The sequence below is a fragment of the Hemitrygon akajei genome, chromosome 4, assembly GCF_048418815.1.
Source record: "Hemitrygon akajei chromosome 4, sHemAka1.3, whole genome shotgun sequence".
Taxonomy (NCBI): domain Eukaryota; kingdom Metazoa; phylum Chordata; class Chondrichthyes; order Myliobatiformes; family Dasyatidae; genus Hemitrygon; species Hemitrygon akajei.
Genome location: NC_133127.1, coordinates 38,911,437 through 38,983,525, shown reverse-complemented (window position 1 = coordinate 38,983,525; position 72,089 = coordinate 38,911,437). Strand labels below are relative to the sequence as shown.

Below are 72,089 nucleotides of genomic sequence, written 5' to 3'. Positions count from 1 at the left end.
AGTTCCCTCCCACAGCCTCAAGCGCCAGGCAGCCCCTGATGGCAAATGTTTCAGCAGTGGTGACAATCACACCTGAGACATATTCTCACAGGTTAAGTGTTACACGCTGGTGCTGGATCATCTCACTGAACTGCAGGAAATGAACCGCATTTCACCATGATATTGGACACCCTCTTGACAACACAGACATCAGCAATCAGACTGACACCATTTTGAATTCTAAATTACTGCAATAAATGCCATCAACTTTCTTTTCAACATTTTTGCGTCAGTATTTGGTGAGGTGGAGTCACAGGGTGCCTAATCCAACCACCTTTATGATGTTAAGAAATCACTGTGACATTCCAAAACCATTTCACAAAATGAATACTGCTTCAAGTATTCTGTCAGAACACAATAACATATATCTGCATAAAATAACACTCCAATGCCTGGCAACATTTTTGTAAATATTAACTGGAATGATCAATATCCTGAACTCCAAGCTTATTTATGCTGGAAGGAGGGGAGATGAATCATTAGCCCAGAGTTCAAACCTGAACTCCAGTGACACATAACAAACTTCAATGGATAGTATTCTGGATTCTAGGAATCCTTGATGAACATAGGAATTTGTTTACACAGTACAAGTAGTTAATCCAAGTGGTCTGTGCTGATATTTTTAGTTCAAGCATACTCCAACCCTACTTATCTTCCAAATATTTGATCCCTTCATTCCTTTTTCCCCTCATCTGTTCATCCATATTATCCTTAACAGCATTTCCTCAACCCCTCCGAGTGGGAGTGAACCTCACATTCACAACACTCTCCTGCTTCCCCATAAAAGATTTGTTTGTGATTGCTGATACCGGCATATAGAATATAGAGCATAGACCAGTACAATGGACAAGATGCAAAGGAACTCAGCAAGTCCAGCATCATCCGTGGAGGGAAATAAACTGTTGACATTTTGGTCCAGATGAAGGCCTCCATCTGAAATGCTGACTGTCCATTTCCTTTCACAGGTCCTGGTTGCCCACTGAGTTCCTCCACCAACTTGTTTCTTGCTCCAGGTTTCAGCATCTGCAGTCTCTTCTGTCTCCAAAGAACAGGACAGTCTAGGAAGGATCAAGTGCCCTGAGATGTGGAAGAATTTTCCTCATGCCTAACCGATCAAACATCTTTCAGTATCTTAATGAATCGCTACTGGTATACCCTCGATCTTCCAAAGAACCAGCCAATCAATTCTTCTTTTAACAGTTCTACCCTGAAGATACTTGTCCTTTTTAAGATACAGTCGTATTTCTTCACTTGCAGTAAGTGATTAAAAACAATTTAGAGATTAGAAGGGTCTGGAATAAAAGCAAAGCACAGGTCAGGCAGCATCTGTGGAAAATGGAGCAGCCACAGAGTCTATGACCTGAAACGTCAACTGTTCTTCAGTCTCTGCAGAAACACCTGACCTGAGTGCTTCCAGTATTCCTACATTTATTTTGTTCACTTACACCTGCAGTACATAACAAATGCCTTCACACACATTGGGGAACAGTTTAGTGCACAGCATCAATTGTTTCAATTCAACTCATTCTCCCGTCTGAGTGAATTCTAATTCCAGCCCTAATCCTTATTTGCATTTCTCAAAGAGCTGCAATAAGCCATAATCTTGCATCCAAACCACCAATAATTTATAACAGAGCTCTTTGAGAAAGTATTCAGCCCCCAAACTTTTGTTCACGTGAGTATTTCAACCAGGGACTTTGATCAATTTAACTGAGAATTTTATTTGTGAATCACATACTCCACTTTTCACAGTAGAACCCAAAAAACAGGGAAAATTGTAATGTATGAAAAACTAAAAATTCAAAACCTGGAGTGTCAGCAGCTCAAAAGTATTCATTCTCCTTTGCCCAGCACTAAGTTGAACCACCTCTCGCAGCTATTACAGCAAGTTGTCTTTTTGGATAAGTCTTTGCACAACGTGATGGAGCAAGATTTGCCCATTCCTCTTCGCAAAATTGCTCAAGTTGTGCCAGCTTATTTGGGGAGTGGTGGGGCACTCTTGAAGTCTTGCCAGAGATGATCGATCAGGTTAAGGTCAAGACTCTGACAGGGCCACTCAAGGACATCAATTTTCTTCATTTGAAGCCACTCAATGGTTGCTCTGGCAGTGTGCTTTGGGCCATTATCCAGCTGAAAGACAACTAACCTCCTAGTTTAATTTTCCTGGCAGAGATTAGCAGCTTTTTAAAACTAGGATCTCTCTGTATTCATCTTCCCATCAATCCTGATCAGATTTCCCATCCCTGCTGCTGAAAAGAGTCCCCATAGCATCATGCTATCTCCACCATAGTTTACGGTAGGGATGCTGTTAACTGGCTGATGCACAGTATTAGATTTACGCCAGATGTTCCCCTTAGTGTTGAGGTAAAAAAGTTCCACTTTAGTCTCATCTGACCACAAGACTTATTTCCACATATTCACAGTACCTTTTCCAAGTGTGTACAGGCAAGGGTATGTTTTTTTTAAGCCAGAGCTTCTTCCTTGCTACTTTTCCATAAATATCCTTTTTGTGCAAGGCCTTAGAGATTGTGGTGCCGTGAACTTCATCTCCAGTTGCAGCCACTGACTTCTGCTGCTCACTCAGAATGATTGTTGGCATCACAGTAGCTTCTCTTACAGGTACCATTCTTCTCCAGTGACTATGTTTAAAGGGACGGCCTGACCTAAGTATTGTGGCTGTGGCTAAATACTTTTTCAACTGTTTCACGATGGATTGCACTGAGCTCTGAGGTACGTTCAGTACCTCTGAGATGTTCATGTGCCCTTCCCCAGATTTTTGTTTCCCTATTACCATTTCCTTGACTTGACTTGAATGCTCTTTTATCTTCATTTTAGTTTGGCCTGTTGAAAACCTACCATTCTTTTGGATCTTACAGAGAGGGTGGTGTTTATTCTTATGAAGACATCAAAAGTAGGTGATCCTCCAATTTTCTACATCAATAAATTGAGTGAATTAGTGAGGTAATATACAGTATTGAACCTGAGGAAAATTAGTGCAGTACAGTAATTACAACAGGGATGAATACGTTTTCAGCCTCATAATTTTGGTTTTTAATTTTTAGTAGATTGTTGACAGGTTTTGGAATTTACTTTTTATTTGACATGATAAACCATGTTCTATAGATTAGCTCAAAAATCTTACTTTGATATAGATTAAATTTAGAGAATGGGACAGTAAAGTGTGAAACTAGTTGTGGGGGTTGAATACTTTTTCAGGCACTGTAAACTGACAGGCCAATTCTCATCTCTACTATAACACTTATAGCCACCCCCTACAGCTGAAAATCAGATCAAGCTTTCCAGGAATATCCCATTTATTCTTGTAGAAACTTGTAACTGAGGCGTCAAAAGGAAAATGACTCTTACTCCATATCAAAGTTTAAGTATGTTACCAAAAACAACCTTGAGATTCATTTTCTTATGCCCATATTCAATAAATCCATAATAGAATAATAACCATAATAAAATCAACACGTTCATTCCAGGAAACATTCACGTTTTTGGCCTTCAGAGCTACACACACACAACCACACACACTAGATTCCTTATAGCTCCCGACCTGGCTTGTAGAAAGTAGCATCACAGGAAAAGTGGACACACAGACATATTTATAAAGACAGGTTTAAAGGGATCAGACAAGCTTATAAGGTGATATAGGTCATTCAGCCCAGTCACTTATTAACAGCTCTCAGAAGAGTGCTATCAGACCCACTTAGTTCTGCGTTAGTTAATCACACTCCGCCACCCACATTCAGAATGACACATCAAACAGGAAACACTGCCACCTAATCTCCATCTTCTAAATAATTGAATGATTATAAATTATATCATTCTAAATAATATCAACAAATTATTTATCTTTTAGATTATCACTGAATTAATTCCTGTTAAGATATAGAGTTTGACCACACATAATTAATATAAAAGTACAAGACAGTATGGGTAAACTACAGATTAGTTTTATTTCAGAGTCCGCAAAAGTATCAGAATTCAAGTTTAATATCACCGGCATAGCATTGTTGTGAAATGTGTCGTTTTACAGCAGTACATTGCAATATAAATAATAAAAATATAAATTGCAATAAGTATATGTACTTATACACACACAAACACACACACACAAAGTTAAATAGTATTGCGAAAATAGAGGGGAAGAAGAGATACTGAGGATGTGTTCAAGGACTCACTGTCCATTCAGAAATTTGATAGCAGAGGGGAAGAAGCTGTTTCTAAAATGATGAGTGTGTGCCTTCAAGCTTCTGTACCTCCTCTTTGAAGGTAGCAATAAGAAGAGGGCATGTCCTGGGTGACGGGGGTCCTTAATGATGGATGCCGCCTTTTTGAGGCATCGCCTTTTGAAGGTGTCCCCGATGCTGGGGAGACTGGTGCCCATGATGGAGCTGGCTGTGTTTATAATTTTCAGCAGCTTTTTCCAATCCTGTGCAGTGCCCCTCTATACCAAACTGTGATGCAACAAGTTACAATGCTCTCCATGGTACTTCTGCAGAAAATTGCAAGTGTTCTATGTAACATACCAATTCTCCTCAAACTCCTAATGAAATATAGTTGCTGTCATGCCTTCTTGTAATTGCTCAATACGTTGAGCTCAGGAAAAATCCTCAGGAATGTTGACACCCAGGAACTTGAATCTGCTCACGTTTTCCACTTCTGATCCCTCGATCAGGACTGGTGTTTGTTTCCTCAACTTCCCCTTCCTGAAGTCAACAATCATGCTGACATTAAGTGCAAGGTTGTTGTTGTGACACCACTCAACCAGCTGATCTGCCTCACTCCTGTATGCCTCCTCATCACCATCTGAAGTTCTTCCAGCAAACCTATTGCTGAAAGGGGACTCACTCTCAGGGAGACTGGCTACTATTTGATAATGCGGCCTAGAAGACAAGCACACCTTCAGGGTTCCGGGAATTTGTGGCTCTGGAAGCAGGCAGACGACAGGTTGGCACCACCGCAGAAAGCTGGTGTGTCGTGGGAGATGGAAGATCAAAAGCAGTGAGCTGGCTGCTGACTGCGTGCCCAGAGACCCGAATTCTTTGGGCACAAGGCTCCAAAGAAGCAATGCAGTAGGCTTTTAACACCATAAATCAGCAAGTTGTTTTGTTATGTCTCCCCTCTTGCTGTGAAACGGGGAGGGAGAGGGAGGGAGAGGGGAGAGAGGGAGGGAGAGGGGAGAGAGGGGAGAGAGAGAGAGAGGGGAGAGAGAGAGAGAGAGGGGAGAGAGAGAGAGAGGGGAGAGAGAGAGAGAGAGAGAGAGAGAGAGAGAGAGAGAGAGAGAGAGAGAGAGAGAGAGAGAGAGAGAGAGAGAGAGAGAGAGAGAGAGAGAGAGAGAGAGAGAGAGAGAGAGAGAGAGAGAGCCTGTGGTATGTCGAATACTGGGTGAACGAGTCGTCTTGGGGGGTACTGCAAGTCTGTGTCTTTATTGATGTTTTGCTGCACGCTTCAGTGCTCGGTCTGGGGTGCTGTTGCTTTTTTCGCTGGTGGGGGGGTCATAGCTTTGCTGTTGCTTGTGCGTGGGTGGGGGAGCTGGGGGTGCTCTGGGGTTCTAACATTTAGCTGTCATTATTCTTTGGGGCACTCCTCTGTTTTCATGGATGTTTGCGAATAAAAAGAATTTCAGGATGTTTATTGTATACATTTCTCTGACATTAAATGTACCTATTATAGATGTCATCTGAGCTGTGGCTAGCCACACAGTCATTGGTGTAGAGAGAGAGGAGCAGTGGGCTAAGCCACACAGTCATTGGTGTACAGAGAGAGGAGCAGTGGGCTAAGCCACACAGTCATTGGTGTACAGAGAGAGGAGCAGTGGGCTAAGCCACACAGTCATTGGTGTACAGAGAGTGGAGCAGTGGGCTAAGCCACACAGTCATTGGTGTACAGAGAGAGGAGCAGTGGGCTAAGCCACACAGTCATTGGTGTACAGAGAGTGGAGCAGTGGGCTAAGCCACACAGTCATTGGTGTACAGAGAGAGGAGCAGTGGGCTAAGCCACACAGTCATTGGTGTACAGAGAGTGGAGCAGTGGGCTAAGCCACACAGTCATTGGTGTACAGAGAGTGGAGCAGTAGGCTAAGCCACACAGTCATTGGTGTACAGAGAGAGGAGCAGTGGGCTAAGCCACACAGTCATTGGTGTACAGAGAGAGGAGCAGTGGGCTAAGCCACACAGTCATTGGTGTACAGAGAGAGGAGCAGTGGGCTAAGCCACACAGTCATTGGTGTACAGAGAGAGGAGCAGTGGGCTAAGCCACACAGTCATTGGTGTACAGAGAGAGGAGCAGTGGGCTAAGCCACACAGTCATTGGTGTACAGAGAGAGGAGCAGTGGGCTAAGCCACACAGTCATTGGTGTACAGAGAGTGGAGCAGTGGGCTAAGCCACACAGTCATTGGTGTACAGAGAGAGGAGCAGTGGGCTAAGCCACACAGTCATTGGTGTACAGAGAGAGGAGCAGTGGGCTAAGCCACACAGTCATTGGTGTACAGAGAGAGGAGCAGTGGGCTAAGCCACACAGTCATTGGTGTACAGAGAGAGGAGCAGTGGGCTAAGCCACACAGTCACTGGTGTACAGAGAGAGGAGCAGTGGGCTAAGCCACACAGTCATTGGTGTACAGAGAGTGGAGCAGTGGGCTAAGCCACACAGTCATTGGTGTACAGAGAGAGGAGCAGTGGGCTAAGCCACACAGTCATTGGTGTACAGAGAGAGGAGCAGTGGGCTAAGCCACACAGTCATTGGTGTACAGAGAGAGGAGCAGTGGGCTAAGCCACACAGTCATTGGTGTACAGAGAGAGGAGCAGTGGGCTAAGCCACACAGTCATTGGTGTACAGAGAGAGGAGCAGTGGGCTAAGCCACACAGTCATTGGTGTACAGAGAGAGGAGCAGTGGGCTAAGCCACACAGTCATTGGTGTACAGAGAGTGGAGCAGTGGGCTAAGCCACACAGTCATTGGTGTACAGAGAGAGGAGCAGTGGGCTAAGCCACACAGTCATTGGTGTACAGAGAGAGGAGCAGTGGGCTAAGCGTGCATCTTTTGAGTTGTGCCAGTCTATGTTGGTTGTCAGCGAGGAAGTGATGTTATTTCTGACCCACACAGACTGTGGTCTCCTGCTGAAGAAGTCAAGGATCCAGTAGTAAGAGGGAGGAACAGAGGACCAAGTTTTGGAGCTTGCTGATTAGAGGGTATGATTGTGTCGTATGCTGAGCTGTAGTCAACAAACAGCAGCCTGACATAGGTATCACTATTGTCCAAGTGATCCAAGTGAAGTGCCAGTGAGATTGCACCCGCAGTAGACCTACTGCGACGATAGGCAAATTGCAGCAGATCCAGGTCCTTGCTTAAGCAGGAGTTGATTCTAGTCATAGCCAACCTCTCAAAGCACTTCATCAGAGTAGAGGCAAGTGCCAATGGGTGACAGTTGTTGAGGCAGCTCACCCTGCTCGTTTTATTGCCCTTTTGAAGCAGGTAGAAACCTCCAACTGCAGCACTGAAAATTTGAAGATGTCCTTGAACACTGCAACCAGTTGGTTGGCAAAGGTTTTCAGAGACACTTCATCAGGACGTGACACCTTGCAAGGGTTCACTCTCTTGAAAGATGCTCCGACATCGACTTCCAAGACAGAGATTGCAGGGTCGCAAGATGCTGCTCGGATTTGCAGAGATGTCGTTTTATTCTCCCTTTCAAAGTGTGCATAAAAGGCACTGATCTCCGCGGGGAGTGAAGCATCACTGGCATTCCTGATGTTAGGTTTCTCTTTGTAGGAGGTAATGGCCTGCAAGCCCTGCCAGAGCTGACGTGTATCCAATTCTGTCTCACCTCAATCAGAATTGTTTTTTCACTCGAGATAGCCTTTCATAAGTCATACCTGGACTTCTTGTACAGTTCTAGATCACTGGTTTTGAATACCACTATTCTAGCTCCCAGCAGACTACCAATCTCCTGGTTCATCCAGGGCTTTTGATTTGGGTTCGTCTATAGGTTCTACAAGGCACACACTCATCCACACAAGAAGTCGGTGACAACTGTGGCATATTCATTTGGAAGATGAATCTCTGAACATTGTCCAGTCCACCGACTTAAAGCTCACCTGTAAGAGCTCCTCCACCTCCCTTGACCATACCTTTTTGGTCCTCACCACTGGTGCTCTGCCTATAAGCTGGGAGTAGAAAGTACAGCCAGGTGATCAGACTTTCTAAAATGTGGCGTGGGCTAACACCGTATGCGTTCTCGATGGTGGTAATTGATTTTAAAAATCACTTTTAACATTCAGTAGAGGGTCAGCTGATAAATTACGGTAATTTAAAAAGAACTTAACTTTCTTTACATGCAAAACTGCCAACGCGACTAACCGTCTCTGTTCACTCCCAGGCCCCGGAGTTCCTCTCTCTCCTCACCACACACACACAAATACACAAAGACTCTCTTGTCCTCTCTCCGTCTCTGAACAATTGCTGTAAATTTTGCTGTCAGTTCCAGTGTTTCCTAGCCTCTACCCGTTCATCTCTCCAGCGTCCCAACACCATAAAGACTTCCCTCTGTTGCTGCAAGATACAAGCACTGTTGCGATCTACCACTCACCCAGAATATAATGTTGAAGCCGAAGATGAAGTACTTGATGCAGCAGCTGACTTCAGGCCCTTTGTAATGTTTCCCTGACATCTTGGGTTGCTCATGAAGGCGGCAACTTGACACAATGTAGCGGAGAGGAGCGATGTACCGCACGATTTGTCAGCGATCTCCGGCGCCCACTGCCCCGGGAGCGAGCGAGCAGGACTCAGGAAAGCCCGGGATCTCCGGGATAAGCAAAGGCGGGACTTCCGGGGGAGGGAGCTGGAAGCAAACACTGGATGGGGATAGATTGATAGAGACCGTGGTTGAAAGGGAGAGGCAGGCGGGTGGGGGGAGAATGAGAGGAGGGGGAATGGAGCGAGCAATAACGGGGTGGGGGAATGAGAAAGGCGAAGGGATAAATTGGCAAATTCGTTTATTTATTGTCACTTGTAGCGAGCGGCAGTGAAAAACTTTGTTCTGATTTCATCGCAACAGTGCGCTGAGATAGTACCTGGGGAAACAATAACAGAATGCAGAATAAAGTCATAACGAGGTAGATTGTGATGTTCAGAGTCCATCTTGCAAGGAGGCGTTCAAAAGCGGCATAGAAGCTATTCCTGAGCCTGGAGGTGTGAGGCGTTTGTATCTCCTGCCCGATGGGAGGGGGAGAAGACAGAATGTGTTATCAATCGCTGCTTTACCGAAGTGTCGGCAGAATCCACGCAGCGGAGCCTGCTTTCCGTGATGTGCCGACTGCTCTCTAAACACAAGTGATTCTGCAGGTGTTGGAAATCCAGAGAAACACGCACAAAATGCTGGAGGAACTCAGCAGATCAAGCAGAATCCATGGCAGGAGAGGAATGAACAGTTTCGGGCCGTGATGAAGGGTCTTGTTGAAGTGTGTCGGCCCGAAATGTTGACTGACTGTTCCTCGCCGTGGATACCGCCTGACCCGCTGAGTTCCTCCAGCATTTTCTGCGTTTCTCCACGACTCTCTGCAGTTTTATTCTGCGGTCACGAGCAGAGAAGTTAGGATATTGAGGGGATTGGAACGAGGAGTCCGGAGACCGCAAATTCTGGGATCTGGAGCGACACACAATTCGGTGATGAAACTCGGCGGATTGAGCAGCATCTGTCGGAGAAAGGGTTAGTTGAAGGATTTTACATTTCAAAACATAGGCTGCCATACTATTAAGGGCTTAGATGGAGCAGAACTTGTTCGTTCAAGTTTCCCTGGCAATAAATAGAGACCCCCCTCCGACCTACCCTTGGGTAATGGTGACAGAGGTGCCAGTGGTTGAGCACTATGGGACCAATGTATTAAAGAAATAAATCGAGGGCAAAAAGGGACATGAGGTAACTTTGGTAGAAAAGATTGCGGGAAGTCAAGAGACTTTATAAGTACATTAAGGGAAAGGGAGTTACTAAGGAGAAAAAAAGGGCCCCTCAAAGCCAAAGGGGTGACCTTTGTGTCGAGCTGCAGGAGATGGGCGAGGTCCTTCATGAATATTTCTCTTGTTTTTTTACTGTGGATGAAGACGTAAAGACTTCAGAACTAGGAAAAGTCAATAGGGAGGTCTTGGAGATAGTCTGCATTACAGTTGAGAAGGTGCTGGATGTCTTAAAATATATGAAAGTAGACAAATCTCCAGGGCCTGACTGAAATCCAAGAACATTATGGGAGGCTAGAGAAGAAATTGCAGGATCTTGGCTAAGATTTGATTCATCATTAGCCACAGGTGAGCTGTCAGGAGACTGGATGATAGCAAATGGCATTCCTTTACTTCCTTTATTCCCAAAGGGCTCAAAGAAAAATCTGAGAACTATAGGTCAGTAGGTCTAACACCTTTAGTAGTTAAGTTACTGGAGAGGACTCTGAGAATAAGGGTTAATGTATGAGGAGCTATGGGCCTGTACCTCAATGTTCAAAGTAAATTTTTCATCAAAGTACATATATATCACCATGTACAAACCTGAGATTCATTTTCTTACAGACATTCACAGTAAATACAAGAAAAACTAACGTCAATGATAGACCACAGCCAACAGGATAGACAAAGAACTAATGTGCAAAAGACAACAAAATGTGCTAATACAAAAAGAAAGAATAACTAAACAAATAAATAGGCAATAGATATCCAGAACATGTATGTACAGTACAAAGCATGATTAGTAAATCTGCAAATGACATTTCAATAGGTTGTATAGTGGACAATGAAGAAAGTTATCAAATATTACATGGGGATATTAATCAACTGAATGAGTTGTCCAAGGATGGCAACTTGTCTGCTAATGATATTTTGTGACCCTTCTTTGCCTTCTTATTTAATTTTTAAGGTCTCCTTACTTTTTATACTCTTCAATGGTATTTAGTTTTCTATACCTGCCACATGCTTATTTTATTCTCTTTATCCAACCCTTGATGTCCTTCGATCGTGAGAACTTCCTGTATTTTTTTCTCCTTGGATTCACCTTTACCAGGACCTGTTGGCCCGGAACTCTTGCTATCTCTCCTTTGAATGCTTCTCACTGTGCAGATGTAGACTTATCTGCAAGAAAGTGCTTCCAATTGACCTTTGCCGTGTCCTGTCTTATTTTAATAAAATTAGCATTTACCCAGTTTAAGACCGCTATTCATTTTCATCCCCATCTTTTAAATAATCACTTTGAAATATATTGAGTTATAGTCACCATCACTGAAATGCTTCCCAGTGACTTGACTGGCTACATCCCTCAAGATAAGGTCCAATAATGCTCTTTCCTTTGTTGGTTATCTACACACTATGTCAAAGACTCTCCTGGGTACACGACATAAATTTTGCCTCCTTTTGCGTTTTCTATTTTAATTTCAGATTTTCATCTTTACAGTTTTATTTTTAGATTTTCATTAATACTCTTAAAAGTAATGATACTCCAAAAGGAAGTTTTCTTTAAGAGTAAAGTTCCCTTGTGGCATGCCCCAGTTTCTAAATATTCTTTTGCAGAAGCCTGGTGAACAGTTTGGTTAATTCCTAAGTCATTTATTAATGTTTGCAGAATGTGAAGTTTTGCTGAGATAGGGGCCTTAATCTTAGTTGTATTTAAGCTCATGACTGTTTCACCTTAAATCAGGGAATATTAATGATCAAAGTTTCAAAAGTGCTGAACAAATGGTGAGAGCGAATCTTCATTATCAACACAGGATTCACTTTACCGATCACCTGCACTCTGACTGCCATTTCCCTATGGATCTCTCTGCTGCTAGCCATTCTAGTTCCCCTTCCAACACTGACCTCCCTGTCCTTCAACTCCTCCACTACTGGGGATGAAGCTAAATGCAAACTAGAGGAACAGCACCTTGAATTCCTCCTAGGTGGTCTACAACCCAATTTCATTTCATTTCATTTTTCAATCTTTCTATTGATTTCCAGTAAAACAATATACAAATCAGAGGAGAAGTTCAGGAAACAGATAATGCAAAGGACATATAAACAGCAATAAAGAAAAGTGTATATTGTCAAAATCAAATAGGTATAATGTTATGCTGTTATATATACAGTATAATAAAAAAAAGCCACAACTCCTCTTAACAGATCATAAAAAAAATTGGAAAGTTTTATTTATATGAGGAAAAAAACCCGCTAAACTAAATAAGAACAAAAAAAAGAGGGAAAAAAAGCAAAAGAAAAGAAAAGAAAGATTGGGCAGTCCATTTGAGGAAAAAAAAAATTTTTTAAAGGAAAAAGAAAGAACATCCTTCCAGTCACCTCTGAACCTTCATGGATAAGGATTTTCCCAAAGAGAATAAAGAAAAATAAATAAATAAAAATAAATTACATCATATGAAAATATTGAATAAAGGGTCGCCAAACTTGCTCAAAATTAAAAGATGTATCAAAGGTCCGGCTTCTAATTTTCTCCAAGCTTAAACATGAGATAATGGAGGAGAGCCAATGGAAAACAGTAGGCGGATTAGATTCTTTCCAGTGTAACAAGATAGCTCTCCTAACCAGTAAAGTTGAAAAGGCTATCACATGTTGAGCCGAAGCAGATACTCTACTTCCTTCCTCTGGGATAATCCCAAAAATTGCCGTAAGTGAATTGGGTTGAACATCCAGATCTATAACTTTAGATAGTGTTCTAAATACATCTCTCCAAAAATTAGTTAAACTTACATAGGACCAAAGCATATGAGTTAGAGTAGCCACCTCTACATTACATCTGTCACAAATAGGGCTTATATTAGCTAATTTATATTAGCCAATATATAGCGCCAATTTATCTTTAGATATATGGGCCCTATGTACTATCTTGAACTGAATTAAGGAATGGCGTGCACAGATAGATGAATTATTAAATTTTACCCCATTGATCATCTGAAAGTGAATGTTTAAGTTCTGTTTCCCAAATGCGTTGAACCTTATCATTAGGCGACATGCGAGCATTCATTAACTGTTTATAAATGATAGCTATTAAGCTATTTGAGGAACAGGCCAAGGGATAATTCAGTAAAAAATCAAGTAAAAAATTCCTAACCTGTAAATATCTAAAAAAAATGTGTGTTAGAGATATCATATTTATTCATTAACTGGGAAAAAGACATTAAACAATCCTGTAAGAACAAATCTAAAGAAGTTTTTATTCCCTTAGTTTTCCATATTAAAAAAGCTTTATCCAGAATTGATGGTTTAAAAAAAATCAGAAAAAAATATTACTAGAAAGTAAAAAATTATTTAATTCAAAAAATCTACGAAACTGAAACCAGATTTTTAAAGTATGTTTAACGATAGGGTTGAGAGTTTGTCTACCTATTCTGGAGAATGAAAAAGGAAGGGGAACTCCTAATAAAGAAGCTAAAGAAAACCCCGTTACTGAATTTTTCTCCAAATGTAACCATGGAGGGTGATCCACGTTATCTGTATTATAAATCCAAAAAGTAATATAACAAATATTGATTGCCCAATAATAAAATCTAAAATTTGGTTGGGCCAGTCCTCCATCTTTTTTTGATTTTTGCAATAAAAGTTTATTCACTCTAGAGCTTTTGTTATTCCAAATATAAGACAAAATCATAGAATCTATTTTATCAAAAAATGTTTTTGGAACAAAAGAGGGAACTGCTTGAAATATATATAAAAATTTCAGTAAAATAACCATTTTTATAGCATTAATTCGACCTATCAATGACATCGACATAGGCGACCATTTAGAAAGCGCTTGTTGAGTATATTCAATTAGAGGGGGAAATTATATTTATATAGGTCTTTAAAATTTTTAGTAATTTTGATACCAAGGTAGGTGAAATAATTTTAATATTATTACATATTAATATTATCACATTTTAATATTTGAAGATTGTTAAATATCATTTATTCCCCCTCAGTTAAAGAATCTCAATGTATTGTATCTCAACCCCATTCTTCTGCCTTCTCCCCATAACCCTTAACCCCTTTACCACTCAAAACATATCGGTCTCTGGCAGATAGCCTCCACTGCTATCCCTTTGGCTAAATAAATTCCTCCTCATCTCACATTTAAAGGGCCTTCCCTTTATTGTGAGGCTGTTCCCTTGGATCCTGGACTCTCTTACTAATGGAAACATCCTTTGCACATCTTATCTACCCATACCTTTCAGTATCCAATAGGTTTCAATTAGACTCAAGTACAGGCCCAGAGGCATCAAACACTCCACATATGTTCATTCCTGGAATTATTCTTGTGATCATATCTGGACCCTTTTTAGGGCGGGCTCAACTTTCCTTAGGTACAATTTGTACTTCAGGGAGCGTGAAGCGCAGAATCAAATATCGCTGTGATGATTGTACGCTCTAGTATCAATTGTTTGGTGACAATAAAGTAAAGTTAAAGTAAAGTAAGTACAGGGCCCAAAATTACTCAGAATATTTCAAATATGGTCTGGCCAACACCTCATAATATATAAATACCATTTCTTGTATTCTCACATTTTCATTAATTCCCCCCGCCCAAATTCTAAAACTCACCCACACACCAAAAGAAACTTACAGTGTCCAATTAATCCAAAAACTCATGCCTTCTTGGAATTTAGGAGGAAAGCTGAGCATCCAGTACAAACTCACATGGTCATAGGGAGAATGTTCTAACTCCACATGGACAATTTCTGAGGTCAGCGCTGAACCAGGGTGCTTGTGCTCTACCAGCCGATCACAAACAATAATGGGGTTGGATAGATTTTTCATTGTCTGTTCTACAAAGGGTTAAATTAAAATGATTCATTTATATTTTGCCTATTTAGTGTTATGGAATACAGGGGTGGCGAAACTATGGCACGCGTGCCCAAGATGCCACATGCAAAACATTTTCATTGTCACACGGGGTGAAGTGCCATCCCTTAATGTTTTAAACCTCATCCATAATAAAAAGGTGCTTAATTATTATCTTTACTGACAAATGAAGCGGCAAATGATTCTTTACAACCTCAGAGCAGTGAAAATATGGAACACTAGATGATCTGCTTTGAAATCCTCACAGACCAGGTGAAAACATCAGTATTTAGACAGTATGCAGTTGGTCTAGTTGGCATTGGCTTCACTATGCTTTCATTTGTTCTTCTCTCATTTGCGAGTGAATACTGAATATTCAGTGATAATAATAATAATAAATACCATATGTAGTTTAGCACCTCCATGAATATTTATTTTTAATTGTCTTTTTTAAAAGATTAATATTCATAATGTTGAACAGGTTTTCTAATATGCTTAATTTATTCCAATCTAACTCTGTTATACTCTCATTAATATTTAAACAATGAATACAGATAAATAAGCAATAGGACTCGACCTTTTTCCTTAAAAATGTACATAATTATTGATACTGATTTATTAATAAATGATCATCTCTGCTCAAAGCTACCATGGCAGGCAACAGAATTTATTGCCAATCCAAGCACATGCCCGCAAAAAAATTTCCCACTCTTGACAAATAGCTTGTTTGTGGTTAAATCTTAAAGGAGTCTCAGTGGTTTGAAAATGGAAAAAAAGGGCAGATGCTGGAAATCTGAAATAAAAGGAGAAAATGTCGGAAGTACTTGGCAGTTCAGGCAGCATCAGTGGAGAGAGAATGAGAATTGAATCCTGGTGATGTACCCCAAATCAGGATGGTGTATGCCTTGAAGGGGATACCTGTAGGTTGTGGTATTGTCAAGCTCCTAGTCCTTTTCAGTGGCAGAGGTCAGGTGTTTGGGAGGGGCTCTGGCAGTCAAGCGCAGGGATATAGCAGCTACACTTAGTGCAACCGTTTTTGCTGTTAGATTCAGTGGTGTTGGGGCAGTATCTTGCAGGCAGTTATGGTTTCAACCATGTTGCAGAGTGTCATGAGCTCAGCACTAGAATCTGAAATGCAATTTCCAATTTGAAGAGTTCATTGCATTCCAGTTTCACAGTTCCCAAGAGGATAAAGAGACCCAAATATCCCTCCAGGCCCGTGCTAAGACAACATCTCATCTCAGCTTTGTCATACTGCTTGTTCGATGTCCACACTGGTTGAAGCAAAAATGTCCTCAGAAAATGAAGCTGCTCTCTTCAGATCACAACTCAGATTTTCTTCTCTGGACACTGGCTCCTTGACCACCATCTTAAAATAAACCAGAACATTCAGAATTTTGGTGACCATGTGGTTCACCTTCATATTTCACACAGTCTAATTGACGTAGACAACCTCTAAGTCCAGTTCCACCCACCGATGTTGCCTGACCCAATAGGTTCATCCAAGGGTTCGTCTTTTGCTCCAGATTCCAGTAGCAGGTAAATTGATAAGTTCACATATTGATAAATTGATTTATTATTGTCGCATGTAGTGGAAAACTTGTTTTGCATACTGTTCATACAGATCAGTTGAACTGAGGTAGTCCAAGGAAAATAGAAGAGTGCAGAAAAAGGTGTTACTGAGGAAGTGCAGTGCAGGTAAAACATCATAACAAATAGATTGTGAGGTCTAGACTCTGTCTTATTGTACCAGGGGACCATTCAATATTCATAAAATAGCAGAGTAGGAGCTGTCTTTGAGCATAGTGTTAGATGCTTTCTGGCTTTTGTATCTTCTGTCCAATGGGGGGAGAGAGGAGAGAATCCTTGGTTGGGGGGAGGTCTTTGATTATGCTAGCTGATTTACTAAGGCAACAAGAAGTATAGACAGAATTCATGGAGGGGAGGCTGACTTCCAAGGTGAGCTAAGCTATGTCCAGAATGCTGGACACAATGGCTGTTTGTTGTGGTTTCGGACAGAGCAGTTCCCGCACCAAGCCATGATGCATCTGGATAGGATGTTTTACATCTATAAAATAGGTGAGGATCAAACGGGCATGCCAAATTTGTGGATGTGTTTGTGGAGAAATCATGAAAGGATCTGCAGACTGAGCAAAGAATCAGTGGTGAATGGTGCTCTGTGTGGAAGACAGATTGTGGTGGATGCCAAGATGGAGCATTAGCAGCAATCTATGAGAGTGGCCAAGTCTAGAAGTAATAAAGGTGTGAATGAGAGTTTCAGCAGTAGCTGAGCTAAGGCAGAGACAGAGATCGTCAAATGGAGACCCAAGGGATTGCAGATTACAGTTACTGCTGCGGATGTAAGATCAGTGTTCCAGAAAGTGAACCTGCTGAAAGCATCTGCCACAGGTGATATCCCTAGCTGTGTCCTTTGATGCTATGCAGATCAGCTGCTGGGTGTATTTGCAGATGTTGTTAACCTCTTCCTGCTTCATTCTGAGGTTCCAACTTGCTTTAAGAAGCTTGCTATCATTCCAGTACCTAAGAAAAATCAAGTAACGTGCCCAAATGACTTCTGCCCGGTGGCTCTGATACCTACCATCAGGAAGTGCTTCAAGAGGCTGGTGAAGGCACACATTAGTTCTAGTCTCTCAGACAACCCCAGCCCACTGCAATTCACCTACTCCCGAAACAGTCTATGCCAGATGCCATCTCTCTGGCACTACACTCATCTCTGGTGCATCTGGACCTTGGTGTTGCCTGTTTATGGCCATCTAGGGAAGAGGTATCGAAGTCGGTGCTGCCCACCAGTGTTGGCTTGGCAGAAGAAAAGCTGTATTGTGTTTGACTGCAGACTGCTGCATCATTCATAGACTCAAGGACTTGGACTGTTATTTTCTCTGCGTGATTATATTTTATTGCTATCTTATATTAAGCTGTATGTGCCTTCTACTGAGTATGATTATTAGCACTGCGGTTTGCACCTTGCCCCTGGAGTAACACTGCTTCTTTTGGATCTGTCCATGGGTATTCATGAATGGTTGAATAACAATTACACTTGAACTTGAACAGTTAAAACACCTATGTCAGATAATTTTTATTGACTACAGCTCCGTCTTCAGTTCTATAATTCCAAGTAAAATCACCTCCAACTTATAGACCTGGCACACAACACCTCCCTTTGCAATTCAATCCATGATCAACAAAGCACAGTCTGTAAGGAAAAGCAGCAACACCTCCACACCAGTGCCCCCACAAGACTACATCCTCAGACCCCTAATCTGCCCCCTATACACTCACACTCATATTCTGTCCTATTTCCATCTACAAGTTTGCAAACCACACCATTGTAGTGCGCCATATCTCAAATAATGATGAGTCCAAGTATGGGGAGGGGAGGAGATAGAAAGCCTCGGGACACGATGTCATGAGAGCCTTTCCCTCAACGTCAGCAAAAACAAAAGAGCCAGTCGCACATTCTCTCCTCCTCCCTCTGACAGGGCAGATGATACAAAAACTCTAAAAACTCACACCCACAGTCTCAAGGAGAGCTCATGTAAGAGTTCAATGTAAGATTATTGAACAGCACCTAATACCATAAGATGGACTCTTGACCTCATAGCTTACCACATTGTGCCTTGCACCTTATGTCTGCCTAAACTATACTTTCTCTGTAATGGTAACACTTTATTCTGCATTCTGTTATTGTTGGTTTTTACTTGCACTAACTACCTCAATACACTATAACATGATCTGACTTAATAGCTTGCAAAACAAAGTTTTTCATTGTACCTTGGTACATATGACAATAAGAAGTCAATATACCTTCCACAATTGCTGCATTCCTGGAATTTTGGTCTTTGCCAGAGCATCAGGTTTATTTGCTCCACGACTAGGCACCAGGTTCTACATATCACAGCATAAATCTCCGTCTCTCTCCTTCTCTTCATTCCTTTCCGGCATCTACCTCTGTCATGAAGATTTCCACCCACATACAAATATCTCTAAAGGTAACTCAGTGCTGAACCTTGGATGTTACTGCTACAATACTTTGTATTGTTCTTTGGTATGCTTTGCTAAAAAATGTTATATAAATCTTTTTTTTCCATAGCAACTTTAAATCAGTAATATACTGTAGACACGAGTGAAGCTGTAGATGTTGGACATATGGAAACATATAAAATGCTGAAGGAATTCAGCAAATCAGGCAGCATGCATGGAGAGAAATGGACAATCTATATTCTAGGCTGAGACCCTTCATCAAAAGTAGAATAAAAGAGGGGAGATAGCCAGTCTAAAAAGATGGGGGAAAGGGGTGGCGGATGATAGGTGAATCCAGGTGAGGAGGACGATAGGCAAGGGGAGGAGGAGGAGGTGGGACAGAAGTAAGAAGCTGGGAGGTGATTGATGAAAGTGACAAAGGGTTGAAGTAGATGGAATTAGAGAGGGGAGGACAATGGAATAAAGGAAAGGAGGTAAGTAGGTAAAACAGAGGGAGGGATATGGGGGTGATGGACAGAATGAGAGGGCGGGGTTGGGGAAAGAAATGGGATAAAGAGAGACAGGAACAGAAGGAAATGGTTACCAGAAGTTAGAGAAACGGATGTTCAGTCTGACAGAATGGAGACTACCAAAGCAGAATACAAGGTGGATTATACCAAAACTCTCATTACCAAAATACTGAGAAAGTAACATTTGCCATGAGCTATATAAAAATATATAGAAAACTTAAAAAAAAGCACATGACAAGCAGTTTGGTAGAGCTGAGGTAGTATTTTAAGAGAGAAGAACGCAAGCTAGAAGGCAGAAAAGTTAATTAAAGGAAATATAGGAATTTAGGTTGGGACAGCTGAAAGTGTAGCCAACAATGGGAACAATGGCAAAGCACCAGAATCAAACAGAGGCCACAATCAAAAGCTTCAAAGAGTTTTAAGGGCCAGCAGAGGCCACAAACAGAGCAAATGGAGGCATTGGAAAAAAGAAAAGAATTTCAGAATCAAATAGCCACACTCAGAATCAAATGGCACAGATTAACTTGTAGACTGGTGATACTTTCTATTTGTGTGATATTCTTTAATGTAATTAGTTCATGGAGCAACAGACAATCTGCTGGAGCAACTTAAGGGGGTCAGGTGGCATCTGTGGGACAAAAAGAATTGTTAGTATTTCAGGACTGAGAATAGAGAGGTGAAATGGCTGGTATAAGGAGGAGACACAAGAGATTGCAGATGCTGGAATCTGGAGCACCATCTCACAATGTGAAGGTCAACATCTCATCTAAGAGTTAGCAGCTCCAACAGTTGAACAGAGAGGAGGAAAAAAACACCATTTTCATTTATGTTTTCTTGTGAATTTAGAGCTGAGGCAAACACTCCCTGCTGTTTCTGTAATGATGGAGCTACATTCATCTTGGACTACTTCCAGCTAGCTGACTAAAGGAAACCCTTAATCAGAGCCTGGGTGTGTTGTAAACAGTTCTGTAATCTGAGGAGAGTGAAACATGTAAATATGTTTTGCTATGAATCCTCTGGGATAATGAAATTCTTTCTAATTTGATTGGACTTGCCAGACACAATTGCGATAGCCTCCATTATTACCCAAGTCTCAACTAAAGCTGGAAGCCTTTTTCTTCAGTAATTCAAAGTTAGCATTGAGGATCTGCACAGGTGCAATGAAAAACCTACTTATACTGGCTTCACAGGCACGTAGCATCATATAAGCAACATTCACAATAAGAACAAAAAAACACAAATTATATACAATTTTTGAAAGAATAATCACAAGTAGAGTAAAAATAAAGTCCATGTTAGCGCAAAGTAATTAAAGTGGTTATAGTGTTGCTAAACTGTAGTGATTTGGGTTTTGCTGGTTGGTTCAAGAACCCAATAGTTGAAGGGGTGTAGCTGTGCTTGACTCTGGTAGTGCAAGACTTCAGGCTTCTGAACCTTCCCTTCTGCTCGATGGAAGATGTGATAAAATGGCATGGTGGGAATCTTTGATGAAGTAGCGCCTCCTGTAGGTACCACCCATGTTGGGGGAGACAGGAGCCTGTTATGGAATTTGATCTCCCTAAAATATTTACTGGGAAATTACAACTAAATCAGTATGGTCCTGTAAAATCTACTATGCCATAGAACACAGAACATAGAACATTATAGCAGAGCCCTTTAGCCCATGATTCTGTCCAATCTTTTAATTTTTTAATGTGTTTATTATTAAGATACAACGCGGAACAGGCCCACAGGCCCCTCCAGCCTTTCAAGCCCAGCAATGCCCCAATTTAATCTGAGCCTAATCATGAGACAATTTAAACAACCAGTTAACCTACCCAACCAGTATGACTTTGGACTGTGGGAGGAAACTGGAGCACCCAGAAGAAACACATGCAGTCACTGGGAGAACGTACTAATTCCTTACAGGCTACAGCGGGAATTGAACCCAAGTTACCTGTACTGTAAAGCATTGTGCTAATCACTACGTTACCGAACCACCCTACTCTAAAATCAATCTAATCCTTCCCTCCTACATAGCCCCCCCCCCCCCACAACTTTCTGTCATCAATGTGCCTAAAGTGCTTTTTAAATGCCCGTAATGTATCTGCCCCTGGCAGGGCATTTCACACACCTATCACTGAAGAACATACATCTGACATTACCCCTCCCCCAAAGTTTCCTCCAATCATCTTAATCATCAAGTTTGCTGATGATACTACAGAGGTTGGCCTCATCAGCAACAATGATGAGTCAGCATTCAGAGAGGAAGTAGAGAGGTCTGACAAGTTGTGCGAGAACAACAGCTTGAGCCTCAACATGGACAAGATGAAAGAGATGATTATGGACTTCAGGAAAGCACAGTTCGACCACTCTTCATTGTACATCAATGGCTCTGCCGTGGAGAGAATGAAGGCACAAAGTTTATTAGTGAGCAGATAATGGATGATCTAACTTAGACCCACAATACCCCCTCACTAGTCAAGAAGGCATAGCGGCATCTACACTTTCTGAGGAAGGCTCCCCGCCCCCATTCTAACAACTTTCTACAGGAGAAACATTGACAGCATCCTGTCTAACTGCATCATTAAGTGGTACGGAAGCTGCAAGACCGTTGACCACAAGACCCCCAAAGAAGATAGTTAAAACCGCCAAGAAGATCACCAGGGTCTCCCTCCCCCCTATTTTGCGACATTTACCGAGAATGTTGCAAACGAAGGGCACAAAACATTGTTGAGGATCCATATCACCCATCCCACAATCTCTTTGACCCACTGTCGTCAGGAAGGAGGTACAGAAGTATCAGGACTAGGACTCCCAACTGGGTAACAACTTCTTCCCTCGGACTGTGAGATTAATGAACGTCCAGCCACCATTGAGGTCTTGACACTGAGACAGTGAGCTGTTTACTGTTCGCTGTTTACATATGCTGTGTACTTCATGTATTTTGAATTATATCTAATGAACTTATTTATGTTAATATTTTGATTTATACATTGTGTGTAATGTATGTTTTGAGGGTGCACTGTAGTCTGGAGAAACATTTCATTGGATTGTGTATAGGTACAGTCAGATGACAATAAACTTGAATTTGAAAAAACTTAAATTATTGTATTTAAGTATTAGTCATTGTATTAGTCATTTCCACCCTGGGAAAGAGTCATGCATCATCCTTAGAAATATTTAATCCCCTAGGACAGGAGAACTACTCAGCATCAATTCTCAGAGCTAACTGAACATATACTATGCATCAGTAGTGAAACTCCCAGAGCCCTAACAGATGCAAGTATGTAAATCAATTAATAGGACAGCAATGATTTCTTAGCTTTAAACTATCTAAACTTTATAGATCAACTCCACTGCCACTTCATTCCTTTATCCGCAAATGGCATTGTGTAGTTGTTCGCTCAGAATAACTTTGCTTGTGTGGCAACTTTCACAGCCTTGGTACACCCCACAGGACTTGCTGAGCTCCTCCAGCATTGTGTGCATGTTTTACAGCCGGTGAAGTACTTTTGAAGGGCAGGCAAAGATAGGGAATGTGTCATCCAGTTCTGTGTAAGCAATGTGATAGCCATTTTTTCCTGAAATTGATTGAAGGATAAGTATTTGTCAGGTCACTAGAGTCAGGGTTACTAGCAATGACATCGTTGTTGTCAAATCTGTTGTTTTGTGGCAGCAGTACAGTGCAATACATAAAATATGCAGTGAAAATCTTGGCCGCTCTTCAAAATTATTTTATGGAATTTAATATCTCATCCAAGAGTTTGCAGCTCCAACAGTACAGAATCCCGAAGCACTGGAAATGTCAACCTGAACTTTTCAGCTTTACTTTCTGGACTGGAAAATGAATAAAAGACACTATTAAGAGGACTAACCCTGAACTCAATCCTAACCCCAACTCTAATCCCCTACCCTAATTCTAATACACCATGAGTAAAGAAACCTTCCACACAGTTTATTTCCTATAACTGATAATTTGCTTATTGATGCACCATCAATAACTCTCGGAGACGTGAGGCGAGAGATAGGCTTTTATTAGCTGGAAGAGAGCACTATCAGCAGCAAGAGACCATCACACAACATCCTGGAGACTGAGGGAGGAGCAGTGTCTCCAATCGCCTTTATACAGGGGTCTGTGGGAGGAGCCACAGGAGCAGTCAGCAGTGGGGGGGAGGGGGGCGTGTCCAGACAGCTATATGTAGTTCACCACACTTATTTTTGGGCATGTAGCTTTTTGGAAGCTTGAAATGAATTGCATCAAATCTTCCTCTGCCAAGAAAATTACACCAACTCGACGATGAAGAAATCTGCAGGTGCTGGAAACCAAAATAATACACACAAAGTGGTGGAGGAACTCAACAGGCCAGACAGCATCTATAGAAGAGTAAACAGTTGATGTTTTGGGCTGAGTGCCTTCAACTTCCTTAGTTTGTCCTTACAACTGAAAGTTTTCCTGCTACCATTATTTTTGATTTTCTTGCTACATAGGCAACTGAAACTTTCTACTTAGGATCAGACCTGGATTTACCCAACAATACCTGAATGTTATATTTGCACTGCTAATACCAGTGTGCACCTTATTTGCTTTGTGCAACTGCAAATACATGCTGTGCAAATACGTTCACTGGGTACTGCTTCCATTTTGCACTCGGGTTCCAGCATAGTTCATTGAACTATGGTTGATTAAATACTGGGGATTTACAAACACAAGTCACAAAATGACGTTCTCATGGTTATCTTTTATAAATTTACCAATTCCCATGGCTAACTTGACTACACCTCTTCCTATCCTGTCTCCTGTAAACTGCCATTCCCCTTTCTCAGTTCTTTCACCTCCACTGTATCTGTTCCCAACGTTCCTCCTTCAAAGAATGGGGTTTCCCTTCCTCCATCATTGATGCTGCCCTCACCCGCATCCTCTCCATTTCGTGAACATCCACGCTCACTCCATCTTTCTACTGCCTTAACAAGGACAGAGTTCCCTTTGTCCTCATCTACTATCCCATGAGGCTCTGCATCCAATACATCATTCACCACAACTTCCTGCCATCTTCAACAGGATCCTACCACTAAACACATTTATAACTCCCCTCCCCCCACCGCCACCACTTTCCTCTTTCCACTGGGATCGTTATTTCCATATTTCCCTTGTCCATTCGTCCCATCCCAATAATCTCCCTCCTGGCACCTATCCCTGCAAGTAGCAGAAGTGCTACACCTGTCCATTCACCTCCTTTAGTGCTCCAAACAGTCCTTCTAGGTGAGGCAACACTTCACTTGCAAATCTGTTGCGGTCACCTACTGTGTCTGGTGCACCCCTTCTCTACTTTGCTGAGTTCTGACGTAGATTGGGGAACTGGTTTGTCAAGCACCTCTGCTCCATCTGCAAAAAGTGGAATTTTCTGATGGCTAATCATTTTAATTCCTATCCCCATTCTCATTCCGACTTGTTGGCCTATGGCACATTCGTTTCTGTCACAATGAGGCCACTTTCTGTCTGAAGGAGCAACACCTCATATTCCATCTATGTAGTTTCTAACCTGATGGCATGAACATTGACTTCTCCAACTTCCAGGTAATTATTTCCCTCATGCTTCCCTTTTCTTAATTTCCACTCTGGCCTCCTGCCTCTTCTCTTCACTTGCCTACCATGTCCTCCTGGTGTCCCTCCTCTTCCTCTTTCTCTTATGGTCCACTCTCCTCTTCTATCAGATTCCTTCTTCTCCAACCCTTTGCCTTTTATGCTTATCACCTCCCAGCTTCTTACTTCATTCCCCTCCTCCACCCAACTGGCTTCACCTATCACCTTCTAGCCTGTCCTCCTTCTCCTCACCCAAATCTTCTTATTCTGGCATCTCCCCCTTCTTTTCCATTCCTGATGAAGTATCTCTGCCCGAAGTGTTGACTGTTTATACAGTTCCATTGAGTTCCTCCAGAATTTTGTGTGTATTGCTTTGGATTTCCAGTATCTGCAGAATTTCTTATACTCATGGCTTCCTTGGCTTTATTTGTTACATCCTCTTTGAGACCCAGTAGTTTTGTGACTTGGGGTTGTACCCCTTCATACATTTTCATTGTATTTATCTATCTCAAACACATCTGCTTGAGGCACTGCACTTGCAGTACAACCTGCAGTAGTTGATGTCTAGAGTATCTTACAGCTCAGTCAGATATTTGGTAGCAGAAGCAATCCTTCAACAGCTGGAGAAAGACTTTAGTGTCTGCATGGAGCGTTAGGCTCTGAGGACTCATAATCTTCCATTACAGTGGATGATCATTGTTAGGTGGATTCATCTGAGATTGGTCAACTTAACCTTCTTCTATTTTCATTGTCGTCACCTGAGTAACATCACTTCATCAGAAATAACATTCTTTGATCCCAAGAAAGTTCCCAGAAAGCTTTGAAACACTTACTAAATACTACATTTGCCTTTCTCTTCTTTTCTCTATCCCTACAATGTAGAGAGCCTGGCCAACCCTAATTGCTCTTTTCCCAGAACGTGAATCCCAACAACCACACTCTTGTCATTGTTCCACTAACCCATGACATTAGCTTCTCTTGGCCAACAAAATGCCAACTTTCAGTACCTGATCCTTGGTAGAAAATCAAAGCTTTATCTCATATTCATTATTTTCAATAACTAAAGAACAAAAGTTAATGAGAAATTTAACGAAGTTTTAATATACTTATATTGCTTCTCTGATGTTGCTCACACTATTATCCCACAGATTAATCTTCAAATACTGCTGATTCCTTTTCTGGCTGCCATCCCAGTTGGTGAGTTACATAACTTCTTACAATGAATACATTATTCCCTCCCTAATAATACACTTTTCACTAATTAAACCACTTTGTTCTTTTTTTTTAATATGCTTTCATTTGTTTGAAAGGAGTTTCAAGTACAACATTTGAAACATATCACTGGGGAATTGTTAAATTTCAGGTTATTATTTTTCTTCCATTTATTTTCTTTCACTGTACTTCTTATCACCGATGGGAGGCTCCAGTACTTGGAGTCCCTTCAGATGAAATATTACATCCTATTTACTCCCTTGAATCCCATAGCCAAATAAAAATATAATCCACATACACACCAACGCCCTTCTCCTGGTGTGCTGGCCAATATTTATTGCTAATGTTAATACTTAAAAACAGTCTTCCATTTATCTGATTGTTCTTTGTGGAACAATGAGAGGGACATAGTTTGATGGGACATGGAAAATTGGTAAATTTGTTTATTGTTGCCATATGTGCTGAGATTCAGTGAAAACACTGCATGTCTTCCATACAAATCATTTCATTAAAACAGAGCATTGAGGTACTATAAGGGAAAGCAGTAACAGAGCGCAGAATAAAATGTCACTTTATTAAGTGCAGTGCTGGCAGACAATAAAGTGCAAGAGAATGACGAGGTAGATTATGAAGTCAAGACTCTTATCGTACTATGGGACCATTCAGAAATCATTGGGACAGAAGCTGTCCTTGAGCCTGGTGGTATGTGCTTTCAGGCTTTTGTATCTGCTACACAATAAGAAGGGGCAGAAGGGAGAATGTTTGGGATGAGTGGGGTCTTTGATTACATTTGCTGCTTTACTGAGGCAGTGAGAAGTGTGGACCATGGAGGGAAGTCTTGTTTCTGTGGTGTGCTGAACTTTGTTCAGATTGCTGCTTTTTTTTTGGTTGAAGGGAACCCAACAGATTTGGGGTTAACAGGATGCAGAATGAGTGAAATTGACTGGGAGGTAATAACATTTCCTCGCTCACAATCAAACGGTGCATCTCAAAGATGCGTGCTTAGCCCACTACTCACTCTATGCTCATGACTGTAGGGCAAGGCACAGCTCAGAGAGAGGCAGATCCAGGTAAGGAGGGGTGAAAGGCAGATGGAGATGGGGGGAGTGGAGATACTGACAGAGGCTAGGAAGGGGTAACAAAGGGGTGTAAATAATGAAACCCAATTGGAAAGGAAGGTGGAACATGAAACCAGATAAGAGAGGTGGGGAGGGCAGATGGGATCAGTAGGGGAGGGGAACCAGTGGGAGAAGTAGCTGGGTGATGGGCAGAAGTAGGTGGAGGAGAGGTAAGAAACATGGTGATGGGGGCTGGAGTAGATGTAGGAGAAACTGGGTAAATCAGGAGGAAAGAGAAAAGGTATGGGGAAAGAAGGTTACCTGAAATTGGAGAATTAGGGTCATAGACTGCCAATGGCATGAACATTGAAGGAATAACAAGCTGTTCATGGAATCTGATGGTGAAGGGGAAGAAGCTGTTTCTAAATCCTTGAGTATGGGTCATCAGAATCGTGTACCACCTTCCTGATAGTAGTAATGAAAAGAGGACATTTTGCCAATAGTTCAGTTCACCCTGTGTGGTGGCAGTTAACGTTTATGAACTTCTTATTCAGTAAATGAAATCGAAATTAACTCCAGTGCATTATCAATTAAAACCTTACTTCCTAGTGAAGTAAGTTCATCAGTTGTCATTTTCCAGATCTGACTCCTGTCCAGGAAGATGAAATTCTGCAACCACTACCTGTTGTTTGGTATGTTATTGGGTTATGGAACTGATGGTTCACTCACCTGACTGCAGTCAGTTGGGAAAATTACATAACACACAGCAGAAAGAAATTGAAAAACACCTTAGGCAGAGGATGGCTCATCGATGCAGAGTTTCAGAACACCATGAGTGAGACTTCCTCAGTAAAGCCAAGCATCCAAATATTTGCATTTGTATGATGCCTTCCACAGTTCAAGCATGTCCCAAATCATTTCACAGCCAATGAAGTACTCCTGAAGTTTCGTTGTGTAAATGTAGGAAACACAGCAAGCAGGTGTGCACAGAAAGATCCCATACATATCAGTTTGATAATGATCAAATAAACCTTATTGATTGGGAAGCAGATGGACCTCATCCACTTTTTTTAAAAAAAAATCCCTTCAGGTGCAGTTTCCATGAAAAAAAATGATGGAAAAGTGGAAAGAAGTAAACACCAAGTAACATCAGATCCTTGGTTTCAAAACAGAATTTGATGGTGTACTGGCATTTTGCCATTGAGCTGGACTGAGAGAAAGCAACCTCCAGACCTACCCTGGAGTCACAGGCTTAATCTCCAGACAAACACAGGAGAAGAATCAGAGGGAGTTTTGAACAAAATTGTTTATCATATTTTCTTTTAATACCATTTAATTAATGGTAGAGTTATTGGATTTGGGGGATTGAATGTTGTTTGAGAACGTTTGATGGAGCTATGACCCTTTTTAATATATCTCACTCTTAAAAGGTATGGTACCATGGTACATCTGCCAGGTCTACACTCCCAAGAACTCATTGATCAGGATTATACACATGCCACAAGAATGCAAACACGAACATATTAACATATTCTGTAGATCTTGCTCTATCTCACGCACAGCCAGACACACACACACGCATACACAAACACTCCCTAAGTGGAACATATTTTCCTCTCTCACACGCACACATCACTCCCTTTGGGGAATAGGTACGTGGTCACAAAACTTATAGCATGTAGTTGATGACCTTGATCATAGAATGTAGGACAGCACAGAGACAGAAAAAGGTCTCTACACTTTATCTGTGTCTTGTGTAATGTTATAAACCTCTATCAGATGAGTGTCCCTTGACTGCGATTTTTTGAAAAGCCATTCAGTTTGAAACCATTACTGTTGGAAAAAAAAACAACTCAGCCAGCAGAGAGATATGTGAAGACAACATGCAGTTACAGGTCCTATCACATCATGCAAAAGTGTTTATGGATCCATCAAAGTTTCCAAGGGTGTAATAGGGTTTCCAATTTCTGGTTGGCCATGTTCTGGAGGCCTCTACTAATATCATTTTATCTGAAACATCCAACCTTTCATTCCACTTGGCACATTCAACTGTCTTCATAGTGAATTTATTACCTGACTGAATGTTCAGGACTGTGAGTCAAAGCAGTCTGATTTCCCCATATTTGAATATTCTTATAAGTAACTGTATCAGAAGGGATCTCCAGAAGGATGCCTGGTCTTGATGTTCTGGATCACAGGAGAGGTTGCATAGACTGGAGTTTTATTTCCCAGAACATAAGAGATTGAGGGGTGACTTGATAAAAATATATAAGATCATGAAGCTGATAGGCAGGACGAAAGCAGATAGTTATTTTCCCAGAGAGTGGGTACTAACAAAAAAGAGGGCATAGGTTTAAGATCAGAGGCAAGAGATTCAAAAGGGATATCAGGAGCAGCTTCTTCAAGCAATTGGTGGTCTATGTTTGGAATGAGCTGCCAGAAATAATAGTTGATGCAGGCACAGTAGCAACATTTAAAAGACATCTCTATAAGTACATGGACAGAAGAGATTTAGAGGACTATGGGCCAAACATGGGCAGATGGGACTAGTTCACTGGTTAACACAGTTGGGATAGTCAAGTTGGGCTGTGTGACTATGAATTTATAACTAGTATCCTGGAGATTAATGTTAAATTCCTGGAAACTCCAGGGCAACTATGGAGAGTTGGGCACACACAAAGAACTCATAATCCGTGTACATGAAAATAGATCACATTGTGGTTCACTGATTATACCCTAGATTGAATCAGCAGCTTCTGCAATGAAGGAAAAGAAATGCACATGAAATCACCTCATTGTGTTTGGGCCCACAAAAGCATCCAATTACAGCTAATATAGCACATTGATCCTTTACTGAGAGGACAATATAGTCAGTAATTTCTCAGACATTTCATTGATCAAATTATAATCTGAGATCACTAAGAACCATTTCAGTAATTTCAATTCTGAAGGAATGCACTGATTATGGTCAGTTTAGCTCCCTCTGCTGTTTGTGTGGGGCCTTCAAGTCACTTGTTAATATTTTCGTGCAAACCTGGTTGTAAGTAAAAGGGGTGACATGCAGGTCACAAGCTCCCCAGATATCTGCTTGACTTATTTTTGCAGATTACCTTAAATGTCTATTTATTTACAGTATATCTCTAAACAGTCACATTTAAATCCATATGCAAACAAGTTGAGTTTATTGTCATGTACTCGAGTACAACAAGGTAAAGGTTTAGTGAAAAACTCGCTTGCAGTAGTATCACAGGGCACATAAGGACAAAAGCACACAAAACACAAGCTATATATAAATTATACAGACATAAAGAAAAACATCGATGCAAAAATAACAAGCAGAGACAAATCCAAGGCAGTCAGACATCTGAACTTCACTTAAACGTTGAAATCGAGCTCGCATGCACCACTTGGGCTGGCAGCTCATTCCACACTCTCACGACCCTCTGAGTGAAGAAGTTTCTCCTCATGTTCCCCTTGAACTTTTCACCTTTCACCCTTAACCCATGACCTTTGGTTGTAATCCCACCCAACCTCCATGGGAAAAGCCTGCTTGCATTTACCCTCTTTATACCCTTCAAAATTTTGTCAACCTATCAAATCTCCTCTCAGTCTTCTACGTTCTAAGGAATAGGGTCCTAACCTATTCAATCTTTCCTCAAAACTCAGGTCCTCCAAACCTGGCAACATTCTTGTAAATTTTGTCTGTACGCTTTCAACCTTATTTACAACTTGCCTGTAGTTAGGTGATCTAAACTGCACTCAATACTCCAAATTAGGCCTCATCAACGTATTATACAACTCCAACATAACGTCCCATCTCCTGTGCTCAATACATTGATTTATGAAGGCCAATGTGCCAAAAGCTTTCTGTATGACCCAACTGCCTGTGACGTCACTTTCAATGAATGATGGACCTGTATCCCCAGATCCCATTGTTCTACCACTCACAGTGTAAGACCTACTCTGGTTGGTCCAATCGAAGTGCAATACCTCGCACTTGTCTGCATTAAATTCCATCTGCCATTTTTCAGTCTATTTTCCCAGCTGGTCCAGATCCCACTGCAAATCATGATAGCCTTCCTTTCTGTCCACTACACCCCTAATCTCGATGTCTTTGGCAAATTTGCTGATCCACTTAACTACATTATCATCCAGATTGTTGATATAAATGACAAACGGCAAGAAATCCAGCACTGATTGCTGCGGCACACCACTAGTCACAGGCCTCCAGTCAGAAAGGCAACCATCTACTACCACTCTCTGGCTTCTCCCACAAAGCCAGTGTCTAATCCAATTTACCACCTCATCTTGAATGCCAAGCGACTGAATCTTCTGGAACCTTTTTAACCAACCTACCATGTGGGACCTTGTCAAATGCCTTGCTAAAGTCCATGTAGACAACACCCACTACCCTGCCTTCATCCACTCTCCTGGTAACTTCCTCAAAATACTCTATAAGATTGGTTAGACATGACCTACCAAGTACAAAGCTATGCTGACTATCCTTAATCAGTTCACATCTATCCAAATTTTTTTTATATATTTGGTCCCTTAGAATACCTTCTAATAACTTCCCACAAATGATGTCACACTCACCAGCCTATAATTTCCTGGTTGATGTTTACAGCCTTTCTTAAATGGCAGAGCAACGTTGGCTATCCTCCGATCCTCTGATACCTCTGCTGTATCTGAGGATGATTTAAATATTTCTGCTCAGCCCCTGGCAATTTCTACTTGCCTATATCTGCTATGCATCTCTTTTTTCTCTTAACCAGGGCATCATTATCTCTTGAAAACCAACGTTCCCTAAATCTATTATCTTTACCTTTTATTCTGACTGGCACATACAAGCTTTGTACTCTCAAAATTTCACCTTTGAAGGCTCCCACTTACAAAGTACACCTTTGTCAGAAAACAGATTGTCTCAATTCTCACTTACCAGATAATTTACAATACCATCAAAATTGGCTTTTCTCCAAATTAGAATCTCAATCTGTGGACCAGACCTATATTTTTACATATTTACTTTAAAACCAATGGCATTATGGTCACTAAATGCAAAGCATTCCTTGACACAAACTTTTAACTGCCCTGTCCCATTCCCTAATAGCAGATCAAGTTTCGCACACTCTCTCAGTGGGACTTCTATGCAATGATTAAGGAAACCTTCCTGAACACATTTGACAAACTCCATCCCATCTTAACTGAATTTTATAGGAGCACCATTGAAAGTATCCTGAAAGTTGCATCTCCATCTGGTATATGAGCAGTTGTCCATCGGACCAGAAGTCCCTACAAAGGAGAATGACTGAGAGGATCATATGGATCTCCCTACCATCCATCGAGGACATTTATCAGAAGCACTGTGTACTTAGGGCCCTCAGTATTATTAAGGATCCCACCCATCCATCCAGCATCCTCTTTGACTTTCTACCATCAAGCAGGAGACTCTTGCATAAAAACAAGAATGATCAGGGTGAGGAAAGTTTCTTCCCTCAGACCATTAGGCTTCTGAACTCCCTGCTGCATCATATTCACAGTGCCACTGGTTAATCTGTTCTGTGCCTTACAATACTTAATGTATGCACTTTACTTTGTTTCTTTATGCATTTTACCAATCTGTAGATTTTACCTTACTTTCATAAGTTGTTGTGTGTTATATGTATTGCAGTGCTTTACACACTGGTTTGGAAAAATGTTGCCTCGTTTGACAGTATACCTATATACAGTTAAGTGACAATACACTTGACTTGTAGTGTTCCATTGCTGTCGTTCAGTCAAATCACAGATCATTCTCTTGATTTCCAACCTGTTCTCCAATTCCATTAATATTCAATTATCTATCAATGTCAGATACATTCTATGAATGAATGACACATCTCAAACATAGGGAGTTCCAAAGATCCTGAGTGAAGATATTTCTCCTTCTGTAGTCCTCATATAGCCAATCCCAATTAGTCATGCTGTCATAGATTTATACAGAATAGCTTAGGTATACATTGTAGATAAGTTGGTCTAACACGTCCATAAGGTATATCTAAGCTATTACAATCTGCTTGAAAAGCAAACACGAGGAAATCTGCAGGTGCTGGAAATTCAAGCAACACACACAAAATGCTGGTGGAACGCAGCAGGCCAGACAGCATCAATAGGGAGAAGTAATGTCGATGTTTTGGGCCGAGACCCTTCGTCATTTTGTGTGTGTTACTATCTGCTTGAATTTGGCTTTTATATCCTCTAAACATTTCCTATCCATATGTTTTTTGAGTGTTGCAATTATACTCATCTCAACACTTCCTCTGGCAGTTCATTCCATATACTCACCATTCTGTGTGAAAAGATTACCCATCAGGTCCCCTTACCCTCTCGTTTTAATCCTCTACCCTCTAGTTTTAAAAGTCTGTTGCCTGAGGGTTTATTCCAGACCTATCACAGCCAGCAAAATGGCCTCTTAAAATCTACCTTGTTCACCCCTCTCAAAATCTGTGTTACTTGCTTGTGCTGGATCTGTTACATAGCAGGAAAGTTTAGGCTATGTAATAGAGAATAGCCCCTTCTTCACTTTATATCTGTTGACTTAAATCCTCCAGTTGTCCAAAAATGTGTATCAGGATGTACAGTTCTTCTGGCGAGTCTAGCATCAGGAGAAGCACAGCACCATCTGGTGGGAGGAAAGCATCCAATAATGGATAAACTTTAAGAATTTCAGGGCTGCCATCAATGTTTCTGAAGAAAAATATCAGGTTATATAATCAGAAGGAAATGTAAAAGCATTAGAAAAACTGGAAACATTATTTACAAGAATGACAGCAGAAAATGAGAGGTTCAATGATGATTATGGCCATAGGGTCAAGGTTTCTCCATTTGGTAATTTGCAGTTATTTTATACTGAATGTCCAAGGTTGGGAGAATCTTCAGTGACAATTTATGTAGCACATGATCAAAGACAACAGATCTCATTTGTTACATTTAAAGGATGAAGGAATAGTAAAATAGTCCTTTATTCACTGTTGTATAGATGAATGAGAAGAAATCTTTTTGTAACATACATTTGAGGAAGATTATAGCTATTTCTTGAGGCAGTTGCCTCAGGCTGGAGAGTCTAGTGTTGGTAGATGGTGTGGATAGGGTTCTCATTTAATGAGTTTTTGCTACAACAAGTGTATGGGACATTGGAAAAAATGTTGAATTTCCCCATGGGGATGAATAAAGTATCTATCTATCTATCTATCTATCTATCATTTAAGTCTCGGATGAAGCAAGATTTCTTCAAGGTTATGAACCCTTGGAATTCACACCTTCTCTCCCAGAGAGCAGTAGATGCTTGCTGATTTATTTCAGGTCTGAGGTTAATAAAGGATGTTTGGACTTGGAAGGAAAAGAAGTCAAAGTAAAGGGCCACCCAAAATATTAACAATAAGTAGAACAGGCATGAGGAACCACTTTAGCCAATTGCTTTAAGCCAAATGTTTCTAACATCCCTATGTACTCTGCTACATTGGAAATATGGGTTGAAATGCATTTTCTGCAGCAGGAGAACATAACTAGTTTTAAGTTGATCATTTGCTTATGCTTCCACCAACTGTAACATCTTGCAATTATAGAGCACCTTTAATGTTGTTATACATGGGCCGCAGAAGGCTTCACTGCTGTGATGATCACACAAGATTGAACACTGAGCCTCATATATGAAAGGTTGAAGTCAAATTTATTGTCATGTGCATTAGTACAGTGAAAAACTTGTTTGCAGCATCATCCCAGGCACGTACAGCGTAGCAAAGAGGGGGGAAAAAATGCAGAGTGCTGAAGCAACCCTGCACGTCAGACAGCATCTATGGAGGAGACTAACAGTCAATGTTTTGGGCCATCCACTTTCACCCTAAACACAGGACTTCTAGTTCTCGTCTCACCCAAGGGGTTAGAACTTTACCTCTCATTATTTTCTATACTTCTATAAGTAGATCTTATAGATCTAGTGTTGTTCTGATGGGTGATTTTAACTTTCCTAATATTGACTGGCATCTCCTAAGAGCAAGCAGTTTAAATGGAGTGTAGTTTGTTAGGTACGTTCAGGAAGGTTTCCTGACACAATAAGTAGATAAGCCAATTAGAGACTGTACTTGATCTGGTACAGTCAGTAAATGGACCTGGTCAGATGTCAGATCTCTCGTGATCACAACTCCATCTCTTTTACCATAGCACTGGAGAAAGGAGCAGAAAATTTGGGAAAACATTTAATTGGGGTAGGGGAAAATATGATGCTATTAGTCAAGAACTTAGGAACATAAATTGGGAGCAGATTTTCTCATTGGAAGGCATGGCAGAAATGCTGCAAATGTTCAGGGAACATTTGCATAGTGTTCTCCATAGGTATGTTCCATTGAGGCAGGGAAAGGGTGGTAGCGTAAAAGAACCATGGTATATAAAGTATGTATAAAATCTAGTTAACAAGAAAAGCTTACGAAAGGTTCAAGAAACTAGGTAGTTAGAGCTCTAAAAAATTACAAGGGTGCCAGAAAGGAGTTCAAGAATGAAACTAGTTTGAAGGGGCCATGAAAAGGCCTTGGTGAGCAGGAGTAAGGAAAACCCCCAAGGCATTCTACAAGTATGAAGAGCAAGAGGATAAGCTGTGTGAGAATAGGACCAACCAGGAGTGAGTGGAAACGTGTATGGAGTCAGAGGAGGTAGCAAAGGTACTTAATGAATATTTTGTTTCAGTACTCATCAGTGGCAATTGTGGGGATGACTTAAAGCAACCTGAAACACTTGAGTGTAAAGACATTAAGAAACAGGATATGTTGGTGCTTTTGAAAAGCATTAAGTTAGAGAATTCACTGGGACTGGAAGAGATATAGCCCAGGTTACTGTGGGAAGTGAGGGAACAGATTGCTGAGCCTCTGGCAATGATCTTTGCATCATCAATAGGGACAGGAGAAATACCAGAGGATTGGAAGGTTGCAAACATCATTCTCTTGTTCAAGAAAGGGAGATAGCCCAGGAAATTATAGACCAGTGAGCCTTACTTCAGTAGTGGGCAAGTTGTTGAAGACCCTGAGAAGCAGGATTTATGTGCATTTGGAGAGCCATAATCTGATTAGGGGTAGTCAGCATGGCTTTGTCAAGGGCAGGTCATGCTTTACGAACCTGATTGAATTCTTTGAGGATGTAACAAAACACATTGATTAAGTTAGACCAGTGGATGTAGTGTAAGTTTCCCCATGCAAGACTCATTCATAAAGTAATGAGGCATGGATCCAAGGAGACCTATAAATGGATCCAGAATTTTGTTAACCACAGAAGTCAAAGGGTAGTTGTGGATGGTTCATATTCTGCAGGATCTTTTCTGGAACCCCCCCTCTTTGTGATCTTTATAAATGGTAGAAGTAGAAGGGTGGGTTAGTAAATTTGCTGATGATACAAAAGTTGGGGTGTTGTGAATAATCTGGAGGGATGTCAGAGGTTACAGCAGGGCATCGATAGGATGCAGATCTGGGCTGAGAAGTGGCAGATGGAGTTCAACCGAGATAAGTGTGAAGTGGTTCATTTTGGTAGGTCAAATTTGAAGACAGAATATAATTTTAATGGTAAAAGACTCGACAGTATGAACGATCAGCAAGATCTTGGGTTCATGTCCATAGGACACTCAAACCTACTGCACAGGTTGACAGTGTTGTTAAGAAGGCGTATGGTACATTGACCTTCATCAACCATGAGATTGAGTTCAAGAGCTGTGAGGCAATGTTACAGCTATACAAGACCTTGATTAGACCCCACTTAGAGCACTGAGTTTAGTTCTGGTCACCAATTTCAGGAAGGATGTGGATAGAGAGGGTGCAGAGATTTACAGGGATGTTGCCTGGATTGGAGAGCTTGCCTTATGAGAATAGTTAGAGTGAACTTGGAGCAACGGAGGATGACAGGTGACCTTATAATTGTGTATAAGATGATAAGAGGCATCAATCGTGTGGATAGCCAAAGGCTTTTTCCCAGGGCTGAAACAGCTAACACGAGAGAGCATAGTTTTAAGGTGCTTGGAAATAAGTACAAAGGTCAGAGGTAAGTTTTTCCAGAGTGGTGGGTGTGTGGAATGTACTGCCTGCAAAGATGGTAGATGCAGATATAATAATCTTTTCAGAGACTCTTAAGATAGGTATATGGATCTTAGAAAAATAGAGGGTTATGCAATACAGAAATTCTAGGCAGCCTCGAGTAGGTTACATGGTTAGCACAACATTGTGCGCCAAAGGGCCAGTAATGTGCTTAGATTTTCTGTGTTTCTATCTCTCCTCATTCTCCTGTGCTCCAGGAGCTCAACTGAATGTCTTATTTAAATTTATGAGGCATACATACCTGCATATGTTCAGACTCAGGGTCCAAAAGTATTACAATGAGTCAGTGCACCTGTCGGGTACAAGCGTTCATAGAATTCAGAGTGTGTAAACAGGTCACTCTGACCAACTGATCTGGTTCCAATATTTGTGGTTGCAATGCAAGAATGTACGTAGATGCCATTTAGCTCTTCGTGCCCGTTCAGCTGATCAATCAATCTCCTTCACCAATCTGAAACTCCGAGTTTTCTTAATATCTAATTGTCTCTCAATTTACTTCTTAAACAAATTGAATGACTGAGTGTTCAATCCTTTTGCTGGATAAAAAATTCTTAAAATTCACTTTGCTCTGGTAAACACATTTCTCATCTCTGCTCTGAATGTCAAAGTCATAGTCATATGCATAATTACATGTATGAACAGGTGCAATGAAAAAACTTACTTGCAAAAGCTTCACAGAAACAAAGCATCACACAAGCAGCATTAACAAAGAAAACAAAATTAAACATAAATCGTACACAATTTTTACAAGAACACACTTAAGAACAAAACAAAGCTCATTGTAATGCAAAGCGATCAAAGTATCAGAGTCTTGTTAAACTATAGTGGTTAGGGTTTGCTGGTTGATTCAAGAAACAAATGATTAAAAGGAAGTAGCCATTCTTGAACCTGGTGATGTGGGACTTCAGGTTTCTTCTGTACCTCCTATGAGATGGTAACTGAAAAGATGTCATGGCCCAGTTGATGGATGTTGTCTTGAGGCAGCACCTCCAGTAGATGCTACCATTGGTGGAGATGGATGTGCCCATGTTGTAGGGGAGGGTCCACAACTCTCTGCAGCTCTATACACTCCTGCACATTCAAATTTCTGTTCCAAACTATGATGCAACTAGTCAAGAAACTGTCAATAGTATATCTATAGTATTAGATTATTAGATTAGTTTTAGAGTATTTGAGGACAAGTCAAACCTGCTTAACCTCGTAACAAAGTAAAAATATTAAAAAGTATACGCTGAACTGAACCCTTTGCATCACATCTCAATCTCTTATTAATCCTTTCAACATATCCTTTTAGTGCTCTCACCAGTAAGTTCCACACTCCAACTACCCTCTAGATATAGAAATGTCTTTAATGGCTATTTGATACTGAATGTTGGACTTGTGCACCTGAATATATTCTTTATTAATCCCAAAATTTACATAATCTTAGAGACTTTTATCAAGTCGAGGTCCAAATCTGATATGGCCTAATTACCTTTTGGCTCTGTGAGCACATCACGAATGATTAGTTGATACTACTCAGCTTCGAAAACTCTGTTCTTTGCTGTACTATAAGAAAGGACCCCATACATAAAAGTACACCTAATTTACCAAGTCGTTTTAGTTTGAACCAGTAGTTTGCTTTTATGGTACACATACAACTTTCTGCACAAGTTCAAAGCTAAGGAAGAGCCAAGTTCTACTGCAATGCTACCTTTAACACAGATCTTGGACAAGGATGAGGGCATTTAATCTTGTCATGAGAAATTTGACAAAAATTATGTGCAATGCTGATCTTTACCAACTTGACTTTCAGCAAGTTCTGTAAGTTTGCTAACCAGCAAACAAACCAAATAGTGAGAAAACCTGATGTTAACCCCATTTATTCCTCCTACCCTGCATTATATCATTTTAACTAAGAACAACCCACTTTACAGCCAATGTCATCATTTTTTTATAGAGGTGCAAGTAGCCACCTTGCTTGAAATGCAAAGCAGCACAACACAGCAGAGTACATGCCCTTTGGACCACAATGTTTTGGCAACCCTTTAACCTACTCTAAAATCAATCTAACCCTTCCTTCCCACGTACACCTCCACTTTTCTTTCATCCATGCACCTAAGAGTTTCTTAAATGAACCCAAGGTATTTGCCTCTACCATCACCCCTAGCACCACAATCCATGTGCCACCATTCCCTACATTAAAAAAAACCTGGCTCTGACATCCCCCTATACTTTCCACCAAACACCTTAAAATTATGCCCCCCTGTATTAGCCATTTCTGGGCTGGGGAAGTTGCTGGCTATCTCTTATCTTGTACACCTCTAATCCTCCTTTGTCCCAAAGAGAAAAGCCCAAACTCACTCAACCTTTCCTCACAAGAATAGCTGGATAAAAATATGCCAGACCTGTGTGTCTGATTTTAGAGATTCTGTCTGGGCTGTGCACACTTTCACCACTCACACAATTGAAAGCAAATGACAACTAATAATAGATGCTTATTCTTAATCCATTTAGATCGCAGAAACAGGCCAAATAAAATTCAAACCACTCATTTGAAATATCTCATTGGATTCTCCCTCATCTATATATCTAGCTGACTTCTAATGTTTATACTCTCACTGTTTCACACTCTCATCCCTCTCCAGATGGATTATGAATTTCTTATAGCAACTGTACTGTACCTTGTGCTTGGCATCCAGGGTGCATCCCCAGAAGGGAAAGCACAAAGGAATCAATGTTAAAAGGGATAATGATCTGGAGATGGGTACTGATGTTTGGTACCATGAGGGTGCATGTGCGTGTGCACACACATGTATATGCATGTTACAAGGATGCAGCACAGCGATTTCCATCACATCCCTGTAAAATGATGACAAACTCTCTAGTACCCAAGAAGCCTGTCAACATACAGTGTGGGTGCTGCCATTCCTCAGTAATGTACCAAACTCACCATGGTACAGTTCACGAGTCCCACGCCAGTGCTAAGCAGCCACACCATTCACCCCACCCAGCAGCCCTCAGAACATTGTTCCAAGAACACCTGAAGGAAGGTTCCCAGCACAGCACTGGAGAAGGTCAAGGTTATTACTAGGTTCCTGCAAGACTGCATAAAGCAGATGTATCTTTTCAGTGAACGGGGCTATATACCCATAAACACTGGAATTGTAGAAGCAAGAACACCATCAATAGTTCCACTGGGTATCAGTATATCATACTCACAGCCCCTTCTTCTGATCCAATTATTAAATGGAATTATCACCAGATCCACTCTATCAAAACCTTTCCTAATGAAGACCATTCATCTACTATTTATTTCCATAGACAAGATCTCATGAAGCAACTGGAAGCATTAGTCAACATTCAAGATCCGTCTTTCCAGTGTTTCAGTATACTATAACTTGCTGTTTACAGCGTGCACTGCTTTCTGTTGGTGTTTTCTATAGTAATGCTTGATCCAGCTACTTACTGGGAAAACATTTGTTTACATTTATATCCTGACGACCATGAGGGTAGTAACAACGGACTGAATCTTAAATAACAATGAGTCATCCAGGAAGGAGATTGAGAGACAGCAGCATGGTGACATGATAACAATCTTTCCCTTAATCTCAGAAAAAGACCTGGCCATTGACTTCAGGGAGGCTATGCACACACTCCTGTTTACATTAAGTGCTGAAATCCAGAGGGTTGAGATCTTTTAAGTTGCTAGGAGTAAATATCACAAACTTTTAAAAATGTGTACAGGCTGGTGCTCTTTTCTCCAAGGAAATGACCAAGGGTGATATAATCAGAAGGCTTTTATAGATTTCTGTAGAGAAAGCAGAGTATTACACGGAGAGATACAGTAAAATTAGCATAAGTTTGGAAAAACTCAATACAAAAACAGACAAGATATCAAGAATTTGATTCCTCTGCAGGAGTCTGGAACAAAGGGCAAGTCCCTCAGAATGTGGGGTTAAGGAGTGGCTTTGGGTGCTAAGATAATTTCAGATGTGTACAGGGGTGAGATAGTTCGGCTGGTTGAGTGGCATCACACCAATCTTGCACTCAGTATCAACAAGAACAACACATTGATTGTGGATTTGAGAAAAGGGAGGCTGGGAGAACACATCTTCAGTCCTCATTGATGGGTCAGCAGTGAAAAGGGTGACCAACTTCATGCTTTTGGATATCAGCGTATCAGAGGATCTACCGAGGTTACAACACATTAATGCGATCATGCAGGAGGGATGCCAGTGAGAAATTTAAGATATGATGTCCCCGAGGACTCTGCAAATTTCTATCAAAGTATGATGGAGAGCATTCTGACTGGTTCGATCACAACCTCTTATGAATTTACCCACTCAGTTCTCCAATAACCAATCTACTCCAGTACTGTTGAGCAAATACACATGCTAACATTCTTTTGAAATTGAGAAAGTAAGATGTCAGATGAAAACACAAAATAAGAGTTTAGAAACAGCAAGAGGAGGCAAACTGGAGGTACCTTTAAGTTGTTATGGCAGACAATCTATTAGGTATTTTAGTTGTGGATAAATTCAAGAGGAACTGATTATAACGTGAACAGATTTAGCTATTCTACATTTGTGGTCCAGCACTCAAAATTATATCAGAATATTGACTGCGTGAACAAAATTTACAACACATCATTCTAAACTGACCTGTTACTGCCATGAAACTTGCGTATGTAAATATACATACATATTGTTGTAATTCCTTTAAAAAAATGTAGCATCTTTTTTCTCCCACACCACTCAATTATGTTGTGTCCAATCTAATTAGTATGATTTGATAATGGAAACCTGCAATGGTAACAAGCACCTCAGATTAAAGTCAAAAATAGAAATTATAAACAAGTCTTGGAGGCAGCAAAATGCTTCAAGTGACAAGTGACACAATTAATAAACTGGTGGTGTAGACTGAAGTAAGTTCTGTAGGCAAATGCAGGTATATTTCCATAAGTGGCAGGTAAGCAGCTTAACGTTGTAAAGAAATTGATGAAATGAAACCACAGCTACTGAATGCCAGAAATTTCACTGTACAGTTTTATTTACACAGTTCTTGTTTTTACACTTTTAATACGTATACTTTTTGGGACCATTTTCCTAATTCAGCCTTTATAACCAATGCAAAATAGAGTTTCTTCCAAGGATACATGTTTTAAAATACAGCAGAACAATACAAAACATATAGAGGATTTCAATATATTTCAACATCTCGAGCAAGGAATGTAATCATCATATTGCAATTAAAAAAAACAAAATACACTTTTTTTTAAAAAGAGAAACCCACTTGCCCAAAAAAGTATAAATCACTAAACTGCAAAAGCTTGTTCAAAGTTAAAGTTTAAATCAAACTGTGAATTCTGTACTAATGTAGGATTTAAGAAATGCATATGACAACTTTTGAATTCTACCAATTTAAAATTATATGCCCAGTCCCAAAACACGCATTACATCTCATGATCTAAATTAACCAAGCTGTTATTAGAGCTTTTTGTTTAAAATTTAAAACCAATGAATAAATTAAATCTAACAGCCAACAAATAAGCACGGATTACAGCAAATCTTTTTGTTTGCTGTACAAAACAAAAGTCAGAACTGAACTAAACTGCTAAAGACTACAACATTCGGACAAGATCTTAACCCTTTCCCTTTCAAAATTACTAACAAGCCCCAACCTACCAAAGTCTAAATTTAAATTGTGTCACATTTAGTGTAAGGTAATCTATTATTTTTTTAAAAACTTGCAACTTTTAAAATATTTTACTTTACAAGCCATCTTTAACACTTTTGGAAAATTTCAGGAACTAAATGGATTCATAAAATATTTTGAAGGGAAAGGGTTATTTTCACAGAATACTGAACAAAGTCGAAGATAGAAAAATGACTGAAAACTCACACACTTGTGTAATGTTAGAATGCAGTCCCATTCTGCTTACTAGAAGCTTTGGTTTAATTTGAAGTGTAGATTGCTTTACGTATCCAGTCTTCTAGCGATGAGCATACAACTGGTGCCTTCTCAAACAACATACCTGTTCTTGGTTGTTGATCCACTTTTTGTGGCAGTATCTGTATGGGACTGATAGCCAATCACTACTTTAGGAGGAAGCCCTAATCTTTCTTTGTAAATTCTCCTGTTTCAAAGCAAAGTATAAATAATTAAGATTCCAAGCTAGACTCCTCTTTAACAAATCATAGAATGTTATAGCACAGAACAAGCCCTTCAGACCCCAGTCTTGTGACATGCTTTTAACCTACATTAAGATCAATCTAACCATTCCCTCCTACATAACCTTCCATTTTCCTACCAAATGCCAATCAAAGAGTTTCTTAAATGTATCTGTCTCTACCACCACCCCTAGAAGGATGTTCCAATCCCCAAAACTTTTCTCCAATCTCCTTAAAATTTCAACCCTTTGTATCAGCCATTTCTGGCCTGGGGGAAAGTCTATGGCTATCCATTCTATCTATGCCTATTAACTTGTAATACAGATCTATCAAGACACCTCTCATCCTCCTTTACTGTGAAGAGAAAACCCCAGCTAAAAAGTACTAGGTAACTAACCATCTCTAATCATTATTAGGTAACCATTATTGTTGGTTTACTTTAACAGAAGCACCTATAACAAATGTGGCACCCATTATAGAAAGTAGAGTACAGGTATTTAGCTGTTTAATTAGCCCATTAAAAGAAACTGGTTTTGCCCAGCACACACACAAATAGTTTTCAAAAGGCTAACACCTATAGCTTTTTTCTAGGACAAAGCAAATGCAACTTTCATTATGGAGACAATGCCAAAATTGGTATGGCTAGATTCTCTTGAAGCTGTAACAAATACACATGCAGTATTCCACAAGTGCAGTTAACTGTTCAAAATCAGATTCAGTTTTACTCACATAATTCCCCACCACTCTCCCCCACCCCAATTTGTAACTGCATTCTATGATAAACTTTGCAACTCAATCTTCAATACTTTCAAATGCACCAGATTTTAACACTTGAGGATGAAATTAGCATAAATGTCTCTGTGGTCACATAAAAACTAAGCTTGCATATCCTAATTTTATGGTATCCTTTGGAAATAACATAAAAATTTCCTTATGCCTCAAGGTCAAAACTGCCAACTCACTGCCTTTTACTTCCAAACAAAAATATTGGTACTGTTTGATTTGAGGCAGCCACGCAATATAACAAACTCATGGCCAGGTTATACTCACTGACCTTGTGCAGACTTTGGCTGGGTGACACAAGGTGGTTCTTGAACCATCTAGGCTCAGCCCCAAACATCTCATGACACACATTCAAGTGAGATGCATGTCTAAGTATGCTACTAAATCATTTTAAGCAAGTGATGTTCAATACGACGTACATTCAAAGGATTAGATCAGCTCAATCCAGAATGCATTACACAAATAACAGCTGCAAGCAACTTGTTCTTTTCTATCTTACCCTCTTCACACTGAGCCTCCGTACATTGTAGAAAACTTCAGAGAAAACACTGATCTCCTAGTTCAGTACCTAAATAAATTTTCTGCAATGATTAATGGTTACTCCATTATATGACATGGAGGCTCAAAAGAGCATAGAAGATGTTCACCAATATGCTGCCTGGAGTGTAGGATATGAGCTACAAGAAGAGGTTGGCTAAGTTTCTCTGGCGTGTTGAACTCAACTTCGCTTACCCATCACTGAACTGTTCCTACTGAACTGGACTCAATTTCAATGACCCTTCATCTCATGTTCTTGATATTTATTGCTTATTTATTGTTAATATTTCTTATTTTTCCCTCTTTTTTGTATTTGCACAGTGGTTGTTGTTTGTCCTGCTGGTTGTGGTCTTTCATTGATCCTATTGTTTCTTGTATTTACTGTGATTGCTCACCAGAAAATGAATCTCTGTGTTGTATATGGTGACATATATGTACGTACTATGATAATAAACTTAGTTCAAACTTTGAAGCTGAAGGAAGACCTGATGGAGGCTAATAAAATTATGAGAGGCATACATAAAGGTAACAGAATCATTTTCTCAGGGTAGGAAAGTATTAGAGGACATGCATTTAAAAAAAATACTAGGTGCTTGGAACAGGCTGCCAGAGAAGTGATGGAAGCAGATGCAATAAAGGTGTTAGGTATAGACGTGAATATGCAAGAAATGGAGGAATGTGAATCACATACAGGTGGAAGAGATATAGTTTAAATCAGCTTCGTGTTCAGCGCAGACATCGTGGGGTGAAGAGCCTGCTCCTATGCTAGATTGTTCTATGTTCCCTGAAAGTTTGTAAGACATCTCTATTAAACATTTAATTTAGACCTCAAGGACTTGCTTTGGTTTGCAACATGAACTAGTGCTGAAGAAAAAGAAAATGTTCATATGTTCAACAATGTTCAAAACAGCCTCTTACTTGCCACAGTATACATCCATAGTATCTAGTAGTAAACATTTAAGAGAATATGACAAATCTAAGGAAAATGGTATGTCATATGTTCACTTACCCTATATATGTGATAGATTCTCTATTTTCACAATCAGTAGTCCATATAGCTATTTTGTCACCTTTGTTTCTAACATTGACTACTGCACCACAAGCGTCATCACTATGCTCATCAAATGCTTCTCCTATAAGGCACAACAGCTTTTTTTGTGGGGGAGGCAGAAATAGAACAGATAAAAAAGTATTATAAATTAGTGAATTGCTGTGATAAGTTTTAAGAACTTAAAGCTTGATAGATTAAAAACCAAAGTACAGGTCTAACATACCCCCAAATTCAATCAATAATCATCCTCTTGATAAGACATTAAACTGAGGCTGAATCAGATAAATAAAATTATGCCTTGCAACTATTTTTAAGGACAGCAGCATCCTCCCTCAACTTTTTTGGGGTGGGGTTGATCACTATTCAAAACTCAACATTGTAAAAATAGATCTGATTATCAAACTTGTTTAATGCCTTGCAGTATACCAACTAATGGACTCATTTAATGCCTTAACTTTTGCAAGAGCAATCAATGGTTAAATGTAGGCAGATTTTCATGAGATATGAAGTCAGAACTGACAAAGTTAATTGGACCTAACATTTTGAGGAAAGAATACCTACAGTTTCTAACCAAATGCGATCCAGATCTGTCTTTCTTTGTTGCTTGGAAAGAGTCAGCAGCCATCTTCCACCTCGTTTGTTTTTTTCATCCTCCCACATAGGTTCAATGCCATCCTACATGGAAAATATTTTTTTTTTAAAATCAGGTCAAGTAGAAGCTTAAATATAAGTGATAGAATTATAGTTTTGATTTTTTTTAATTTATTTTCAATTTAAACTATATTATTTATTGGGAAAATATAGAGGTTCTGTCTTTTGTATCTTGGACATTAATGTCCTGTTATTGGTTATCAACAGCCTAACAGCAATCAATGCAGTTACATCTAATTATTGCAAGTGATATTTTCACTGTAACTGTGAATCAACAAATGCATGCAAAATATCTACATAAAATATATTTCTATAACTAATATTTGGGGATAAAAACATTCTTTAACTGTACATCATCTAGAAATTCATATTCTATTTGTTGAACAAATTGGTAGTTCTTTGAAAGGTAAAAGATGTTGCAGTTTAATCCCAAAATATTCTGATCAGAAACAAGAATGGTTCCGAACTTGCAACCTTATAGGCATGTTACGCCCTGAAGGCAAAAGCAAGAGATACTGGATACATGATTTATAGCATTCAATAGGGCCTAAATTTTAGCTAATTTGTTCATTAGAAAAGCTTTTACAACACAGAAACAATGTATTTAACCCAGCAGGTTGAAGTCAGAGCTCAGGAGCCGCTTCCCAGCACTTTTCAACTACTCAGATCAGCACCGCCTTCTAGGTCCCTCCTCCTCATGCTTAGCACTATATTTTGGAGCCTTTAGGATGGCATAACATGCCACTGATAACCTCTACATTGATATTAATATGTGTACATACAAAGAAACAAAGACATCTCAATCCACCCTCCAGAATTGATTCTTGGACTTTGTAGGCTGATTTTTTACAACAATGGGTCATTCCAATTCCTTTGAAAGACAACTTCCACATTAAGAAACAAACAGAATAGGGTTTTCTGGATTATTATGGAACACCACTTTCATTTTGTTAAAAACCTCTGCATAACTTGTACTTTTCTATTCCTTACTACTTTTGCATTGAGGCAGGTAATCAAAAAGTTACATACCATCTTGTGGAAATGCATGTGGTCTCAGAGTTATACAGCAAGGAAACAGACTCTCTAGCTTTAACTGTTTCATGTAATCAAGATGCCCTATCCAAACTGGTCCTATTTGCCAGGGTTTAACCCACTTCTAAACCTTCTCAATCTACGTACCTAACCGACTGTTCATTAAAAGTTACTGTACTTGCCTTAACCATTTTCTCTGGCAGTTCATTCTACAGAAATCACCATTTATGTAGAAAAACCTGCCATTTCCCTCCTCACCTTAAATCTATGCTCTGTAGTTCATGATTTGCCCAATCCTGGGAAAAAGACAGTGCATTCTAACTATGCCTCTCATGATTTTATATACCACCTCTCAAGTCTCCTACACTCCAAGGAAAAAAGATCTAGCCTGTTTAACTTCTTCCAATAACACGGTCCCAAGTCCTGTCAATATCCTTGTAAATCTTTTCTACTCTTTCCAGTTTAATAACATTATTCCTAGAGCAGGGTCCTGAAAAAATACTGCAAGGACCACCTTATCAGGGTTGTGTACCAATGCCCTGACTTATGAAGTCCAGTGCCCAAAAGCCTTCTTCATCTTGTACTCTAAGGTTCCTCTGTACCACAACACTCCTCAGGGCCATGTCATTCACTCTGAAAATCCTATCTCACAAGGTTGTATCCTCAGCCCCCTACATCCTATACACTCATGACTGCAAGGCTAGATTCTAACTCCATAGAAGACACTACCATAGAGGGTGGAATCAATATTCTATGATTCAAAGGCAATACTTGTCCTTTAGCTCACCATGTATTTCACTTCAATGCATTTCTAGGGAAACTTGCTTCTTAAAGAACCTGCCTTGTTACTGTGAGTATAATTTCAACAGAAGCTTGACTATAGGTGACCTTTCAACTAGAACTCATGCTGAATCAAGTACTAAAACTGATCATGTTTGAGATAAAATGGTCAAAAGTGGTTAAATTAAAATAAAAGCTAACTCAAATATACAATTTAGCACAAGGATGCTACTGCCCATTTCTTTAATTTCTAAAATTCACATTTATTTCTTTCCCTTTCTTGCACCATCTTCACCACAAACAGTCAAAGTACTAATGGCAAGTAAGAAATAATTCTTCAGGTAATGCTATGATAAAAGTTGAGAATGAAGAGAAAATTTTTACAAAGGGCCACTTGTTTTGATAACAGAACATAGTGGTAGATATGATATCAACATTCTTCACTGGAAGCGTTGTCAATGTAAATGAAATCCTTTTCCCAATAATTAAATATGGGAGCATTGAGCTCAGCTTGCTGCCAGTGTAGGCTACAAAACTGAATGATGAGCAATGTCATTAATCAACAGAAAAACCCAGGTGATGCTTAATTATTAAGTTATTAGCATGTTTAGGTAACACTAAATATATTGTTAACTCTGAAATTTTAAAGATACAACTATCTACTTACCTTGAAGAGAGAGTAATCGCAGCCCGATATTAAATTACTACAAAGCTGGATATGATTATAAAGGCTGTGAGATGGAGAAAAGACAAACATTAATCAGAACAAAGGATACAGAAATGTTGCAGTTGTGTTTCGGTGTGAAGATCACCAAACCATGCATATTTCCTGACTTTATGTATTTGTCACATAAGCCAACACTTTAGTGATTAACCTGATTTGTACAACTCCTGTGGGCAAGACCTTAATTCCCATTTCTATCCTCCAATGACTAAAATTGTCATAAATAAACTCATGAAGATTTTCAACTTGGACTAACAAGAGCAAGTACTCCGTTAATATTCAAGTACTATTCACCTGATGCAATGTCCCCCTCAAATAACATGTTTTCCAGAGTCACAACGTTATTCTGAGGTTTTTGGACTATAACTGCCCCCCCCCCCCCCCCCACAACCTGATCATTAGCATTTATGCTTTTGATGTATTTAAAATAGATGATCAGGAGCATATTCTGTATTCGGTTCTTTGTACATCTTCTCTGTGAGTATCAACTGAAGATATAAACCTGCCCCAACTCAACACACTAGCAAACCATTTACGCTGAGGTGTCAAGTTAATAATTCATAGCCAAATAACATACAAGAACAGCACAGTGCCACAGCCAGCACAGGCACTGCTTCACAGTACCAAAGGCAGCTTCAATTCTGACTTCCAAGTGTTATCTGCAAGGAGTTTACATGTTCTTCCTGTAACGTCATGGATTTTTATTGAGTTTGGCAAGCTAATTACCACAAAAACATGTTCCTCATGTTGAGGTGTGAGCATGTTTTATAATGTATAATGTTTTATATGTAAAACATTGCTTCTGTGCCATAACTAACTTCATAAGCTCACATCTGAAAAGGTAACCAGTCTTGCTACCACAAACGCTAGCTGACTTTCCGCATACTTCCTTTAAAAAGGACTAAACCCAGTTATTTCCTCAGTGCAGAGGACACTGAATGATTTAGCTTTCAGTCCTGAATTGAAGCTTTAAAAAAACGTAATTCACAGATAATAGATATTTTAAAAAAACAAATCAAGTATTAGAGCAGTTCATATCCTTGAAAAAGGTGGACACTATTAGCATACTACCACATCTAGGATTTGATCACTGAAGTCAATGCCACTTCAATATCCATGCAAGCCCTACAAGTACACTACAAGGTGATCTAGTTTACTGCCCGATTTATTTATTAAACTTCAGTACTAATCTTTCAGAAAACACAAACCAGATTAGCCAAAGTCACTCACCCTACTTATACAAAGGCTTTATCTTGTTCATACAGTTATACCATCCTTCAAAGGAAAAGTGCAAGTTGCAAAATTTTGGCACCGTGATTTTAAAGCAAGGCAAAATGACAATTGGATACAATCACAGGCAATAAAAAAAAGACAGCCAGACAACTACCATCTACATGCCAGAAAGACAGCCTACAAGGAAAAATGGTTGCCTGATCTTCAAAGCGAAGACAACAGCTAATAATGCAACTGAAAGAAAAGGAAGCTCAGCAACCGGATGGTACAATCTACTCAGATTAATCACAGCTAAATTTCTGCTTTAAAAAAAAGACTGAATTAGACAACTCAAAAGCAAAAATCTTCAAATTGCTCAAACCCAGAGACATGGAATTATGTATATTAAGAGGCTTAAAATTAAGAATAGATTTATTCAAAAGTTAATTTAAACTCAAATGGGAATAGATTGAAGCACAACTCTCTCCTTTCTATCAGGAACTAGAAGTATAGTTTCCCAGGAAATTCCAACAAGAATGTTTGATTAAAAAAAAATTGGTTGAGCTATGGCAATAGTGTGACATGAAATGTAACACTCAGATCATTGTATTGGCAAGGGCCAATGAAAAGTAGTTAGGTCTAAGCAGAGCAGCCATTGTGGGAGCATCAGTTGTTGGAATGGACAGATGTTGAGTGGGGAGATGGAGGCTTTAGCTCAAAAGGCAGAGGCTAAGATATGTTTCTGGTGAATTTGTCTATTTGTACCAAGCTAGAGCAGTGAGAATGGATTTGGGGTCAGAGGCGTGTTCTTCTTGCCAAATGTGGGAGAGCTAGAAGACCTCCAGTCTCAAAGTTCAAAGGAAATTCATTACCAAAGTACATACATGTCATCATATACAACCCTGAGATACATTTTCTTGCAGGCATATTCAATAAATCAAATAACCATAATAGAATCAATGAAAGCCATACCAACAGGGTGAACAACCAGTGTACAAAATACAAAAAATTGTGTAGATAGTAATAATAATAAATAAGCAGTAAGTAAAGAGTACATACGATGAAGTGTCCTTGAAGGTGAGCCCATAGGTTGTGGGAACAGTTCAGTGATGGGGCAAGAGCAGTGGAGTGAAATGAAGTTACTCCCTTTGGTTCAAAAGCCTGAAGGTTGAGGGGTAATAACTGTTCCTGTACTTGGTGGCTCCTGTACCTTCCTCCTGATGGCACAGTGAGAAGAGAGCATGGGTGGTGGGTGTCCCTGATGATGGATGCTGTTTTCCTGCGACAACACTCCATGTAGATGTATTAAATGTTGGGGAGGGCTTAACCTATGATGAACTAAGCTATATCCACTACTTTTTCCTGTAGGATTTTCCATTCAAGGGCATTGCCGTTTCCATACCCGGCTGCAATGTAGCTAGTCAATATACTCTGAACTACAGGGAGGTAGTCACCCTTAAATTGCAAAAGGCATGTAGCTCAATGACAGTCAGAAGGGAATAGGAACGTGTTTCCCTCACCCCACACATAAGACACCTCTCAAACTCTAATACCATGCAAGTAGCACCTTTCTAGTTCTTTCCACCTCATGTGCTTGCCTGACATCCCCTTAAATGCATCCACACATTTCATCAAGTTCAGCATTCCATATACTCCTATGAAATAACTATTCTGAATTACATATTACATTTGCTTGGTCTTCAGCTTTTGGTGCTCCAATCAACCCCCATCTCCTCCAAACAACTATCCATTTTTCTGTATTCTTGAAACCAACAGCTTAATTTTCTCTTTAATAAAAATCCTTATTTTTCAGCTTTTTTAAAAAATAGGAACGTAGATTCCCTGCTCTTCTTACCAAATTCAGACTTCCATACTAAATTTTAATCACATGCTCAATCTACACACTTATTATTATCTTGTAATTTGCTTGTCTTCTATCCAATTTGGTGCTGTCAGCAAATTTTCAAAGACTGAGTAAAAGAACACAGAAACCTGCCCTTCAGCCCAACTGGCCCATGCTAACCATGGCATCCTCCCTGTTAGTCCTAGCTGCTCTTGTTCAGCCATTAACCCACCAAATACTCATCCAAATGCCTCTTAAATGTTGCAACTGTACCCATCCTGACTACTTCATCAGGCAGCTCATTCCAGGCACTCATTACTCTTTGTGAAAAGAAGTCACTTAAATCTCTCCCCTCTTATCTTGTATCTGTACCCTCCCCAACACTGAGGCAAAGACTATGACCCACCACATTATCCATAGCAAACTCCTATGTCCAAGCAAACTATCCAAGGAATAACAATCCAGTGTGGTTAAACTAACTATAACTCAGAGCCTAAAGTCCAGGTAGCTTCTTCAAATCTCTTCTGCATCCTCTCCAGCTTGATAGCATCTTTTACTATAATGGGGTGACAAAAAATGTGCGGCCTCATTTTATATAACTGAAACATAACGTCCCTACTCCTTAACTTGATATCCTGACCTATGGAGGCCAGCATGTTAAATGCCTTCTTCACAATCTTGTGTATTTGCATGGTTACTTCCAGCAAACTGCGTACTACCAAGTTTCTCTGTTTCACAGCACTTGTCAATGCCTAGTAAACACAAAGTACGCTGCAGATGCTGTGGTCAAATCAAGACGTACAAAAAAGCTGGATGAACTCAGCAGGTCGGGCAGCATCCGTTGAAAGGAGCAGTCAATGTTTCGGGCCGAGACCCTTCATCAGGACTTGTCAACGCCTGCTATTCACTGTACAAGCCCTACCCTGGTTGGACTGTCCAAAATGCATCACCTCACACTTATCTAAAATGAAATCCATTTGCCATTTCCCAGTCCATCTCCATGATAAATCAGTATCTCTAATAAATACTTCAGATTCAAGACACCAAATCATCAATGTAATTAGATAAAAAAGCAATGATCCCAGCTTCAATCCTTGCAGTGCATCACTTCCCATCTTTCATCAGTTAAAATTGTAATAGTTAATGCCCATATTATGTATATTCTGCAGGCTGGTTTCCCAGCCATATGACTATTTGCCCCTTGACTCCATCTGCTTGGAAGCATAACAGACCAGCATCGCCTTCCAATTTTGTTTAAAATACATGCAATAGAATCTTTTATTTTTTAACCATTCCATTAAAATCCGTACTGTTCTTGTTCAAAGTAAAAACATAAAAAATTTGATCAATTAGATTCAAAAGAAATAATTTCTTAAGATTTTCTTAAGACCATAAGATATGAGAGCAGAAATAGGCCATTTGGCCCATTGAGTCTGCTCTGCCATTTCATCAGGACTGATCTAATTTTCCTCTCAGTCCCAATCTCCTGCCTTCTCCCTGCATCTCCTCACACCCTGACCAATCAAGCATTGACTTGGCCTCCACAGCTGCTTGTGGCAAAGAATTGCGGAGACTCATCATTCTCTGGCTGAAAAAATTCCTCATCTCCATTCTAAAAGGACACCCCTCTACTCAGAGACGGTCTCCTCTGGTCTCAGATTCTCACATGACAGGAAACACCTTCTTCACATCCACTCTACTGAAACCTGTCATCATTCGCTAGATTTCAAAGAGGTCACCCCGCATTCTTCTGAATTCCATTGAATACTGGCCTAGAGCCATCAAACTCTCTTCATATGACAAGCTATTCATTACTGGAATCATTTTCATGAACTTCCTTTGAACCCTCTCCAGTTTCAACAGATCTTTTCTAAGATAAGGGCTCATAATACTCCAAGTGAGGCCTCATGGGTGCTTTTTAAAGTCTCAAAGTTACATTCTTGTTTTTATATTCCATCCTCTTGAAATAAATACTAATATCACATTTGCCTTCCTTACCACAGACTCAACCTGCAAATTAAGCTTGAGGGAATACTGCACACGGACTCGGTTTATTGTATTTTATCTCCATTTAGAAAATAGTCACCTTTCAATTTCTTCTACCAAAGTGCTTGACCATACAATTCCTGACATTGTATTCCATCTGCAACTTATTTGTCCATTCTCCTAATCAAAGCCCTTCTACTTCCTCAAAACCACTTGCCCCTCTAACTATCTTCACATCGTCTGCAAACTTTGCATCAAAGCAATCAATTCCATCATCCAAGTCATTGACAAAGAGCACAGGTGTCGAACTCAATTGCACATGGGGCCAAAACTCAAAGCACACTTTAGGTCACGGGCCAAACAGGATAAACATTTATTGAACACACTAAAACCAAACATTTTTTGAACATAAATATGAATAAAAACAGACAGGAATATTATTCCAGAAAAAATAAACTAAAACTTTAAATAACTTAAATATTTTGCTCTCCATAAAAATATCTCCTGTCAGTATTATACAAGTTAGAAATATGAGCATGCTGCAAAAAAACCCTGAAAATATAAATAAAATTTGTGCTTTTCAGCAAAAGTTAAAACAACAACAAATCAAAACACAGTTTTCTTTGCTCTTATGCCGTTTTGTCAGAGCTGGATGCTTGGCATCTTTTCTTGGCAATAAGTCCGTTTAGGTTTGGTGTAAGGTTCTGTGTTGTGGAGATTCTCAGGATGGACTGCAGGTGTTCGTCAGTGAGACGACTCCTGTGTGATGTTTTGTTAATCTTCATTACTGAGAAAAGCTTCTCACACAGATATGTGCTACCAAACATGCACAAGGTTCGAGCTGCATGTAGACGGAGCTGAGGCATTGCTTCAGGAATGGAGCGAATAAACTGTACGGGCCCTGCAGTGTAGTACTTTGCCGTTAGTGTCCCATTACACTGCAGCTCTATCAGCTCCATCTGAATCTGTACAGGTGCAGTTTCCACGTCGACGGCAAATGGGTTGCGAAGCAGCTCGAAATTAATTTTTTGTGCTTCAAAGTCACCAAAGCGCCATGCGAACTCAGTGCGAAGTGCGCTCAGTTTATCAGCAAAGTGCGCATTTGGGAACATCATTGCGCCGACCTGGTTCAACATTACTTGGCAACAGGGAAAATGAGGCAAGTTGTACTGGTGCATTTGTGTCTCCCATAAGAGCAGCTTCACTTGAAATGCCTTCACTGCATCATACATGTCAGTGATTATGCGGTCACGTCCCTGGAGCTGAAGGTTTAAGACGCTGAGATGTGTTGTTATGTCAGCCAGAAACGCCAACTCACATTTCCACTTTTCATCCCGCAAAACTGTGGAGTCTTTTCCTTTAATGTCCGTGAACTGACAGATTTCCTTGTTGAGCTTAAAAACTCTATTGAGGACTTTTCCCCGACTCAGCCAACGCACCTCTGTATGATAAGGAATGTTGGCAAACTCTGAATCTATTTCCCGCATAAAAGACTGAAATTGCCGGTGATTTAAACCTTTAGCTCGGATAAAGTTTACGGCTTGTGTTACAGTGCTCATTACATGTTCCATCTTTAGGACTTTACCACACAGCATTTCTTGGTGTATGATGCAGTGATATGTTGTTAACTCACCAGTACAGTTCTCCTCCTGCATCTTTACCCGCATCCTTCCCACTAGTCCACTTTTTTCACTGCACATCGCCGGTGCTCCATCTGTTGTAAGTCCAATAAGTTTGTCCCAGGGCAATTTCATGTCGGTTACACTTTGACATACATTTTCAAAAATGTCTTTTCCTGTCGTCGTCCCGTGCATCGATTTAATGTTCAATATTTCCTCTGTAACGCACAAATTGGAGTCCACTCCTCAGATGAAGATAGCCAGCTGTGCAGTGTCCGTCATATCAGCACTTTCTTCCACAGCAAGCGAGTATGCAATAAATGGGTTGCTTCTTTCAATCAACTGTGTTCTTAAATCAGTGGCTATCTCACAAACTATACTCAGCAACCCATCGGTTTTGAAAGACTCTTTTTTCAGAATCAACTTTTCTCTTCGCCATTGTTAGGGGTTAGCTTTGACTTCAGAATAGTGTTGTATACAGCAACAGACGCTTGACGGGGGGGGGGGGGGGTGTGTTATCAGCGTTTCATATCGCCGGGCCATTAATAATTAAAATAATAGATCTATCTAAAATGATCTCGCGGGCCGGATGTAATTGTACGCCGGGCTGGATATGGCCCGCGGGCCTTGTGTTTGACACCTATGACATAGAGTGTAAAAAGAATCAGTCCCAACACAGACACCTACGGAACATCACTAATCACCAGCACCTAACCAGAAAAGGCTCCCTTTATTCCTACTCTTTGCCTCCTGCCAATCAACCACTGCTTTATCCATGCTAGAATCTTTCCTGTGTGGCACCTCCACACTTTTAGTTGAGCAAATATAAAGAAGGGAAGGGAAAAAAAAAACAAACTTAACCTAGAGCTTTTCTTTTGCTTTCTGACTGAAGCCTCAAGATGACCACTCTGACTCTGTCCACAGTGCTTGCCACTGCCTTCCTGTAATTTGCTCTTGCTAATCAATCCCAAACACCGACTGGTCGCTGGTCAAAGCTTTTTTTTGTAAATTGCTGCGGAAGTCTGCCTTTAAAATCTCAATTGCTGTCCTGATTAAAAGAAAGCTCTCTAACACACTCCCTGTCATGGATTATCTTTTGATGGTATTTTCCATAAAACAGCATCTGTATGTACATGGCCATTTAAAATTATTTCCTTTCCAATTTAATACTGCACATTTCTTTGAACTTTTATAGTAATTTATAGCCTTGATGCGCCTCTGCTAACTTCAAAGATACATTTTCATATTTTGACTTACGCCCAGAAGTCTTCCACTGTATCAAATTTGGATATCAGACGCAGATTTGCTTGCCAAGTTTTGTTTTTGTCATTTTTGAAGAACCAAAGTGCCCATCTAGAGATATATTATAGAAAATTAAAAGATGAGATTAGTTATAAAGAGCAGCCCTCAAAACTTCTCAAAACCTTAACATTCATGTGAAAACTGAGCTTTGGTGCAGTGAGACAGTTTCTTCTTAATTCCAGAACTTCTGATAAAAAATCAATGCCTAAGCACTAGGAAATGAAAACTATTTTGTTTGTTGTTTGAAAGATCCTTCATAATAGAATTTGAAGGAGTCTCAGATTGATTGTGACTGGAAAAATAAGAACCAATTTAACCGAGGCAACAAGACTACAGTCATAACGGGGGAAATCAAAACAACCAATTATCATTTTCTGATGCCATGACTGAGAACACATGGCCATAATGTATTTCAGCCTGATAACCAAGACAGATTGGCTAGAGTTAACTCTCCTAGCCTCTAGTCAAAATTAGGTCAGTATCAAATGAAAAAAGGCCAGAATTCTGCAATCAGGCTTTAAAATAGAAAGTTAAAAATAAATATACCAATAGTTTTCAGGTCTTGGATTACTCATTATACATATTATCCTGGACTAATGGGATAGTTCTATTCCTGGAGAGCACTAGTTTTAACTGATTCCACCTTGTAGTTTTCTTCCATGAAAACATTTGGAGTAAGTGAAGTGCTGGAGAATAGATTAAAATTTTGCAGATTGTAATACAGATGACACACAAAAAAAAGCACTGAAAAATGCAGGAAGAAATAAATGTGTGTTACATATCACTTTCTCAATATTCTTGTTAAACAACAAATGGATTTTTAAACAAAATGACATTTAGGCAAACACATGCTACAGCAATAAGGTCACCAATAGGTGATCTAATTTGTATCATGTTTTTGGATACCATAAATTCCGGTGTATAAGCCAAGCCCTAAAGTTTGGTCCTAAAATTAGGGGGTCAGCTTACACAGAGGGTGCCAACTTCGGAAAAATGAATACACTGAAGACAGGTCATATTTATTGGCTGTTTTTGAGTTAAATTGGTTCCACTGTCGACGCGTGAAATCTTTGGTTTGTTTAAACTCATCTCGTGGCTGGAGCATGGATGTCAAACCACCGGAGATGACTGCAATGTCCGTATTTTCAGCTTTCAGTGCTGCTTTTGTCTCACCTGACAACTGCGCTTTGAAAATGTCCCAGACAAGTAGCGACTTTTCCCTTCTGACACCTTCGGGACATTGACGCCACACCTCTTTAACCGACTTCAAGTAACCTGCTTCGTCCATCCAGCAGCATTCTTGAACATAAGCAACACCTCGCAGGAATTTTCTGAGCAATCTTTGTTTTTTTTAATCTCAACACAAGATCATGTCTATTCGTAAATCGGGTGCACCAACTTCGCGTAGCTTTGAAATTTTCGCTGACTTCACGGTGTTTTTCGTCCCATTTCAACGCTTGAACTCGAATCAATTCTCTGGTAACAATGTATCCTGACAATCACTGGTGATTCACCCACTCTAAAACTTTTTCTTCCAGTTCTGGCCACTGGCATGTTTTTCCGCGGTTTGCACATTTCGTCTTTGGCATTTCCCTCAAAGTGTTCTCTACCTTTCTCCACCCTCTCTCGTTTGCACTAAACTTCTTAGCAGCTGCAGAATTATTCGCTCCTTTAGCAAAATCAACAACTTTCAGCTTGAAGCCAGCATCATATCACATTTGTTTTAATCTTTTGTACATGGTGGTTGCAAACTCAATACTGAGTACACGTACTGATCCCGCCACCCTGTGTTACGTCTTAACGAGATTGCAATGGGCGCTAAATTGTTTCACGGGGGTTACATTTCAGAGGATTCTTTTCCATTGGAAACCTAATCCAAAATTTCTCTCCCTGATTTATTTATTAAGAATTCGCCTATAATGCTCTACAATACGTAGGTTCACAAAATTTCCGGGGTCCGGATCTGCAAAGCCGAGTACCAGCATGTGAAATCTTGTGATCTTTTCTGGTTAAATCAAAAACCTCTACAAAAGGGGTCGGCTTATACAAAGGTAACATGAAAAAGTCACTTTTTTAACCTGGGGAAGGGGGGGGGGGGGGGGGGGGGGTCGGCTTATACTCCGGAATATACGGTATTTCAGATCCCATGACCATGGAAGACAACATCTCAGATTACCATGAAGTGGCCAAAGTATTATGGTGCCCTAAATGACCATAAGGAAGAAACTTTTCCTGTCAGAAAAATTCTCTGCCTCAATATTGGTATTTTAAGTAATAAGCCATAAATCTGGTAAATTACAGAAAAAAATTGCCTGAAAATGGCTTTTATAGGCATATGAATATAGAATATAGAAAATATTCATAGGCATCTACTCTATGGGCATTTATATATCCAACCCATGTGATGGGATGCATTTCAGTGTAATTGATATTAATTCATAAATTGCATCAAAACTGGTCCTCACTTTGAACTTTTGCGTCAAATCTTATGCTTGTTGCTTTACCTATTCTGTAACGGATGTTTTATGTAGTGTTCAGGCTTTCCTATTTCTTGAGTTGCTGTTTCAGTTTTACCTTCTTCTTCTGAAGGTTGGGGTTGTGTGGTGGTTTCCTACACAGAAAAAAGAATGACAAAAAAAAAGTAAACACTTCTTAATACAGGTGCAACTAACATCACTGAAAAAGTTTGTGACAAACTGAGCAGTAATAGATTAGCTAGACATCAAACTTAATAACTTAATTCAATGCTTAAATAATTGTTTATAACTTTTACTGGAATATTAAATAAGAACAAGATCCAGACATGATCAGTATACTTGGAGCAATTGCTGAAAAGAATCTAAAATGAATGGTTCCCAAAGAGATAAAATTATAGAATTCCTCTCTTGTTTTTTCAGCATTAATGAACCTGTTCTTGACTGCCTACATCAAGATTAAAAATCCATGCATAACTCTGTTGATGGTACCGCAATACAACAATGAAATGGAATGCCTTCCATGCCTGTTGGTCTCATGTTTAACTACTGGAGGATACAACATGCCCTGAAATCAGCAGGGCAGCAACTCTGTAGCCCTGAGCTCAGAACAGGGTTAAAATTCAGATGTTTCCTTTAAAATGTACATACTCCAAGAAACTAATGCAAACTAGTGGAAAAAGAAGAGTCTTGAATTTTATCAGAACTCCAATCACCAGGTACGAATACTTTCATGGTGGGAACAGATAGTATCTGTACCTTCTGACTAAATTTATAGTATGTCATCTTATAGAAAAGTGGTAAAATGCAGAACTACTCTATTTTTGAAAATAGCAAAGATTTTTAATGAAATAAGCTTCACCTTTGAGCCAAGTAGAAATTCATAGCAAAAACAGCCTCACCTTGCTCTAGCCCAGCTCAGAGGCATTGTTTCTTTTTGCTGCAATGTATTTAAAATACATGCAAAAGTTAGGTCTAAATATTGTAAATGTTTGTGCTATCTTTACCATGAATTCAAGTACAGGATGATGCAAATAAATAACTTTTCTAAATTTGACACAGAAATCCAACATGTAGGGAAAAAATCTATAATAGAAAAGAAATAATAGTGCTTCTTAATTTTTGTGGATTGGGCATCACTCGCAATGCCAGTAAGTGTTGACCTTCCCCAATTGCTCCCGAGAAGGTAGCGGCAAACCACCTTGAATCAATGAATCAGCTTCACCAGAATGACTTGCACGGTACTGTTAGGCAAAAGTTGAAGGACTGAGATTCTGTGAATAACATCTAGCAACTTTTTTATAATTAGGAATGGCATGCAATTTACAGATGGTGTTCCCATACACCTGCCATTCTTGCCTGTCTTGGTGGTAAAGATTAAGGATGCATTTGCAGTAGCCTGGATGAGAGTATTTTATAGATGGTAGACACTACTGCCACAATACATCAGTAATAGAAAGAATTGGGGTGCTTGATGGGGTGCCATTCTTGATTTAAAAAAATTTATCAGCGTCAACATTTTAATGATACATCTTACTTACCACTCACTCATCAGTAGCCTAATTTCTTGCTGCATACAGGGTCACACAAACATCTCTTCTTTAGACTAGCACGGAAGATAAAGCAGCTGAAGACAGCAGTGCCCATAAGACCCTGAAGAACTTCTAGTGATATCTTGGGAAAGGGACGATTTACCTATTATAAACACAACTAACTTCCTTTCTGAAACCTCAGGAATGTTTTCTCTTTAATGATCATCTTCAGTTTCACCAAAGCATCTTGATGCCATACTCAGCCAAATACTGCCTTGAAGAGAAAAGCAGTCACTTTCACTTCACCTCTAGAATTCAGTTCTATGCTTCATGTTTGGACCAAGTTTATGATGATGCCTGAAGCCAGGTAGTCTTCGGAAATCCCAAAATGAGGATTTGTAAAAATTATTTTGGCAAACAGCTGCTGGGTGTTGACAATGTCAGTGACACCTTGCATCATGTACTGAGGATTCACAGTAGACTTATTGTGTGGTAACTAGCTAGACTGAAATTGTCCTAATTTTTTTTTATAAACAGGATGTTTTTGGGCAATAGTCTTTGATATCAGTGCTGCAATTGCACAAGAATAGCTTGGCTAGAGGTTCAAATAATTTGGGAGCTCAGATCTATAGCGGGTATATTGCCTGGCCCCATAGCCTTTGCTGTACCTAATGCACTGAGCAGATTCTTGATATCATGTGGAGTGAATTGGTTGAAAACCATCTTTTAACAAATGGAAGTCTCAGGAAGAAGTCAAGATTGATTGGTTATAAGACACTTCTAACTGAATGAGGCTGCAAAAGCTTCAGAATTCATGCTGGGCTTTGTTACCTTTGAGATGGGAATATCCTTCAAGTATCCACCTCCATAACTAGATATGGTAGAACTACAGAACTTTCATTTGATTTGCTGGATTATTTAGCTGTCTACTGTTTTCATTGTTTGAATTTCATGCATTGTAGCTTCACTCAGTTTTACTCGGATCATTTTTACGATAAACCCTTAACTCCTCCCCGAACCAAATGCTGAAAATACTGCAGTCAAACAGCATCCATGGAGATAAACTTTTTTCAATGAGCTTTCATCAGCTTTCATCAGAATCAGCTCACAATAACGTTCACCATCACAATTACACTTCAAAGGTTCGGGGGCCAAGAGATGAGGAAGCAAAATTATTCAAGAGTAATGAAAAGATTCATCAACTTTTCTAGGTGCAATCACAGTATTTCAGATCTGCACAAGGTCCAACTTAATATTTTCAATCTCAGTAAACCATAAGGCTATCAGGATTAGCAAGAACAGGCCATTCATCCCCTTGTGACCTTTACAATAGTTCTCATATCTACTTTCCTGCACTTCCCCACTTCTGTGATTCCTTTACTGATTTAAAATACATCTCATTTTTAAATATACACAAGGATCCAACCCCACAACACTGGGGCAAGGAGTTTCAAAAACCCAATTTTCATAAGAAATTCTTACCTCAGCCTTAAATTTCCTTGTTTATGACTGTGTTCTCTGGGCCTACACTTTCTGATGAAAGGAAACACATCTTTTCAGGATTTACTCTGCCTAGAGCCCTAATATTCTTTTATATCTGAATAAGATCACCTTCCATTCTTCTAAACTACAACAGGTAAGAGTCTGAAGCCGTATAATCTCCCCTCCCAATCCAGTTTCACACCAGAGAACCTTAAGTTTGATATTAACATTGTATTGCTGGTTATGTTTTACTTGTTTACTTATGGGGTACTCAACTACAAAATGAATGCACAAAGGTTAAAATAAACTTAAGAAGCAAGAATGCATTGAAGCTTTTGTATGTGCTTAACAAGACAGATTTCGTAACAATTGGGATTAGTTAGGCAGTTATCAGAGTATATTTTAAAGCTAAACAATAGTAGGTACATACACTAATTGTAACAGGACAAAACAGGAAGACACAAGCAATCTCTCAGATGTATGGATGGGCCAAGGACATAGGGTAACAGAGGAAATGAAACAGATTGACATTAGGAAGGAAACGGTGATGAGAAGACTGATGGGACTGAAGGCTGACAAATCCCCAGGTCCAGATGGTCTGCACCCTAGGGTACTAAAGGAGGTGGCCCTGGAAATTGCGGATGCATTGGTAATCATTTTCCAATGTTCCTTAGATTCAGGATCAGTCCCTGAGGATTGGAGAATGGCTAATGTTATCCCACTTTTTAAGAAAGGAGGGAGGGAGAAAACAGAGAACTATCGACCTGTCAGCCTGACATCGGTGGTGGGAAAGATGCTAGAGTCCATTATTAAGGATGAAATAGTGGCATATCTAGATAGCAGTGATAGGATTGGGCCGAGCCAGCATGGATTTACCAAGGGTAAATCATGCTTGACTAATCTGTTGGAGTTTTTCGAGGATGTAACCAGGAAGTTAGACGGGGGAGATCCAGTGGATGTAGTGTACCTCGATTTTCAGAAGGCATTTGATAAGGTCCCACATAGAAGATTGGTGGGTAAAATCAAAGCTCAGGGCATCGGGGGGAAGGCATTGACATGGATAGAAAACTGGTTGGCAGGTAGAAAGCAAAGGGTAGCGGTGAATGGGTGTTTCTCGGAATGGCAGGTGGTGACTAGTGGGGTGCCACAGGGCTCGGTATTGGGACCACAGCTGTTTACCATTTACGTTAACGATTTGGATGAAGGCATAGAAAATAACATCAGCAAATTTGCTGATGATACTAAGCTGGGTGGCAGTGTGACATGTGATGAGGATGTTAGGAGAATTCAGGGTGACTTGGATAGGCTGGGTGAGTGGGCAGATACTTGGCAGATGGCGTTTAATGTGAATAAGTGTGAGGTTATCCACTTTGGGAGTAAGAACAGGAAGGCAGATTATTATCTGAACGGTGTAGAGTTGGGTAAGGGAGAAATACAAAGAGATCTCGGAGTCCTTGTTCATCAGTCACTGAAGGTGAATGAGCAAGTGCAGCAGGCAGTGAAGAAGGCTAATGGAATGTTGGCCTTTATTACAAACGGAATTGAGTACAAGAGCAAGGAAATCCTCTTGCATTTGTACAGAGCCCTGGTGAGACCACACCTGGAGTACTGTGTACAGTTTTGGTCTCCAGGGTTAAGGAAGAACATCCTGGCTGTAGAGGAAGTGCAGCATAGATTCACGAGGTTAATTCCTGGGATGTCTGGACTGTCTTACGCAGAGAGGTTAGAGAGACTGGGCTTGTACACGCTGGAATTAAGGAGATTGAGGGGGGATCTGATTGAAACATATAAGATTATTAAGGGATTGGACAAGGTAGAGGCAGGAAATATGTTCCAGATGCTGGGAGAGTCCAGTACCAGAGGGCATGGTTTGAGAATAAGGGGTAGGTCATTTAGGACAGAGTTAAGGAAAAACTTCTTCTCCCAGAGAGTTGTGGGGGTCTGGAATGCACTGCCTCGAAAGGTAGTGGAGGCCAATTCTCTGGATGCTTTCAAGGAGCTAGATAGGTATCTTATGGATAGGGGAATCAAGGGATATGGGGACAAGGCAAGAACCGGGTATTGATAGTAATTGATCAGCCCATGATCTCAAAATGGCGGTGCAGGCTCGAAGGGCCGAATGGTCTACTTCTGCACCTATTGTCTATTGTCTAATAATTTTAATTGTCATTAGCAAACTTGAGACAGATCATTAGGAGCAACAGATTAATAGAAACAAAAACTGGAATTCATAGAGCATCATTAAGGTAGGAAACCATTCCATGACATTTTACAGAAGCTTTTCCAAACAAAATATGATATACAGTTACAAATAAAGATTGTTGGATAGTTGACAAAAGAACAGCCAAAGAGAAGCTGATCCATTGAGAGAGTGAGAGAGAGAGAGAGAGATATATATCAAATATCATATATATATATATATATGGCAAGACACAAAAAGATCACTGGCCATCTTTAAGTAGTTATTGTTTTTGTTATCATCTGCTCAACCAGTAAACAGCATGAGCATAAAATGTTCAGCACTCACAGATTTGTTCTTCCAGTCGCTGGACTGAAACAAATGAACTTTCAAACCATTGAGCCAATCAATATCTCATACTTAAAGATGAGTACTGAATATAATGTACCAGAGAGTCATACAGGATGGAAAAGGGCATTTGGCTCACCTCACCATCAACAGGCATCCATCTGTATTAATCCTATCTTCCAGCAAAGAGACAAGAGACTGCAAATGTTGGAATCTGGAGAAAAAAACAAACTGCTGGAAGAACTCAGCAAATCAAGCAGTATCTATGGAGGCAAAGGAATGGTCAATATTTCAGGCCGAAACCCTGTATCAGGAATGATACAGTAGACCCAGTTAATAAGTGAGCGGGGAGTGGGGGGAGATTGGGGAGAGATTCTGGTGGATGACAGCGGAAAAACACAAGGAAAAAAAAAGAGTTTGACAGGTGGAGCTGGGTGAGGGAAAGAGGATCGCATACCACTCTGTTTCTACCCTTCTTTCCCCATCTGGCTCCTTATGCCCATGCTATTAACTTTTCCGTTTCCACTCAAAACACCAACCATTCTTTGCCACCACAGATGATGCTTGACTGGCTGAGTTTGTCCAGCATTTGGCCCATAGCCTTCCAGGCCCAAGTGATTTGAATTCCCATCTGGGCACTGCTGAACTACCAGTGACTCTGCTTCCACCAATTTCTCAGGGAGATATTCATCACTTTTTGGTTGAAAGGGTTTCTCTCAGATATCCTCTAAATCTCTTACCCTGAATCAATATCTAGTTTATCTAACTTTGTTATAAGGAAAAGTCTCCTAGTCAATCCTACCAATAACCCTCAATTTTGTAGGCATCAAACATATCCCCTTAACTTCTCTTGCTACAGGAACAGACCTAGCCCCTCCAGTTTTTTCTCATTACTGAAACACTCCACCCTAAGGAATGCCCCAGTGAATCACGACTCTCTTCTGTAGCATCACATCCTTCCTATTGTGTGGTGAGCAAAATGCACATAGTAAGTACTCCAACTGAGGTCTGATCAAGGTTTTGTAAAATTGGAGCATAACCTCGCTGCTCTTATCCTGACTAATGAAGGCCAGCATCTCATACAACTTCTTAATGAAGACATCCACCTGTGCCACAACCTTCAAGGATCTTTGGACTTGCACACCAAAGTCCCCGATCCTCAATTCTCCCCAGATCAAGGGTTCCTACCATTAACCAAGGGGTCCCTGGAACCCAGGTTGGGAACACCTGTCCAAGAACCTTACCTTTCATGGTCTATGTCCTAGCCTCACAAGTGTTCCTAAAATGGTTCTCACATTTATCAGGATTAAACTCCACCTGCCATTTCCAGCTCATTTCACCAGCTCATCAATGCCACTTTTTATCTTAAGAGTCCACAATGTCAACAACTGAGCAATCTTCACATCACCTGCAAGCTTAATGATTGTTCCCAATATCCAAATCATTCACGCATATTAAAATAGACAGGGTCTCAGCAACAATCCCAATGGAACAGAACTTGTTACAAGCATTCAATCACAAAAGCAACACTACAATTATCCTTTCTTCTATCACCAAGCCAGTTTTGGATCCAATTTGCCAACTTGCCCTCGATATAATGGGCCAAACCTCTGGACCAATCTCCCACGTGACACTGTACTGAAGACATCATTCAAGTCCATTAAGTACCAGGTGTAAAAATAAAATAATTAATGTTTATTAAATGCCTATTTTCAAAGAATTGCATTTATAGTAAAACTGAAATCCACTATCTGAAGAATCTGCACACTCCCACTTACTATGCAGAACAGTTTAAAATGCAGTGTCTCTACTTTCTGAGAAGGCTGAGAAAAGTCCATCTCCCACCCTCACCACATTCTACAGAGGATATATAGAGAGTATCCTGAGCAGCTGCATTACTGCCTAGTACGGAAATTGCATTGCCTTGGATTGTAAGACCCTAGAGTGGATAGTGATCATTAGGGTCTCTCTTCCCACCAATACAGACATTTACACCACACGCTGCATCTGCAAAGCTAACAGCATTGTGAAGAACCCCATGCACTCCTCATACAAACTCTTCTCCCTCCTGCCATCTGGCAAAAGGTACTGAAGCATTTGGGCTCTCACGACTAGACTGTGTAACAGCTTCTTCCCCCAAGCCATTACACTCAATTCCCAGAATCTAGTCTGACACCAACTTACACACACACTCAACTGAACACCACTCCACTCCCTTTGCAATTTTTGCTCATTTCATTCTCAATTCCTGCTAAAACATTGTTTACATTTACATAATTTATCATTTATTATTATATTGTAATTCACCCTTTATTATGCCATTGTCTTGTTTATTAATTATTGTACTGTCCTGCACATTTTATGTAGTCCCATGTAGGTCTGAAGTCTAATGTAGTTTTGTGTTGTTTCATGTAGCACCAATGTCCTGGAGGAACGCTGTTTCATTTTTACTGTGTACTGTACCAGCAGTTATGGTTGAAATGACAATACAAGTGACTTGACTTGAAGTCAATGGTACTATCATTTAAAAAATCCATCCCGTGTTTACTTATCAACTTGGTGCAGCTTTTCAGTCTGTTTATTAGCAAATTATACTATCTTGTTTACATATATTAAATATTTTTTAAAGTGTTGAGTAACCATAATTTTAAAAACAGAAAATTACTCCGGTAACACAGTAAATGGTTGATGAAAAGTAAAAATGAAACACACGTTAACTAGCCAGAGAGCAAACTGTTCCCAAACACTAAGAATCACAAGCATCCTTAATAACAGTAACACAAGCTTTGATAGTAGGGAGCAACTGTATGTGTAATTAGAGTATTGAAATTGTACATTATAACATTCATTATTTTTAATTACCATTTCTTTGGCAGTCACGGTACAATTGGAATGTTTTTCAGAAACTGTTTTCTTCAAAGAGGCAGTATAAAATAATTACCTTTAACATGGTAAATTATTTCTAGCTTCTATATGCAGTGCCTTGCATATTTCAAAGCCAATAAATTGCTCTATAAATACAGTAGCAAGTTGACAGTTAAATCCAAATTACATTAAATGGGACATATGAAGTTTTTTTTTCTCCTTTGGATAATAATAGGAAACTATCCTTAATGCACAGCTTCTTCCTCCACCATTCTACTATGGACTTTAACCTTAATAACGGTACTGAAGTCAACTCAGCAATATATATTGATGAAGCATCAGCCTAAATTTGCATATAGGCTAAACTAAGGAGTTGTAATCTCTAGCTTGACAAAAGTGAGATACAGAAGGAATCCATTACCCAAGGAAAAATCCAGTTTTTTGGCAATGCTAAACACTTCTTTTTAAAAAATGGACTTAGAATATATACAAGAACGACAAAATGAAAAAAAAAGAATTTTGCCCAGTAAATTGATTATTTGAAATATAAAAGGGAAAAAAATAAATAAATTAAAATGCAGAAATTACACACATTTAAAAACATTGGGATAAAGATGGGATGAGTATTAACAGGAAATTCTTCTGTCCACAAAGAAATGAACAAGAGGACTCCTAGTTACAAGGTTGGCTGTGCTATGGCCAGAAATAAAGAGAGATTATTGGGTTACCTTATGTTGCTTGAAGGTGGAGAGGAATTCCTAGAGTTCTCCCTCCCCAAACGGGCTTTTGCCCATTTCTGCAAATCTGTTTGACCACACTGTAAAACTTGGTAACAAATTGTACTATGCCATTTCTGCATAGTCTGGTAGTTTCTTGCTTTTTCATGAATTAATGTTAATGCTATAATGGCTGAAATTACAATATCAATTTTATTGGTTTTCCTCTTAAAAGCCCAGCTCATCCCACTTTATATTTGCATTTGTTCATCTTTACTGATACTGGAATAATACAAGTTTTCTTCATAATGTACTGGCCTTAAAGTCAAAAGCAAACCGAATAGTTCCTTCATGCTTAAACTTGTTGAACTGTAACCTATTAACCTATTAAATCAGCTTAATTACAAACACAAGTACATTCAAACAATTAAGAAACTAGTGAAGATTGAGCAGAGTAGAATGGGAGGAGGGAGAAGAGACATGGCAAGTGCATTTTGCGTGGTTTACAGCTGAATTAAAACTTCTCAGAATTGAAATAGTTCCTTACTTTGTGGTTATTCCTATATAAAGAAGCTTAATTAGATAATTTTGAAATCCATCTACACCCCAACCTTATCTCCTCCCTGAAGGTGATAATGGTTCATGTCGATATACAGTTTCAGATATGAAGAATCTCAGCCAAATAAGCTTTCATCAGGAGTTAGCCCAAAAACAAGTACTAGCAGATCATTAATTGTGCAGGAGCATCATTACAGACTCTGCTTTTGCCTTTGCCCTACATCTTCATAAGCAGTCACTTGGAGTAAAGTATGATTTGCTGTGGGGAAAAAAATGTGCAACTACTTGATATCAATCATGTGCAAAAGTTAGTCCATATTTTCTCACCCTTCCAATGACCTTAGTTACCAATTATTGTATTTTCCTTACCGCACTGCATTCAAACCTCCATATATCTCCTTCAGCTTGCATTTACTTAACAGAAACTGATCAATTAGGCAAATAACCAAAGGCTTGGACTAAGAGTTGGGCTTTAAGGAGCACTCAAGAAAAAGGTTCAATGACATTAACAGATGGAAGATTGAATATGACACAGTGGTTAAAATCAGGACCAGTTAAAACAAACAACTGCATTAACAAGTGAATGTTTGGCACAGATATTGAACACTTTCAGCAATAGATCTTCTACTTAGAATCCGCAACAAAACACCACTACTTGCACTAAGAGAAACCAAATGAAAAATTAATTTCAGGATAGTTGCTGAGCAGTTTATAACCAATATAAAATTGTGATCCCAAATTAAGATCACTTCCAAATCTATACTACGTGATCTCCCTTTCTTTTGCCTCATTATTAACAGTACACCCATCATGTGCCACTGAGAAATTAGCATTAAATATTCGGGCCAGATAGTTTACAAAATCATTTGCTTTTGAAGAGTCAAATGCATTGCATATCATGCTTTGCAGACCAAAGAAAACACTCAAACTATTTGAAAACCTGTTACAGGATCAAAAATTGCACATGGCTTATGCGAAAGCCAGTTGACCATGTACAGAAATCAAAGAGAAAGGTTAATAATCCAGTGGCAGAGATCATTCAACCATCTGTTAATTCTGGACCGTTGCCTCATTAGCTGTCAATACCATACTGTAACTGCCTGTTGGTGGGATGGACAGCTAAGAGAGCAAAGAAGAAACCCCCCCCCCCCCGTGAGAAAATACTCAATACCTATTTCAGCAACAAGTGATTGGCTTGAAGAATCAACACAAGAGGCGACGGGGAAAGAATGCGAACAGGTGCAGAAATGAAACAGCCGGTTTTAAGAAAAGCATAACAAAATTCAGATTTGAGAAGAACATTACATCATAGCCATTAAATTAAAATGTAAAATTCACATTTTATTCACTTACTAGAAGAGTAATCCTATAAGCAAGGGTGATCATTACGCTATAGGAAACCTGACTAATTTTAAAAGAAAACAATGACAAACAAGGGTCGAATTGCGAACGCCTTAGGGATTGTGTGGTGACGTTGGTTTACCGTTACTTTGTGGGTTTTTATCGGGAGAAAAAATACTTTAAGAGAAGGCATGAAGGTACATTTAGGGGCATTTCGCCGTGGTCAGCGAGCGGTGAAGAGTGGGGGATGATGGTCTCCCCCAAGTGCTCCCTCATGGTGCCAGTGTTGAACGGTGGACAGGTACCGCAATAAGAGGGTGAAAGAGAACTGCAAAGAAATCCCTCCCCATTTCTCGGGAAAGCACGTGAGCAAAAGAGAGGAAAGTAGATGAACGACGCCGGGCCCCTTTCAGCGTAGGGGCCTGATTCAAGTCATGGGGCCATGCTGCTTCCCGGCCGCTCATCGGGCCACAGTCCCCAAGCCGTGTGGATAATACAAACAAGCCTCTACGGAGGCTTGAACCCAGCCTCTTTTACACCCACCGCCATACGGTGACAGTCAGCGGCCGTTAACTATGCCTCTCAGGCCATATAACGTGTGAAAGCTCCACGTCCCAGTGCCGTGAGGTAATGTCACTCACCGACTCCACGGTCGCCATCTTGTGTGTATGAGTCCAGCCCTCGAGCGCACCGCCGATTGAAGCAGCTCGGGTCACGTGGTGCCGGTCGGGGTGTACGCATACTCGCTCCCGCCCGCCAGCCGGCGTGACGTCACAACGTTTGAAAAACAGGCTCAAACGGCGTGGAGCGGGGCGGGGATCGTGGCCGAGGCCCCGCCTCTTTCACCGTCCTCTCCAATACCAAGACACCGCCTCTCTTACGTCATGCGCGGCTTCTCCCTCCGTGAGCAAGTTCTGCCCTTTTGTGACCTCCCCTTTTCTCATGGGAGCCACGTTTATCACGTTTTACTCTTTGCCTTTCATTCACACTCCCGCAGCAAGTGAAAATTATCCAATGCATGTCAAGAAGTTGGGGATTTCATAACTTGGGAATAAACAAAGTTTCCACCAAATTAAAACAAACCGGCTGGCGAACAAACAATGTTCAGTTTTGTTTATTGATCATGAACCGGTTAAAGAGGCTAAAAGGCTTACTCATATTACTTAATGATGCTCAATTTCAGAGAACACTCTATCCCAAATGTTGCTCATATCAACCATGCCAGAAAACTTAAGTCGGGCAACGAACTGGAAGCATTCGGTGGGTCAAGCAGTAAGACAATGTTCCGAGTTAAAGCCCCGCATCAGGATTTAGAGCGGAGGACAGAGATTGCCCAGTACAAAGAGGAGAGGTGGGGTGCTGAGACAATGGCCAGAGGTGGTTGTAGGGCCGAAAACGGTCGAGTGAACATAGAACAGTACAGCACATTACAGGCCCTTCGGCCCACAATGTTGTGCCGACCCTCAAACCCTGCCTCCCATATAACCCCCCACCTTAAATTCCTCCATATACCTGTCTAGTAGTCTCTCAAACTTCACTAGTGTATCTGCCTCCACCACTGACTCAGGCAGTGCATTCCACACACCAACCACTCTCTGAGTGAAAAACCTTCCTCTAATATCCCCCTTGAACTTCCCTCCCCT

At 40.1% G+C, this 72,089-nt stretch overlaps 2 protein-coding genes across 5 annotated transcripts in view; both read right to left on the bottom strand.

Moving 5' to 3' along the window:
• The window catches only part of tspan5a (tetraspanin 5a), a 105,277-nt gene extending 96,401 nt beyond the window's left edge, over window positions 1–8,876 (bottom strand). The window contains exon 1 of the mRNA XM_073042427.1: window positions 8,633–8,876. Within this exon, the coding sequence (XP_072898528.1) occupies window positions 8,633–8,713 (81 nt within the window). The 5' untranslated portion in view covers window positions 8,714–8,876. The remainder of the gene's footprint in view (window positions 1–8,632) is intronic.
• A 33,412-nt stretch (window positions 8,877–42,288) lies between these two features.
• eif4eb (eukaryotic translation initiation factor 4eb) lies at window positions 42,289–71,210 on the bottom strand. 4 transcript variants are annotated; one of them, XM_073042424.1, is made up of 8 exons: window positions 71,088–71,114; window positions 65,106–65,180; window positions 59,456–59,562; window positions 56,907–57,002; window positions 48,933–48,996; window positions 46,364–46,477; window positions 45,761–45,900; window positions 42,289–43,397 (listed from the first exon to the last, which is right to left on the bottom strand). In XM_073042424.1, exons 2-8 carry the CDS (start codon window positions 65,121–65,123, stop codon window positions 43,283–43,285), a joined length of 654 nt encoding a protein of 217 aa, XP_072898525.1. In that variant the 5' UTR covers window positions 65,124–65,180; window positions 71,088–71,114; the 3' UTR covers window positions 42,289–43,282. The 4 variants fall into 4 exon arrangements, with proteins under 4 accessions (XP_072898525.1, XP_072898527.1, XP_072898524.1 ...); XM_073042426.1 differs by having other exon boundaries at window positions 65,111–65,180; window positions 71,088–71,111; XM_073042423.1 differs by lacking the exon at window positions 65,106–65,180 and having other exon boundaries at window positions 71,088–71,210.
• Between the last annotated feature and the right edge of the window lie 879 nt (window positions 71,211–72,089).

Bases quoted from the DNA above. Each gene is read 5' to 3' on its own strand.
- eif4eb (XM_073042423.1), bottom strand. The intron at 57,003-59,455 runs GTAAAGCAACAA...ATATATCTCTAG, and splicing joins AAACATCCGTTACAGAATAG to ATGGGCACTTTGGTTCTTCA. The intron at 48,997-56,906 runs GTAAGTCAAAAT...TCCATCTCACAG, and splicing joins ACAGTGGAAGACTTCTGGGC to CCTTTATAATCATATCCAGC.